The sequence below is a fragment of the Electrona antarctica genome (genome assembly GCF_951216825.1).
Source record: "Electrona antarctica genome assembly, chromosome: 4".
In the NCBI taxonomy this organism is placed as follows: domain Eukaryota; kingdom Metazoa; phylum Chordata; class Actinopteri; order Myctophiformes; family Myctophidae; genus Electrona; species Electrona antarctica.
The window spans coordinates 47,376,065-47,447,157 of record NC_136809.1 but is presented as its reverse complement, the minus strand read 5'-3'; the positions used below and the strand labels follow the sequence as shown (position 1 = coordinate 47,447,157).

The following is a 71,093-nucleotide window of genomic DNA, read 5'->3' as shown; positions in this document are numbered from 1 at the left end:
CTGCCGTCAGGGAAGACTATTGCATCACACAAAGACAGAAAGCAGCTTGTGCCCGGTTCGGAATTCCCACTTCATCAAGAGAATTCCAACATGTGCAAAAAGGTTTTTGACTCTGACTGGTAGGTAGAGGACATGAGATGAAGATGGAGTCGTGGTTGTTATTGGAGGACTCTTGAATCTAGCCGGTGCTCTCGCTCAAAGAATATTTACTGCATTGAGTTTCACGTTCCACTTCAGACACAAGCCAAGTGAGAGCATAAATCCCAATTTATGCTTTGTCGTACGAAGGTGTAGCGCGCCGGAAATAGCCGATGTACAAGCTCACAATGTGTTGCAGCCGTGTGTGACTAGCCTGGCTAATAAGCCAGACCGGATCAGCCATTGGCAAAAAAAAATTGCCTGCCGGCAGATTACGGTCTGGAGAGGCTCAATTGTACGCCCATTTCCTACACCAGAGAACTGGTGTGGCCAATTGGGACACGGTATGCAATATGGGCGGGCTTTGGTACAGTGACGTTCAATGCTTGAGACCTTTGACTGACAGTAGCTCTGACCAATTGCGTCAAAGAGAAAATGTTTGAACCCGCCCCCCGGGAAACAAGATCCATACACAGCATCTCCAGACTCAAATACCACACGACAGTGTGATTTGAGTCTGGCTTATTAGCCAGGCTAGTGTGTGACGCATTGTGATCTTGACTGTACTGATCTGCTATTTTCTGCGTGCAACATCGTTGTGCAACGTAGCATCAATTGGGCTTAACAAGGGAAAGCATGCAATGTTTACATTCCTCCGAGTATTTAAGTTAATTTGTTTTGTTTGAAATCAGGAGTTTTGTATTTTTATTATGTTTAATATCTATATTTATAAGGGATGCATTTGTATCATTTGTATGGTAAATGATACTCAGTATGAATAGTACCAAAGCTATTTTCCCTTAAACAGAAACTATGTAAATATCACACTCAAGACATTAGAAAGGATTAGCTTTTCCCATTTTAATAAATTCTCCTATACTTTGACCTTGCATTGTTTTTCTGGCTAAGGTAGAGCAATTCGGTATTAGTAACTGACACTGTAGTACTATTATTACATAACCACTATTGTGACATAACCACAATGGTTCCCTTTTTCATAATTATATCAATCCTGGATATTTAATTAGGACAATTTAGCTAATGCACACTACAGTTTATTCTTTGTGCTTATGTGAGGTGAAATTATTTGCAAACGGCAGACCATAACGTATATTATGTTTTTGTATGGGGCCTTAATTGGTCCGTGTTTTCAAAAGCATTTGGATAGTGGTGGTGGAATACGCACGCACGCACACACACACACACACAGTAAACATATGTATGATACGTGTGTGTGCTATTCCACCAATAAATGTACACTGGAACCCCTGACATGTGACCCCATTGACTTACATGTGGTTTAAAAAACATACAATATATTAAATACAACATTATAAGATACAGTATCACACACGCACGCGCGCACACACACACACACACACACAGTATGATGTCTTATATTTTGTATGTTTTGGTACTGTAAACATTAAACATGGAATGTCCGAACTTGAGAAACGTTTTGACCTGACTGAAACACACACTTGTTGACCCAGGTGAGACGATAAATCTGGAGCTTTTCTGTGTCACAGTTGTGACATCAGAGCCCCTGCTGGCATGCAAGCACAACAACTGGGCCTTAATGTAGATTCTTTAGAAACCACGAGAGCAGCTGGGGGCAAACCAGTGTCTGCCAGTCTTGACGCGTCCATGGCAACGGAATCAACACACCGCCAAACTGTCAGGTTAAACTTAAGCCTCGGCCGGGTGGAGTTTCAGTGCCACCAGAAAGCTAACTTTGCACACTGGCAGACGCCAAAGCTTTAGTACGTGTCCATTGACATAAATTTGATTTACTTCCTTCGAGGCATGTCATCTGTTTTTCATCTTTCCAGCAAATCGAATTCGATCAGGCTTCCTTCATATGCAAAAGACAGTCATGATACTCAGGGAAATGAAAGGAATGATGTTATCAATGTACTCACTATCCAATCATTTTAGTTGTGCAGGCCTTCCATTACTGTAAAACAAAAAGCCTGCGGTCTCCCAGGCTAGTGCTACTGTAGCATGACTTGGAAGGAATTGTTTGGGGAAACCTTACTGCTACTTCAGTTCACTGACGGTTGGTTGGAAAAGTTCTATGAGCCTTTGCAGATTAATAATGCAGCAGAGGAGATTAAAGACTTATCTAGCAGTTGTTTGCTGTTTACGACAGTTATTACCGTACTTGATTAGGGATTCATTTCAGGATTGCCTTTATTAATATGGGCTTCACCACTCATGTGTTTAAGCACACATTACCTTTTATTGTAAATTAGGATTGACAGACATTATCCAATAAGATGAATCTTCCTTATTGTTGGTGGAGGCGCGGGTCACATAGTGGAGCTAGGCTATGGCTGGCACGTCATAATTTCCATCAGACATTTGTATTTTACCAACAGACTCACGCCATATTCAGTTTGCTTGCATTTTGATTTTTATTCCAGACATTCATAGACTTGTCTACAGTGCAATCATCTCTCGCTGGTCATATTTCATCACCTTCAAGCATGCATGTGCAAACACTGCACTGCTTCTCCTTCAACATATCCCTCACTGTCATCCTGACCTCTCGCTCTTTATGAGGCAGTCAACGCAATCCATCGTTGTGTATAATGTATACACCATGCCCCCTAAATGACTGCCTTGCATACTTCACATCCAACGTGTTGTACCATTCAAAGTGGCGACTTGCCATTAGGCATTCACCAACACACTTTTTAAAAACCATCCTCACTTTCAATTGACCATCTAATTTCAAAAGCAAGCTTTGACAGAGTCAATTTCTTTCAAAGGGCTCGGTAGCCGACATGAAGTCAGAAAATCAATGGACATTTTAAAGAATGTTGTCAAAAACATGTTAATCTCCATATGTTACAGTGCATTCAACTGGGCTAAACTTAACAGAATGACAACTTTACTTTACATTTTTTAAGTCCACTTAGTGCTACATACAGTATACTGTATTATCACAAATACTTTCAGACTGTCACCTTTGGTGACAAAATAGGTGTAATTCAAGTGCAATTTTAAGAAAGAACATATTGGTAGTATTCACAAAATGTCAGAAAATGGATATTTTGGGCATAATTTTACTTGATATGTATTGTGAGCGCATAAACATTAATAATAATAAAAAAGTATGTGACAGGATGAACGCTTTGCATGTCATCTACACACTCCTCCTAAAAGAACGTGATTGCCCTGAAATGTTCTAATTGAAATAACTTGGTACTCATATTTGTGCAAATTGTATCATTTTCAATGAAAATCTTTGCTTTACTTGCACTGCTCTTAAAGTGCTGGCTGGCAACCCTGAATGTTGTGTGTAAATGAAAAGTGAAATTAATTGGACAGTTTTTAATTACGATCGTTAAATACTGATATGAATAATTGTAAAATAAAGAGCAATCCATGTAGAATGAGAATCTACAACCAATTTTGCAAATCACTGCATGAAGCCATACATCTGTAATGAAATCAACTTATAAGGCAATTCATACGGTTCTTTTGTCATATACGCAAAATAATATGTATTCTACAGAGTTAAGGTACATAGACTGGCCAGCAGCTCCAAATACCTTTTAATGTATTGTTCAGTTTTGAAATATGCTAAATCCACAACCTACAGAACAATGAATCTCACTTTAAGTGAATGAAGCACATTTACATAGTGTGAGGAACCCTGTTGCTGCACTGCAAAAAGTATTCAAAAGGAAACGAGCACTGACAACAAAACAAAATAACACCATATCTTCACTGCACAGAAGTAATATAATATTCAGTCAAATCTGGAGTTTTACCTAAACTCCAAGAACTGGGGAACGGACACGGATTGTGTAATCGTGTGGATATGAATAGTTTTAGTGCACAAGCCTGATGGCAGATGACAGGCCAACATATATACGTATATATATATATTTATACAGTGTACAAAAAAAGTACATTTTGAACAAGACTACAAGACAAAGTTATAGGCGAGACCATTAGCTTTAAAGTCACACCCCATGAATGTGTATCAGTCAAATACAGAGGTTCTCAACCTTTTCTGGATCGGGGCCAAAAATCTCTAGAGCATTATTATTTTCATGATCAGTCAATCGATTGTGAAAATCGTATTGTTTTTCCATATTATTAGGGGGCCCACAATATCCTCACACGGCCCACTAGTAGGCCCCGGACCACAGGTTGAGTACCACTGTTCTAATACTGTATGGCCCTCTCTACAGTGAAGTAACTTGACTCCTTGTTGTATGCCCACAGAGTGCTGAAATACCATGCATAGCTTCTCACCCCAGACACTGACACGTTCAGACAGACAAGCACCATGTCCTTTCTCCTTACACAAAAGTGTAAAATAAACCACAACCAATAGAGGAGGTTATCCTCTAAAAGTCTTGACTGTAGCTGGCTCTGTTTATCCCAGCACTACTTAGGAAACATTTCGTCCATAAGTACAGTTGCTGAACAAGATTTACCAGCTCCAGTTATTCTGAGTAACACACTTTAGTGTTTTACTCTATATCCTACTTGAAAGTGTAGTGTGTGCTTTGAACATAAAATACAAATGTACATCACAATATACTGTACAGCACAGATATTAGCAGCACTGTGTGACATAATTCAAAAAGGGTTCACAAACTGTATTTCAAGTAGTAGCCTATTATAGCCACACATTCTAAAAACAAATGGAAATGCCTTGGTGAACAATGAAAATGTTCTTTGAAAATTAATGGTCCTGCCGTACAGTATCTTAGTCAATTACCATTGGAAGAATAGGCTAACTGACAAAAAAAGAAAAAGAAAAAAAAAACAGACATATTTTAGCAGGACAGCCTGAAAATATTGTTTTGAAATCTCAAATTCAATTCCTTCAATTCCTCTTAATATGAACATTATGGGCACTGGAATAATATTCTGTTTAACAAACATCAGTGCTGACAAGTGGTCCCTATCCCATGTGTAAAGAAGATGGTTTCTTTGCTCATTCCTCCTGTATTTTTGAAGCATTGTGACAATGCTACACTAACCTTTTGTGCTATAGCTAAAATGATAGCCAAATAGATAATCAGTGTTATGGAAATCCTTTTGAATCAACATTTTGCAGTGTCCAAACTGAACAGAGATCAGTTTCATAGACGGCAATTGATTAGAAATGACAAAGCAGCATCAAGTCAGAGCCTAGCAGAGCAATGGCCAGAGGACATACTGTACTAGCTTATGCTTATTCTGCAACGTGCTACAATGCATACAGTGAGTAGCCTATGCTGCACGGCAATCTACAAAAGTAGAGCTCCGCTGGGAGTTGAAATGGTGGTGGGAGTTATGGGATATTGATCTTCACGTGATGAAGTAGGGCTTGTAGTGGCCAAGTGGGCTGGCGATGAAAGGTTCTTTTAAAAGGGTAGATTCCCCTCTGGACACCTCTAAAACAACAACCACAAAAAGAGAACATTTACATTAAACTGGGATTAATGCAATATAGTATACTGTACAAAACACACTTGTTTGCAGTATTACCTACCAACAGTAGGTATTCCTGTTTGAAATAAAGAAATTCATTCAATTCTGGCATTCCTATCCCTTACATTTTCATTTTGATCTTTTACATATTTTCACACATTAGCAAAAGAAGCAATTCTACAAATTCACAATGTGTCCCATCACGACTGCGTTCTGCCATTTTTGTTATTTTTCATTTGTCAAAGTATTGTAGGACTTTATATATTTTAAGTGGTTAAATATTAGAAATACAATCAATGCCAGAATGGGTAATGGCTCTGAGCTTTCAGTAACAGACACTGACTCCAAATCAGCTGACCCCGTTCAGCCAAAACTACTGCCGGGGCATGTGGCACGATTTGTTTGCATAGTGCTGAAGGTGAGCGGTGCTCTCTGCCGCCGCCGCCGCCGCCTCCTCCTCCCCGGTTAGGAAAAAGTGGAGGGGGAGGGGGCTATAAAAAGTTGACCCTATCACAGCCTTGCAGACTCGCTTCCAAGCCGGAGCAGCAGTGGCAGCTGTCCTCCCCCTGCATCAGCACAACAAATACTTTACATTGCCTGACCTTTTCCTCCAGCATCACTATCCCAGCCATGCCCCCCTGTCCCTCTGCCACACACACACACACACACACGCATGTGCACACACACACACACACACACACACACACACACACACACACACACACACACACACACACACGCACGCACGCACGCGCACACACTTGTTGTACTCCCCTTCACACCACTGGTCAACCCTGAGCTAGGCCCCCTGCCTGCCACCAGTTGACATGGATCCTTCATGATCATGCAGTTGTATTCAGTACTCTGACACATTAGCTGAGAATGTCTTGAGAGTAGTTGTAAGTGAGTGTATGAGAGACAGAGAGGAAATCTAGTCTTGAGGAAGGGTGTCACTTCTGTATTTAACAAATTAGTAAACTGGTGTGGCATTGCTAAAGAGTATATCATTATATTGGAGTAAATCAACTTCTTTCTGTCTTTCATTAACATAAACTAAGCAAAGAAGAACTGTAACTATAAAAGCAGCTTTGTTGGCCTGGGCCATGGCTCAGTGGTCCAGGCACCTTGGCTGGTAATCCAGTCTGGCAGTGTGCCGCGGGTTCGACTCCCGATCCCGACGGCCTTTGCTGCATGTCTTCCCCCCCATCTCTCTCCCCATTTCCTGCCAGCCTACTGCCTGTCCCTCCATAAAAAATATAAAATGAAGGCAAAAAGCCACAAAAAAAACCCTTTTAAAAGCAGCTTTGTTTTTGTTTTGTATCACCGGTAGGCCTAAAGCCGGACAGCTGAAATTTGGAGATAATGTTTTAGCCCTGCGACTGTCTGTCTGTCCATCCGTCTGGCCATCCATCTATCTATCCGTCCATCTGTTTGTCTATGAGAAGCTAATCTCCGGCACCACTGGACCGATCAGTATGAGACTTTACAGGCACACTCCTAGTAGGCCAAGGAAGAAACTGCTCACATCGCCTCATTTTTGCAGATAACAGACTGATTTGTGTTTTCGGTCAAAAGCATTTTTCCCTGGATTCCTTTGGCTCATGATACAAGATTTATCGCCTTTTTACTTTTTATTTGTGAAAAACACACCTTTTGCTACCAGCTGTCAGATTTTGTCCAAATACTTACGCACTTCAGTGCACAATACTTCAGTAGTTATGTGATCAAGACGCATGTGTCAGGTTTGTAAGATTCCACTTTGATTGGCTATGATAAGCAAAGTTTGCGGGAGTGACCCGTTTTGCACAAAATGCCACAAATCATGAACACACCGTCCGATTGTTAGGTTTAGGAAACTTAATAGAATTAATTTTCCGCTTTGGTTATTTGTTTGAATACAACTGTACCACTACCAGCTTTCTTGAGATGGCAACATTTGACTGAAATGGCACCTACATAGAACAAACACATTCATTACTTAAAGGTTATCTCAGTCTAATGAAGGGTTTCACGACACATTATGAATAACTCAATGTTAAGTGTCACAGACTGGAATAGTTCCGTGTGACACTCTCCAACCCTGAGAATAAACCATGTAAACAAACTCGTCTCACACTATCAAAATAGCCCGACAGTGTGTAATGCAGAGAAAAGGGAACTGAACAGTCTAGCTCGAGATCCATCACCCCAGTTGAAAATCCTATCTCCTAACAAGCCGAGCCAGAGTTCATCAGTGTCAAGTTACCTGTCGTGAAACTATTGCATGTCTATTAACGCTGACATCCCACCCCCAGTAGTCACTCTAGGCTGCTTTGCATTATCACTAATGCATTTACAACTGTGCATCGCAAACATGGCATTGGACACGAAATTGTAAAATCAGATCCCTGCACAAAATTCAGATGCCCGTGTGAAAGCTGGGCTGAGGTTGTTCTGTTCAAATATAAACTACCTCAAACTATCAGATCACATCAAACTAAAAAGGGAACTCTATGAACTCTCAGTGGCTTCCATACCGATATTTAAGAGCACCTTTAAGCTAAGCTTCTACTTGTTTTTTTTTTTTTTTTTTTTTTTTAATTACACATTTACAATTACACAAACTCTCACATAGAACTAGGCAAGAAACCAAAAAAAGAAAGAAAGAGAGAAAGAAAGAAAGAAAGAAAGAAAGAAAGAGAGAGAAAGAAAGAGAGAGAGAGAGAGAGAGAGAGAGAGAGAGAAAGAAAGAAAGAGTATAGTAGTACATTTTAATAGTATATGTGAGTGTGTCCATGTGCTCAGGGTGACTTACTCTTGGTTATCGATGTTCCACTACAAAGCTCATGGTTGTGCCGTCGAAGGAGGGTGGAGCGATGATTCTCGGACCTTGTTGTGATGTGATGCTAATAACTGGCTTGATTTCTGAACTGGCTGCCCTTCCCCTGGTGTTGACATGTGCCATAGTCACAGGTAGCCGTGGTGGCACTTTCGGGGCCCCTCCTGTAGCGCTGTAATATGGGCTCTCTGTAACTGTTGTGCACTGGGCTTGCCTGCTTTGTTTCTCCCGTGCATCCTCGGCCGCAGGAAGATAGACTTTCTTCGACGGCTGTGGCTGGGTACAGTGTGCAGGCAGAGTTGGTGAAGGGATCAATCCCGGGTAAATCATGTATGTGGGGGCATAGGTTCCAGGGTTTAGTGCCAGGGGTGACACGGACAGGGGTACAGGGGTGACAGGGGCCACAGGTGAATGAGGCATGGGCACGTCCACATACTGACCTGTCTCGGGGTCAAACAGGCGTTTGGTTGTGGCCTGTAATGGTGTCTCTACCAGGTAGTAGTGTCCCGTTGTGGGATCCAAAAGCACCTTGCGTTGGGTTTGTGGGATGGCCTCTACACTTGCAGGGGTAGGTGACGTGGTAGGGACAGAGGGAGAGAAGCAGAACACCTGCGGTTGTGGCACTTGCAAAGCAACTGGCACAGGCTGGTGGTAAATGGTTGCAGATGGCTCCTCAGCTGAATGGCTCTCCGTGACAAAAGGTGACCTTTGCAAGGAGTGATCAGAACACCCAGGTCTCTTGGCATCACCTACGCTGGCCTGACCGTTGGCCTGACTAACATTAGAACTGCCTTCTTTGGAAATGAAGTTGGGCTGCAGCTCTTCTTGATTCAGCACTTCGATTTCACTTGTCTCTCCTCCCCCTGGTATGGTTAGATAGTTCTCAGAGTCGGAGCTGGACAGTGTAATATTGGCATTGGTGACATTGCATTTGACCTTTCCCTGATGCCCCTGCCCACGTTTTGAAGGTGCTATTTTCACTGACAGTGGCGCCATAGGGGTTTTAGAGCCAACACTTTTCATAGTAGATAATGTTTGTATGCTGCTTTGTAGAATGTCATTCCCCAGAGAGCTAACGCTGACAGGTGCCTTACCGCTACTCCCAAAATGGAGCACACTTTTGTTACTAAATGTTTTACTGTGTTGCGATTGAGTTTTGAAGGCATCCTCGTTATATGGAACATGTATGATTTTAAGAGCGCCTTTATTTTCTGGACACTTGACTCTGGAGACCTTGTCAGTGCTCGTTTCAGCTTCTGTCAGTCTATTGCTCCCTGCTGCTGTCATCACGTCCTCTGCACCTTGCTCTTCACTGGCAATAAGTGAAAGGACATGGCTGCCAGTGACAGGTTGTGGAGCCTGGGATTTACGCTTCCATTCATTTCTGTCAAAAACATAAAGCTGTTCCATCGTTTTGACAGCTGCCTTTAGTTTCTCTAGTGCAGCCTGTTTGGGTATTTTAGACTCACTTCTCCTGTCGCCTGTATCACCCATCGCCCTTTCCTGCCTCTGCCTTGACATCTTGCTTTCAATGTTAGTCTGGAGTTCTGATTGGTCAGGATGGATGTGTTTGGCTAGGACAGGTGCCACTCTGCTCGTTGTACACTGTGCTGATGCAGATTCACATTTGGAGGTTTCGGGTATGATTTTGGGAGACGATCTGCCGACCTCCATTTGTTTCTGTGAAAATGCATCAGTTGCAGCCATAGGTTGTTTGATGTTACAGTTAGTTTTTACCGAGTGGCACTTAATGACAATAGGAGACGGCAATAGATGCTTGATAGTCTCTTTCTTAGTCCTGTCCTCATGTGTGTCAGCTGCAGCAGAGGTGGAACATTTACTTTCACTATTATCCATAGACACAAAGCGATATGAACTTTTCACTAACTTGCGAACATCTCTGACATGATAGATGGGTGTTTGAAACTTGCACTTGTTGTCTCTTATGTCTCTAACTGTGAAGTGTGGAATCTTATCTGACGCAGCCAGAACATGGCACTTGGGCTCACCAACTGTCCTCACTGTATTTACAGTATTGTAACTTATTTTAGGGGTTAAGAGGCTGGCGATATTGAGTGTATACCCTTTATTCTCTTTTACACTTCTCAGTCGAATCTTTATCTCAGGTGGCTTTGTCTCCTCCTCTTTCTGTGCGGCTTTTACATTGTGTCCCATGTTCGAATCATTTTCACTGTCCGGCGCTCGAGCAGTTGTGTGTGCGACAGGCATGTTGCTTAGCAAGTCATCCACTCCATCCTTCTCTTTTGAGAGGAGATGGGAGCTTGGAACATAAAGCTTAGACAATTTAGTTAATGATCTGCTGGCATCCATTTCTTCCTTTGCTGTGGCTCCACTTGTCGCATCTGTGGGGATTTCAGACTCTGGGTTGCCTTCCTTTAGTGACTGAAATGCACTATTTAAACTGGGGTTAAGTTGCCCTTTTGGAGGCTCACTTGCATAATTCTTGTCGGGTCCTTTCTCTGACAGAGGTAAGCTATCATCTGCTGTCTGCTCCTCTGTGGGCTCACAAGAATTAGCCCGACTGGACACAGTGCCTTGTTCATCAAGAGAACTAAATCCTGAACCTGTTTCTGAGGTTTGCCTGTGAAAGCCTTTTCCCAGATACCTTTCTTTCATGGCTTCATGCTCATTACATTGACAGCATGGAGAGTGTGATTGATGTTTGTCACGAATTTCCCCCCTTTCCATTTTGCGCTCTTGTTCAAATTGCATCTTTTTGGAAATCACATTTTTCAAAAGACTTGATGCAAAAACGGCCTTATTGTGTGTACCTCCCACAATATCCCCGTCATCATGGCGTTGATATTGCACTTCACACCCCAGCTTGGTTGACACGTTGCCGCTAATCTCGTGCTTGGAACGTGACCCGTGCACCTTTTTGGAACATTTTGGGCGCTTTGCACCTTCGGGTATCTCAGCTTGGACGTTGCAATGAAAATTCACTGTTTCTGTCAAAGTGATAACATCACCCTGCTTTGGCTGAAATTGGCTTTTGAGTTCTATCTTCTTGGTAGAAGAGGATGCTTGTTGAGAACTCTCCGTTTTCTTGTTCAGTTCATACAATTTGGTTTGGGTATTGCTAATTGACTTGCCATGTATATTTGTCCTGTCTGTGGTCTGACTCATCTCGAATGAACTCTCTTGGGAAATGGTATTCTGATCTATTCCCTGGGACATATTGCCATATTTTAAGTCAACATAAGCTGACCACTTGTTTAATCCAATGCCGTACTCTGACACTGAAGACTCACTAGAAGCACTAAGATTTATGGCATCAAAGTAAGGGCATGCCAAGCTGCGGAAAGACTTGGCGGTTAAATTACGCACCTCCTTATCGGCGTCGTCCAGCTCGCTGATCGAACTGGACGCACCGCTGGAATAGTCATTAATATCTTTACCTCTTAATTTAGTTGCCAGGTGCTGACGACCAGGCGCCGGGATGAAATACTGGGGCCTGGCGTTGGAACTGGCGCTGGAACTCGTGAAAAAGAAGTGCCCCCTGTCTCCCACGTGTTTAAACGTGCTGTTGTCATTCCCCAGAATATTGTTGTTAGGCTCGTTGACAGCCCGGGAAGAAGTTTGGATCGACAAGTGAATTTTCCCCGCGGGATTCACCGTTTGGTTTTTGCACATCATGGACCTGCTTTCATCCGAGCTGGCGCACTTGTCCGAGGCCCACAGATCACTCTCCTGTTCGGCTCTGACAACCGCTCCAGCAGCGCGCTGATGCGCAACGTTCGACTGCGCTTTGTTGCTTGTTTTCGCCTTCTTTTGACTCCTGCCATCCAGAATTAACGTTCCATCCTGACTCTCGTCACTTTCAAAAGAGGCATAATCCACAAAGGAATAAACCAGATTCTCGTCTTCAAAATCCCAGCAACCTCCTCTTCCCACCTCGTAATCTACATCGTGGTCCAGTTCTGTCAGCTGGATCTCATGAGTTGTAATGTAGTGCGATTCGTCTTCAATTGGATCACATTCACAGTGCTCTGACAGCACCACACTCTCGCCGTCGTCAGACTCAGATTTACTGTTCATTTCCGTGTATTGTAACTCGTCACTTTCACTGCAGACGTTTTCATTGCGATCACTTGCTGGGTCAAACTCGTTTTGGAATTGGTTCTCATTTTCGACTTCCACATTCGGAACTCTAGTCAATAATAAAGTATCCAAGGAGGGATGTTCACCTGAAACAGGTCTGTCGGTCCACTTTTCCTTTGAATGTTCCCCCTGGAAGTCATCAGAAATAATTTTGTCCTCACCCCCAAAGTCCTTGAGACCATTGGGGCTCCTCTCTTTCAATGTGTCATTGTCGCATTTGATAACAGCAATCTCGTCGCCCGCGCCCGTAAAAGTCACTTTCACAGTTTTTGTTCCTTCTGATTTCATATCAAGCAAGTTATCCAAATCAACATAATTGGATTCGTCTCGGCGTGTCACGGCGTGGCATTTGGCCTTGTCCTTGTCTGGGAGCAGCTTTCTATAAAGTCCAGTGTCATCTTGGTAAGTGAGAGTTTTCTCGACTGCTTCCATTTGTCGTTTCTTACCGTCAGGTGGTCTTGTTAAAGATGTTAACCTGACACAGGACGGAAAACTCTGCATGCGTGTGAGAGGGTGAGAGGAAGGAGAGATAGTTGGGAGGGGGAGGAGAGGGGCGTTAAGAGAGAGGGGGAGGAGGGGGGGGGGGGGAGAGAGAGAGAGTGACAAAGAGAGAGGGGGGAGAGAAAAGGAGTGTGACAAAGAGAAAGCGAGGGCGGCGAGAGGGAGAGAGGGAGGGTGAGAGAGAGTGTCAGAGAGTGTCAGAGAGAGAGAGAGAGAGAGAGAGAGAGAGAGAGAGAGAGAGAGAGAGAGAGAGAGCAGGGGGAGTCCCAAGGAATCCCCCCATGATATATCTTTGACGTGTGGCAGTGGAGCTGTTGCCTTAATTTAGCAGTGTATCAAATACAGATAATTAGCCTACCTTGTTAACTGTAAATGCAGTAGCCTATATAGCTATGCCACTGAGACTGAATTTCGTGGTTTCAGCACTTTTTTTAAGGGAACAGCTCCTGTTCCTATATAGATATTTGACCAGTTATCCTGTTTTTGTGATGGCAGCTATTCACAGTTCAGGATTATGATCAAATCTTTTTTTCATTGGCCTTATTAGCCTTATTTGGGCTTAGGCTATCAGTTATTTGATTATTTTTAAGTTTTCATTTAATTTAGCCATAATGAGTTTAGGAAGCTCTGCATCAGCATCATGGCATGTTGACCATGTTTCCCAAACAGTGGCATCGCAGACCCAATTTGATGTAAATATCAGTTTTTATTAACTATTTTTGTTTTTATTTGTTCAAAAAATCACACTTTTTCATATATAAACATTCTAAAAAAAATCTAAATAATTTCAGCTCACATTGCGCTGCGTGCTGATAATGATGATGATGTCATAATTTCAAATACACTGTGGAGTGTGCATTCATGTTATTTGATGACTGAACTAAAACTTAGAAATGCCTTAAAGTTGTAACACTTTTTGACACAATAATGTTATCAAGATCCCCTTGTGGTTGAAGCAGGTAACATATAGCTACTGCCAGATGCTACAAGTTGGTTCAGATCATTTACAATTAGATTTATTAAGTTTTGGATGTGGGATTTGTTTCAGTCATCATTTCGCTTGTTTAAAATAATCGTGCAAATGGGAACTGTTTGGTTGTTAAATAATTGACTTTAAATTCACATGGTATTGATGAATTAGCCTATTTTATGTTATAACAAACCAGTTATTTAATATCTCCCCGTGTAAAAGAGACAAGTGTTGTTTCTGGACAGGGCCCCAAATTCATGGGATATGTGGGGGAGGGGTCATACAAGCAGTTGCTCTCAGGCAGAGGACATATTGAAGTCACATTGATATCAGATTAGGAAATAAACAACCAGTAGGCTGTGGTGTTAATTCTCTTTAAACAAAGATTCATGTCATTATCTATTATATGTTATTATATACATTATATTATATATATTATATATATGCCACTTAAAACAATAATAAATAAAAGTTTTTATCTGACAGAGTTTTGTTGAAACCTTGTGAAAGCGTAGTACTATCTATCATGAATGGAAAGCTGAACTGTGTCACCTGTATCCAAATATAGATCATGTCAAAACAGACACTATAAGCACTGTTTAAATACAATACTTGTAAACCTATGTAATTGTATACCTACACTGGATATTGTTACAAACTATTGGGGAAATTTCACAACAGACAACTGAATCTTTCATGTGGATGAGAACAGAGGTGCTCAAGCTATAATCATGTACCTTCTCTATCCTCATAGTTTGTGTTAACATTCACATAAGTCTAAATTTTGGTCTATCTTTCTGTGCCCAGTGTGCCGAAATGTGGACACATACAGGTTTAAACGACCTCCACAAATTTAGGTACTGTGGCTATTTAAAAAGGGACACCGCTCACGCAAGCATGTTGAGATCAGTTACTTACAGTGGCTGCATTAAAACAGCAGGTGTTCAATCATGAGCACCATTAATCAAAGGCTGAACAGTCCATGGTAAGTCCTTTTAAACTATCTGTCTCTCTCATGCAAATGTCAATACGAAGCAGAGTGGCCTGCTATAGCAACTGTGATTAATATTGTGGAAAAATGGGAATTTGCACATTGCACATGCGACCATTGATCATTTTTGCAATGTATCAGTTGTGCTGCAAGCATACTAGGTTTATGTTTCTTGAGAGATCATTCAAGCCTGAGGAATTATGGTTCCCAAACTTTTTTTTGCCCGTGACCCAAAAGAGAAATTTGATGTTTGCCCCCAAGACCCAATCTAGTGAAAACAGCAGATCTTGTATATCTGCTATTTTCACTACATCTTAAACATTTGTTTTCTAAATTATGGAATTTATTTGATTTTTATTTGTATTTCTCCATGAAATGACTGAAAAAAAATATTGAATTTATTTTTACTTCATGGAAAAGTTTGCTTTTTTTTAATGCTTTTTGAAAATGTTTTGAAATAATAATAATGGAAACCAAAATGTAGGAAACAAAAACTTGAGGGACCCATAAAAATGTGTCCGCGACCCACATATGGGTCCCGACCCACTGTTTGGGAACCAGTGAATTATGTTACTGACTACAGTGCGCTGTGTAACCCTCGGCTGGGAACTGGAGAGGTTTGAGAGTTTGAACACCTGCTGTGAAGCATTTACCAATAGCCAAAGGTTGTACTTCACCAGGTTATTGCCAACAGACACGATTTCCATGATTAAAAATGGAAGAGGACCAGGTCATATTTGGATTTACAAGTGTCATATCATGTGAGCTAGTTTTGTGGATGGATGTAGGTGATATAAGAGAGTCAGTCTAAAACCACTGGTGTAACCAGCTGTAGTTTTCCAATACTGATAGTTTTCCAAATCTATCCCCCAGAGTGAGAGAGAGAGAGAGAGAGAGATTTATGTACATCTCTTTGGCCTCTATCTCTGCCTCTCAAACTGGATCAAACAGGTTATGGTATAAGGAAGTCCTATTCTTCACTTCATTAAGGCCATCATCTTCAAATAAAGTTGCAAAGGTTGTAATCCAAGCTGCCATGATGAGGGGAAACATATATAAATAAATAATAAATATCCACCTCTGATTGTATGACATTTTTAGCCCCACAATTTACATTGCTTCACTTACTATACTGCAGCAGATCAATAATGGAGCTATTTAGTTTGATCGTTTGACCTGTGTGTGTACAAGATTCTAATTGAGAAGACTGTTCTCTAGTCATTTTATAATTAGGGGAACGATAATATAATACTATTTTTAAATTAATTATTACCATTCGTGTATAGTTATATTTGTGTACATTATATATCAGGGTATAGCCTAGTGCATTGTGTTAAAGGATGGTAATCAGTAGTTCTTATTATTTTAGTCTCTTGAAATATACAGCCATCACATCACATTTGCAAGATGACAGGTCAATGCATGATTTGGAAAAAGGCCTGTACTTGTCTGGATTGTTTGCATCTTGCCTTGCAATACATTTATCAGACGTGTACTGTAAAAAGGTTGGATTTTCATATTTATTTTGAACCTTTAGTCCATGCAACGTCCTGATCACATACTGAAAATGTAAAAATGATATATACTGGCATCATTTGGTTTCAGTTTGCATGTGTCATGAGTGATTCAGGGATACATACTCTGGACTAAAAACAGTAATGCAAGATGGGGAGTTGTCATGAATTATGCCAGCAATGGTAGATATGTATGGCTCCCTTTTGGCAACGGGTATTTAGTTTCACTCATGTTCATAGACTACTTGTTCGAAGACAAGGGTCAGCACCTTGTTAGGACTTACTAGAACAACCAACAACCCCATTGTCTATGCAATAGAAGAGGTAGGCATACAACCTTACTAATCATGCTGAGTTGAGTTGAATTGGGCAATGGTAAGTATAATAAAAATCACACCCGTGTGAACTGAGTGGTGTAAGGTTTTATATAGCATGATCAGCTGTGGTCTGACGTAATGTCTGACGTAATGAAATCACACAAAATATGTTAAGTAAAAAAAGCTATCATTTTTGATAAATGTATGTATCACACCTGGATGTGATTTCACAACTGGCTGTTTTTGCGCAGAGAAAATGACCACGGTTGCTACGGTCATCCAGTTCACCCGGGTGTGATTTAATTACGTCAGAAATTATTTTGAACATAGCAACCATGGTCATTTTTTTATGCACACAAAAGCCAGTTGTAGGAGTGGTTTACACCACTCAAAAAATGCGCTGAGTGTTATCATTGTCTTATAAAATCCGTATTAATATGATATAATGACTTTGACTGTGCTATTATTAAAGTAGCTACATCTATAATCAAACATCCCTTCACTAAACTGACACACACACACACACACACACACACACACACACACACACACACACACACACACACACACACACACACACACACACACACACACACACACACACACACACAGAGAGAGAGAGAGTCACATAGGCTATATGCACTGAGAGAACAAAAAGGAATGTATCTGATATTTATTGTGAATTGACCATTTTAATTAAAGTTACAGAGGCAAATGAAGATACAACTAATACTACACACTAGACTTATTTGTGTTTGTGTGCAACAAGATGTTTTCATCTGACCCCCCCTAGTGGTCCATGTTGCCCATAGCACCCTGCCTGGACTTTTTCTTTGGGTGTGTGTACTGTCACTACTGTGTAGCTCTGGTCCATAGCTCTACTGTCTTCATTAGAGCTACGTAGCTGTCCATAGCCTTCTACTGAAGGCTATGGACCAGAGCTAAGAGCTACGCTACTCTCGTCTTGAAATGCAGACCAGCCTCTCGACTGTAGCGAAAATAAAAAATAACGTTTTCATTACTCACCATTACAAAGGCGGCTTTGTGTTATTAGAAAACCTACTTTCCACGGTGGATGCACTCTGAGCCCACCACACGTATAAAATGCACTTTTTGGCCAGAAAGGGATTTTCTTTCACCGGAAGGAAAAATCTTGTCTATGGGGTTTTCTCTTGGCAATATCGGTATAAGAGGGTGCAGTGGAGTAACTAAAAGTATTTTTCTTCTGGTGAAAAAAGAAACCCCCATTCCCACAAGGCCGCAACAGTGGTGGGACTCATTGCAGGAGGGGACGAGACTGTTTATAGGGAAGAGGTGCAAGCACTGTCAGACTGGTGTGAGATGAACAACCTCATTCTCAACACCTCCAAGACCAAGGAGCTGATTGTTGACTTCAGGAGGACGAATATTGAGCCTATTCTGCCTATCTACATCAAGGGAGAGGAGGTGGAAAGGGTCACAGACGTCAGGTTCCTGGGCATGAACATCTCGGACAACATTACCTGGCTGGAAAACAAACAGAAAAAAGACTGTATTTTCTGAGAGTGCTGAGGAAAATAGACCTGGCAGAGAATCTGCTACTGTCCTATACCGTTGTTCCATTGAGTCAGTGTTGACCTAAGAGGCATCTCTCTGTGGTTTTCCAGCTGCACAGTGGCAGAAAGAAAGTCACTTCAGGGTGTCATAAACACAGCCCAGAGTATCATGGCATGTCCTCTTCCATAGGTCTCTGGAGGATCTCTACAAGAGACATTGCAGCAGAAGAGCCAACATAGCATCCTCAGGGACTGATCCCTGCACCCAGGTCATCACCTGCTTGAACTTCTGCCCTCAGGGAGGCGCTATAAGGTCATAAAAGCAGGAACATACTCTAAATATAGAGTATGTATATATTTTAATGCACTGAGCTGGATTGCCAATCAATTGCGTTGTCTTGTACAACGAATCTCTGATATTCAGAGATTCTGATAACTTGATGATGATGATGATGATGAAAAGTGAAGACGCAATTGTGATTGGCAGGAATGACATTTGTGATGACTTGATTGGTTAATGGTTGAGCACGGAATTTGATGATGTATGATACATGATGATAAGAGCGCCCCTCACTAAACACGGATGTGATCTTTTAGAATAAGGTTATTCAATAACACTTCTTGCTCATGAGATTGGTCACGCTAATAAAGCAAAGGATTATGGGAAGTATGAGGGCATGCTCTGGAAGTCTGCAATGTGCCCAGGATAGCCTATGACTAATGCACTTGGTTGTAGTATTTCATCATATTTTACAACTCGCAGTTCATTTTTTATAAACAATACAATGTAGTTAGCATTTTTTAATTGCACGTGTCGTATACCACTCTAATGGCAAAAATGTTTGAACAACCAATGCATTTGGAGAGATGCACAACTATAAGGCCTATTAACCAAAGTTCATCCGATGTAGGCTATTCATATGCATAACATAACATGGATGGCATGTTGAACACACTAGCCTATATAGCCTACTTGAAGAACGATGCCCATTCTGAAATCAATGTATCGCTGTCCATGGTTCTGAAATTCTATTTTCAAGCTTGCTGAGACACTTTTCGTCTTTCCGCTTCGACATCGATAAATAGCAGACCTATTGAGTCTCAGACTGAATTAAATTCTGTGGCACGCATTGTGTAGCGAGGCTCAATGAGGATACTTTGCATCGATATTGCCACGCTGAGTGACTTTCATGGAAGATGATGTAGCGGTAGCCCTATTTCCTCCGGAACGCAACTGCAGCACTAACTGCTTGTGTCAGGGATTCCACTGCTGCATTTCATGTAGCCTATGGGGAGGGAGACAGCTCTTATTGACTTCGCTCTCACTTATTAAGCTATTATTATTCATGTTCAATAATCAACATGCCATCTACTAAGCATTGGCTATTAAACGGGTTTGCTGTTCTACTGTGCGTTTGTGTAGCAGTTCATGAATCTAAAAGGATTTTCAAATGTCCTTCAGGATGTTCCTGCTCCAAGGAGACGATTATCTGCGTCGGCACCTCGCAAATTCCACGGACCATACCGAATGATATCAATTCATTGTAAGTTGCTAATTACGTTTCTTCAGCAATGGGCTTAAATGCAGGCTAAAATACAACTGATATCGCATTCAAGGTGACAAGCCATTATTTCCATGCTGTTCCTTGTATACGTCACTTCATATTTGGGTGGTATTGTAGGCTGTTTGATTTAGATTTGTACAGTAGGCTATACTTTATGATAATAAATGAATATTGTTGTTCCTATTCCAACAGGAGTATAGTAAATGGATCAATTACTGAAATCACAGAGGGAATGTTTTCACTTATGCCATCTCTGCAGTTGCTGTAAGTTGAACTAAGACTTGAATGTTAAATATTTAATTTGACATATGGAATTAATAATCAACAAATCCTCTTATGTATGTTTCTCTTCCTCTCACACATACTTACATACTGTACATGCCTACACAAAGTGGATGAATTGTGTGAAAGTATAATAATTTGTCTTTGCTGTGATGCAATTGTGATGCAATGTCATATAGATTTGCTTGTGTGCTTTTCACAGGCTTCTAAATTCAAACTCTTTGACAACAATCCAAGATGATGCATTCTCTGGCCTCCCTCATCTTGAATATTTGTGAGTATTGTTGAAGATTGTATAATCTTTATTTTCTTTTCTTAAATAATTGTTTGTCAATAAAAGCATTTTTCATCATACTTATGTACTGCCTTTCAAAATTAAGAATGTTATATATTATATTCCTTTAAAAGATTCATTGAGGGGAACCAGATTGAGGCTGTCACCAAAAATGTATTCCGAGGTCTACGCGATTTGACTCATCTGTAAGTCTTTCTTGTTGTATTTTGTATAAGTCCAAAATAGTGAGAAATGACAAGTAACAAAATGGTATCACTGCATTGTTCTTGTTCTTGCCTATATGTTTCCGTTTTAGGTCTCTTGCCAATAACAAGATGAAGGTTCTGCCAAGGAACCTCTTCTTCGACTTGGATTCCTTGCTAGAACTGTGAGTAAGCAATTGTAATAAAAGCTGTTGGGAGGAGTTTTCCACACCTCAAGCTGACTCAGGTTGTGCTTGTTTGAAACCTTGTATTATTCAGATCATCCAGATTCACCCATTTATTCCTGTTATGGACTTGTATACCGGTAGTTTGACTGCGACACTGTAAAAATTGGACCCATCAATGTTTATCCCCATTAGGGCGTGGCTCCATGGCAATGTCCGCCAGTACGTCCGTCCATCATTTTGTCCCCACACAAGTTATCTCTAAAAGTAGCCTACTGGCTGGATTGCATGGCATGGGATTCACTGTGCACCTTCATGTTCCCCAGAAGATATACTGTAGCACCCACCCACAAAATGTTCTCTTGCACACCAACAAAGAAATACAAATAAAATGAATGGAAAGATTGCAATGAAAATGCATCCATGCTTCCTAGCTGGAGGATGACCCCTATACCTATATTAGTGAGGACATGGACACTCTAGTGCCTCCCAAAGGCCTAAATGTTCACTCGCACACACACATATCTATAACACCAATGTTTTATTTATTTATTGCTGTGATATATTTGCTATGATATTAGCCTTTTTCTTTTGTATTTTTCTTTGTATGAGGCTATGCAATTGTGCAAATCAGCATTGCACAAATGAAAATCCCTAGTAGTTCTTATAACTTATGCAGGCATAGTAGGTGGGAGTTATATTGTCATTTTTGTTCTGCATTCTCTGTACGAGATGTGATTAATGATTTGCTTTCTCGCAATCAGTACATTTTCAGTGTGTATAAATCATGACCTCTCCTGTCAAATGTGTCATAGGGATCTGCGAGGCAATGTTTTTCAGTGCAACTGTGAGAACAGGTGGCTGATGATGTGGTTGAAGAACACAAACGCCACTGTATCAGATGTCTACTGCACCGGGCCTAGCGAGATGAAGGGCAAGCGGCTCAATGACCTTCCCATTGCTCCGGGCGAGTGTATGTCCACAGGTAAAATGGCCATGTGCTACAGGAAGCTTTTTAGTCGTAGGGACATATATATACTATAAATCTAAATACGCCACACAACACGATGGGAAAAAAGAATGATCCACTACCCAGCACACAATAATAATATTCTCAGTGTTATTTGAGCTACGAGAGTGCATAAATGGCACCAACCTACTCGTGAATGATTGGAAATGCATGGCACACCCGTTCCTTTTCTGGCCATACAATATATGGAGTTCTGTGATGACATGAGTATATGCCAGGGGTCGGCAACTTTTCTGACATGAAGTGGCAATTAAGGGCGAGGTTGCGCATCATTGTGATGTCAGAACATCATTGTGATGTCAGAACATCATTGTGAACAGGCCAGCTCCATATATGGAAATCTAGGGGTGATCAGGTGTTGTTAAAACACTGGGCACTGCACTACCTGTGGTGGTGTGGAACGTGTAAGGATGGTCATAAAATTGACATATCCCCAGTGTTATGATGTCACAAAAAAATTGTATTTTCGATTGGGCAATGGGCCTTTTGACTCAAAGGTTTTCAGCTTTCAGGAAGAAACCAAAAATACAGAGGGAAGACATATTTGAATATTCTATATTCTATAATATTCTAACCACACCTGGAGGTCTATTAGAGTAATGTTAGATAGACACATGCAAAACATTAAAGGTACAAAACTCACGGCACTCCATCTTTAATATCAGTGGTAAAACATTCACAGCATGACACATACGTTCATTTGATGAGAAAACAATTGACATCTTAACAATATTTTGCTTGTCTTACTAACCTTTCTGCATTTGCCTGTCTCACAGATTTTGTCCGTCGTCAGTCAATTCCTGTCCAGTCGATGTCAGCAGACATCTTCTCCCATAAAGAAGACATCTATGTAGCAATGGCTGCCCCCAGTACCAACAGCTGTGTGGTCATGGAATGGGATCACGTTGAACTGAATTTCAGGCCTTTACAGAACATTACAGGTATAACAAACCCCATATTATAATGTTAGTTTAAGGTTCATATTGTCATTATTGTTAATGTTGTTTTGGCCCTAGTTTGTTCATCATTTTAATTCTAAAATCATTTTAAATAATGAATTTAATTCATCCATATTCTGGCAGACATTTACATTCGGTGGTAAAAGAAGATCTACAAGCTCATAATATGTTGCAAGGTGACGTGTTGTGTGAGCTTGTAGATTTGAACGAAAACAGGACGGGCCGGGTATAGACCCTGGGGGACTCTGGTCAACAACGTATGTAGGGTTTAAGTGGTTAAGACTTGTTTCATGGATTTTAGCATTACGACTTACTGTAACCGACAATCATTTTGCTACAGGGAAGTCTGTTGTTGGATGCAAGTCCGTCCTGATTGAAGACCATGTCTTGATAATCGTCACTCAGCTCTTCGGTGGCTCACATATCTACAAGTTTGATGACCAACAGAACAAATTCTCCAAATTTCAAACCATTGAGGTCTTCAACATCTCCAAGCCGAATGACATTGAGGTTTTCCAAATGGATGGTGACTGGTACTTTGTGATAGTAGACAGCTCTAAGGCAGGCATTTCTACATTGTACAAATGGATGGACCAACCAGACCGGAACGAAACTGGTTTCTACTCTTACCAGTACCTCCACGAGTGGTTCCGGGATACAGATGCTGAGTACATTGAAATGGATGGTAAGTCCCACCTCATCATAGCCAGTCGCTCCCAGGCACCTGTTATCTACCTGTGGAACAAAAGCACCCTTAAGTTCATGTTTCACAGTGAAATCCCAAATGTTGAGGACGTAGTGGCAGTCAAAGCTTTTCAGATCGAAGGTGAACTGTATCTGACCATGACCTGCTACATCGGTGACTCCAAAGTTCTCAAGTGGACCAGCAAGCAGTTTTCTGAGGTCCAAGCCCTGCCATCTCGTGGAGCAATGGTCCTCCAACCATTCACTTTCACGGGCACTAGGCACTACCTAGCTCTGGGCAGTGATTATTCTTTCACACAAATCTATCTCTGGGACTCTGACACCAAAACCTTTGGCAAGTTTAAGGACATTTATGTGCAGTCACCACGGTCATTTACTGTGGTGAACACTGACCGAAGGAATTTCATCTTCTCCTCCAGCTTCAAGGGCAAATCAATGGTTTTTGAACATATCATTGTAGACCTAAGCTTATAATACCCAGCAACATAATGTAAGACCTCTCTCTACTCTTGGTAACTGTAACTGTTCAGCAACTGATAGGTGTATGAGAAAGACATCACGACTACTGTATATCATACTTAAATGCCATAAAATGTAGCTTACTTAATCTAAGACACATATCTTAGCAATGCCTATGCATCTCCCATGATTATGATGGTATAGTTTATAATCATGGTGGTAATTAAGTGCAACGATAAGCCAAGAGTAGGCATCATATTTTTTCGCTAGTTTGAAACCAAAGGACAATGCAATAGAAATCAAAGGCAATATTTGCAATGTAACCTGCATGCTAATTATTTTGTGACACAATTGAGATTAACTGAAAAGTAGCCAACAACAATTATGACATCTAACAAATATGAAATCACACTAGAAAGTTCTGTTCTTAACCCATTTTGGCCTGAGGCCAATTCTAAAAACGTCTTCTAAATCCTAATTTTTGAATACTGTACATACTGTACAAAACCCCAAAATGGGTTCCCGGGCCTGAAGGGGTAAAACACCAAAAGGGGTTCCCGCCCAGAATGGGTTGGGGCAAGAACACTTTGGTAGAGGTTTCTTTCCCAAAAATATGCTCCCCATTTACCGTACTTACATTGTATGGCAAAACTGCTCTGGACGCTTTCTTGTTTGCGTTCATTTGTGGCATGAAAGAGAGCCTTTAGAGCAGTTAATGTACTAACCACAAATACAATTGAATGAAAATCAACATTAATTACTGACAATGAACAGCAAGAAATGTATCTTAAGCTTTCTTACTGTATAGACCGAGTGCCTGATTAAGTGCAAGACAGAATGTCATATATTATTATTTACGTACTCTGGATTCCTATGCAAAATGTGTGCTCTGAATTGTTTTGTATGCTGTTATACCATCTGAAATGCCTTGTAGCACTAGCACCACAGCTGTGTTGTCTTAAGTTAAAAGAACACATTTAGCTTTATTTGTAAATGTCTTTTTCATTTTTTCATTTGTGTACAACCAATGGAGTTTAATTTGACCGGTAATAGTCCCATCAATATTAGTTTTCATATCTCTGCTCTTAAAAGCAATGGTTGGTTCTTCATAATGGATGTATCTTTCCTTTACTGCTGCGTTGTGTGCTATTCATGACTAATAATATAAAATATATATATATATACGTTTGACCTATTGTACTTTGATTTCTGTGATGCAATTTAGACACATTTTAGACATAACGTATTTTAGTTTCGTCAGAAATCTTATTTGCCCTTGAGCAGTATAAGACTGATTGTACTCATCATCTCCCAGGTTTTAAGGTTCATTTTATGTGTCATTTACATATTGCACATGAAACAAAAATCATACTCAGGACCAGCAGTGTACAATAAAATAACTATAATTAAAAAATAAACTAGAAAAAGTGCCCTTCTGGGCACAGGTCTCCACCAGGAGGATAGGAGTGTGTGTGATGTTTGGCAAAATGTTTAGGAGTAATATAAACATGTTTTTTTGTTTGTTAGTTTTTTGCAACAATTTTCTTCATTTTGTTGAGGAATGCAGAGTGCCTGGTGGCACTATAATAGGCCAATGTGAAAAGGGTGCCATTTCTTCATACGCCTTTGATGGCAATTGGATGATTTGAGGCATTTTGTTCCAAAAATGTGTTTTGCAAGAATCAACCTGTTGGTGGCGCTATAACAGGCCAATGTGAAAAGGGTGGGATATATTCCTCAGCCTAGTAAGAAAATGTGTGAAAGATTTCACATAAATTGCATGCTGCGTTCATGATTTGAGGCTTTTGTTCAAAACGGGGCAATCTTGCAAACTGTGAAAGCCAATTATAGCCAATTAGGATGGAATATGGTTGGACAGATTTTTGGACAGAATCTGGAGGAGTAATATCAAAAAATGTGTTTTACAAAAGTCGGCCTCCTGGTGGCGCTATAAAAGGCAGATGCGGAAAATGCAGGTCAAAGGTTTGTCCTTGGCCTCTAAGGAGTGCATGCAACGTTTCACGCAGATCGGTGCAGTTTTAGGTAAAAAATTTGAAAAGCTGCCTCATGGTTGCGCCATAACAGGCCGCTCTGGAAAATGTGGGGCAGAGGTTCATCGTTGGCATCCAGGGAGTGTGTGTGCAAAGTTTGGCATCGACCGGGTTAACGGTGCCGGAGATTAGCTGGTAACGGACACACACGGACGGAGTGCAAAACATACTCTCTCCCCATGCCTTCGGCCTGGTGGAGACAAGGACGGAGTGCAAAACATACTCTCTCCCCATGCCTTCGGCCTGGTGGAGACGAGGACGGAGTGCAAAACATACTCTCTCCCCATGCCTTCGGCCTGGTGGAGACGAGGACGGAGTGCAAAACATACTCTCTCCCCATGCCTTCGGCTTGGTGGAGACAATAAGCACAAAATCCTAAAGTGTAGTGAAATTAAAACTGAGAAGCATATTGAAAACATTAGCATTCAGCTACATAAAAACGAGATAACATGGCAGTATGAAATACAGCACAGCAATGCAGAACAAGAACAGTGAAAGTACATTTATTGGGGCATAGAGTTCATCAGTCTAACAGCCACTGGGTAGCCTGGCTCCAGCCCTGAATCGCTAGCCGCGCACGCATTAAAAGAAAATATGTGAAACAAAATTCAGGCTGAGTGTCAGGCTAGCCCCCGGGTAGAAGAAGCTGCATTTAAGCCTTTCAGTTCTAGTTTTTGGGTCAAACTGTTTATGGGCCGGGTGAGTTTTGTCCTCCATAATGTGGGCCACACTAGTTGCACCCGCTGACGTAGATGTCCTCAATGATTGGAAGGAAAACTGTTGTGGGTGATCTTCTGCAGGGCGGTTTTCACCACCCTGTCTGCAGCGCCTTCTTGTCAGCAGCAGAGCAGTCCCCATATAACAGGTGGTGAGAGAGAGTACTCTACACCAGCTCAGTGGCCTTGTGGTTAAAGTGTCCGCCCTGGGACTGGGAGGTTGGGGTTTGATCCTTGGCCGGGTCATACGAAAGACTCTGAAAAATGAGACCCAATTCCTCCCTGCTTGGCACTCAGCATCAAGGGTGGGATTGGGGGTAAGTACCTGCGACACATAATAAATGTCCAGGGGGTGTACTTGTACATCAAGCTGCCTCATGCTACAGAAACAGGAGCCTATGGGCCTCATGGCTCGGCATGAGGCCCATTCTACACCTGTAGAAAGCAGTGGTGTGAAGTAACTATTACTGTACTTAAGTGCAATTCTGAGGTATTTGTACTTTACTTGAGTATTTCCAACTTCCAATACTCGGATCCAAATGAAAATAGCCGATCTACAAGCACACAATGCACACAAGCACACATTACGAAGCTATTTTCAAAAGACTGTTTTGATAACTTGAAACGGGACATTCTGCATAATGAGTACTTTCCTACTTTTGGTACTATAGTATATTTTGATACTTTTGTACTTTTACTCAAGTACATTTTGAATTCCAGACTTTTACTTGTAACAGAATATTTGCAGTATTGACACTTTTACTTAAGTGAAAATTGTGAGTACTTTTTAGACCACCAGCCTCCAGCAGCACTGAGGTAGTGAGGTCAGCCTACCTCCAGGCAAACATCCAGACAACCGACAACCACATTGTGAAATTGTTATACCATAACATAAAACATAATTGTTATACCATAACATAAACATAATATTATTATGTCTCCCATTTAGGCCTGCAGCCGATTCTAAAAACGCCTTCTTAAATCCTGACCTAAGTCTTCTGAAAAACTTCAAATATTTACCTGTATGTAGCAGCATCAATTTTTTATATATTTTTAAAATACTGTACATAATGTACAGAACCCAAAAATGGGTTCCCGGCCTGAAGGGGTAAAACACCAAAAGGGGTTCCCGCCCAGAATGGATGAGAATTTGAACACACACACACACACACACACACACACACACACACACACACACACACACACACACACACACACACACACACACACACACACACACACACACACACACACACACACACACACACACACTTAAACCAGTAAGGTGTCAGCCCAAACCTTATTTAAATAATGCACATTTAAACTTTCAATAATGATTTATTGACTGGTGTAGTAGGCCAGATTTTTACATACAAATATAAAGGTGTGACCTAGTGGCTCTGATTACTTACTCTTGATTATATTGAGTATTCTGACCTCTATATCATGCATAGCACCACACACCGTGAAACATGAGCGTGTCATAAAATGCTCCAGTGAGTTTCGAATTTATAGGCCTGTCAGCAACTCAGCACCTGGCTACTGAAACAGCATTTTATTTTACCTTACTTGAAAGTTGAACATAGGAGGTAATATGCCATAGATGCAGAAATGCTTGTAGTAATAGACAAATTAATCCTTCTTGGAAACAATTTAGCTTGTTCTTGTATTATTTATGTAGTTGGGAATTATCATCCAATGTGATGAATCTGTTCTCTGCTCTTTCAAACTGATCCTGCAATATTATATGCCATGCACCTACCTACCTACCTACCTACCTACCTACCTAGGCTACCTAACTCCAACTCAGCAGTCACGCCAGTCAGCACTGACCACAGGAAATCCAAGCTCCATCCACACCCTCTCTGTACACATCCTGGAGGGTGGTGCATTCTCTCTCTCCCTATCTCTCTCATAATATTACTTGCACAAGCAGAGCGCACAAGTACTGTAATCGGCTGTGTACGTCGGCGGCGAATCAGGGACCATTAGTGGCGTCGCTCCGCGCTCGGACAATCAGGGACCAAGAACAGCGATCGGCTGGGTATGTATGGCGGTACATCCCACCAGCCAATGAGAAACCGCACTGTTCTCGATGACTAAAGTACGTTTCAAAATTGGTATAAGGTCAATAGGGGGTATGTATCGGCCGGGTATGTGTGTATGTCGGTGTACTCCACCTGGCAATGAGGGACCACTGACCACTGTTGTATTTCAAACCTAGACAGCAGCAGAGAGCTTTAGGACTCAGAGCAGCAGTCGTACCAGCAGTGGTGAGCGCACCTCATGGCGCGCTCTGCTTGCGCACAAGTAGGCCATACATGGCCTACTTGTGCGATGGGCAATGGGCAAGTTGGCAGCTCGACAGAGTGCATTTCTAGTTTTCTTCTAGCATCACTGCTGACGTACACTGTCTGCGAGACAGCAGACAGTGAACACCTGACCCAAATAAATATTAATTAGTCTTCTGATTTGTGCAATCATGCCAGAATATTAATCTCCGTGCTGTACTAGACAGTAGGCCTGGCTATACCGGTATGGCATGGTGTCACCATGTCACCATGATGGTGATGGTAACACTTCTGGCAGCGGTGGCCGAACGGTTTGCGGAGCGGTCTTGATACCGGAAGGTCGCCAGTTCGAATCCCCGGACCGGCACGTTAAAATTACCACCGCTGAAGTGTCCTTGAGCAAGGCATTGAACCCCTACCATGAAATGTTCTATGAGCAGGGTGTGGCTGTAAACAAGCATCTCGAGCTTAGTCCACTTCCCTGGGTAAAGGGACTTTGCTTTGCTTTTCCACAAGTCTTCTAATTTACAAAGATCCCAAACGCATCTCCGAACGAAGGTCTTTGATCAGGTCTGCAGACTGCAGCCAGACACTATTGCTTTTTTTCCCTCCTCACTCACACACACGGGGTACGTAGTCTTTTATTGCTCGCATCAATATTCAAAGGAAAAGTGGGCGCTGTTTTTCCTTTATTTTTTGACGATGGGTTCTCAGATTGCCTCACGGGTGACGCGCCTGCCTGAGCGGAAGTGAGGTACTACTGACCAGCCTGTTCTCTGTCCCAGCCCAGCCAGCTGTACTGAAATGTTGTCCTCCTCCGTCCTCCAGCGGTTAACACTGACAGCATCAACTATGGGATACTGCTGCGCTTGCTTGCAGTGACTAGTGTCATTTATCATGCACTACTGACGCACGACGTAGCTTGGATCATAAAGAGAAAGATGAATCCGTCCAAAAGGAGCGAGAGTGACTGGCAGGGACTAGTCAATGAGGTGAGAACGAGCGACACGCATCATTTCAGCGAACGCGTCGCGGTAAAGAGGGGGGGTAGGGTCTTTCTATTTAAAATAGAACCATTATTATCATGTTATGAGTGTTGTTAATGGTAAATTCGTGTTATTTAAAACAATTTGCCGATCGTGTCGACCGCCGTCCCCTGCAGACATGCTGTGTGTATTCTGCAGGTTCAATCCAATGACCTTATCACTGTTGACACGATTAGGCAGGATTAAATGTTCCATTTGCAGCCTCACTTGTTTGTTTGGCTGCTCTATAATGGAGACTCCCCCACTCGAGTAGGCGGATAAGGAAGTAATTGTATTTTGTTTTTTACTACAGAGTCATGGTAGTCATGGTATCTATTTGTATGTACCACCATAGTAGGCAAGTGAAGTCCATAGCCCTAGAATGTCTCCTGTTACATACAGTTTGTACAGTATTCTGAGAGTACTGAGAGACAGGCATTCTAGGTCTAGCAAGGATTGTCTGGCAGAGAGAAGTGTATGCTATAGCGTCCAGGTTGTTTATCTAAAACAAATAAGTAATTATAATTTATATTAAAGGCAGACTCAGTATTTGCCAAACATTTTAATTACTGGGATAATATGAAATAATAATTCGGTAACATTTGATATTTGAATGATAAGTTAGAGAGGATCTGTCATATGGTGCTTATGTCCAAAACGTCTGTTTGCTTACAGTTCTTGGTTTGCAAGCGGAAGTTGGAAAGCAAGAAAGAGGCCCTTCTGATTCTATCCAAAGAGCTGGATGGCTGTCAGCAGGAGAGAGACCAGTACAAACTGATGGCCAACCAGCTTCGAGAGCGACACCAAGGTCTCAAGAAGAAGTACAGGGAGATCATTGTAAGATAACTATGCGCAGGTTTATATCGCACAATGAGGGAAAAGATAACTTCCCCCCACTGTTAGTATATTAACCCATCAATACGTTGTTACTTGTTATATATGCTACCTTTCAATCCAGGAACCCCTTTGTATAACATTAGCTGTTGCTACATTTCTAGGCTATTTCTTTATTTTTAATAAAATACGGAAAAGTTCCAGATTTTTTTAAATTCAGAAGGTGTTTTTAGAATCGGCCTCAGGTCTAAATGGATTAACGTATAGTCAGTGGTGGAAAAAGTACTCGCATGTTTTACCTAAGTAAAAGTATCAATAGGCCTACTGCAATATAGAAATACAAATATAAGTCCAGAATTCAAAATGTACTCATTGTGCAGAATGCCTCATTTCAAGTTTTCAAATGTATAAAAACCTTTTGAAAATGAGCCTGGGCAGCATTCCTTTTCGGGTTTATGATCCGGTCGAGAGCGGAGGATATCGTTATGTCATGTTGTAGTCATTGTTTTGTAGTCATCAGGCCGGAACCCTCTAAACCAGAACATCCTTTCCCTCAAACCAGAAGAATAATGTCTTATAGATGATCTACAAGCTCACAATGTGTCGCATCGCAAATGGCCAAAATGCTAAAGTGGTTAATGTATGTAAAACAAATCTAAAAAGTAACTAGTAACTATTAGTTTTCAATTAAATGTAGTGGAGTAAAAGTACAATATTTGGATCCGAGATGTAGTGCATGGAGTAAAAGTATTGGAAATTGGAATTACTCAAGTAAAGTACTTCAAAATTGTACTTAATAAGTACAGTACTTAAGTAAATGTTACCGCTGAGCGTTACCGCTGAGCCACAGCCCAGGCCAGCTAAAGGATAGTTACTGTAGGAAGTGGAACCAAATGGACCCTTATGGGTCTGTAACTCAGAGAGTGTACAAATAGAACCAAATCCATTTGGTTCCTTTTGTACACTCTCAGAGTTAAATTAACTTTGATTTTACAATATACATTGGGGTCCCAGATATAGAAATGCCATTAATTAGGGGACCGTAGCCTAATTCAGGTCAAACTGGGGGCCTTGAAATTAAATTGGTTGAAAATCACTGCTAGAGCCATAAGAATCTTCTCTTATGGGAGTCCTTGGCATATATTTTCAAATGGGGGGTCCACAGGCAAATGAGTATCATTTTGGGGGTCCTTGACATGAAAAAGTTTGAGAACCACAGGTCTAATTTCTGCTCCTTTTTCATCACTTACAGGACGGAGATCCCACTTTGCCTCCTGAGAAACGGAATCAAGTATGTTTCTGTGGCTCACATTCTTGCATCCATCCAAACACAAATGGCAAAATACGCGTTAAATATCCTGTTCCATTGAGATTGTAAAACTATGACACCACATTACACTATGCAACTGTGTTCTGCAGGTCAACTTAGCCCAGATGTTGAGAGACTCCAGAGAAAAAAGTAAGCAACTCTCTGAAGAGGTCAAGGAATTGAACCAAAGACTGGCAGAAGCCCAGGGAGATAACAAGGTACTATATCTGTATGCATTGCATTGTGTATAATCCAATGACCATTGACCTTATCACTGTTGACACGATTAGTCAGGACTCAGGAACAACCTGTTCACATCACTGCTCATCATATGCTTTTATTGTACCCATTTAGTGCAACCTTTATTGAGATGTTTTTATTTATTATATATTATATATTTATTATATATTATATATATTTTGATTGTCCATTTTCTTATTATTTAGGAAAAAGGAAAAAAAAAAAAAGGATGAATACAAAATGAAAATCAACATCTTAAAACCAAAATGTTGAATTGTGGGTTTGAGCTCACATGCCCTTTTGATGTAAATCAAAAGGGCATGTGGGGGGTAACTACTACCTGTCAGTGGGGAGTGTTGACTGGGAGGAGCAGTAGGACAAAGGCCCTATACGTCCTCTCTGGGGGGGGGGGTGTTGGCTGGGAGGAGGAGTAGGACTAACTGAAGAGGTGGGTTTTCAGACTACGGTGGAAGATTGGGAGTGAGGCTGCAGTTCTGACTGTGATGGGAAGTGCATTCCATAGTTTAGGAGCCAGAAGGGAGAAGAGTTTGGGACGTGTGGAGCGTTGTCCCGGCGTTTTTAGTGAAGGTACCTCCAGCTTCCCTGCGTTGGCTGATCTGAGTGCGCGGGAGGGTTTGTAGGGTACGATCATACTTGTGAGATATGGGGGGGCCATGCCTTTGGTTGCTTTGAATGCCAGCATCAGAGTTTTGTATTCTGTGCGGGCAGCGACCGGGAGCCAATGGAGGGAGCGGAGAAGGGGGGTGACGTGTGAGAATTTTGGCTGGTTGAAGACCAAGCGGGCTGTGGCATTTTGGATCAGTTGGAGGGGCTTACGTCCATATATATATCACTCGGGGTGTAATGATAACTCATCTATTCATCGAGTTTGAATGAATGTGCAGGATGTAATTTGCATACAGATGCATACAGACTTAATTTAACTGGTGCTTTTAATTTAATTTAATTTTAAAACAAAACACCTCTTTCACATGTATGCCAGTGATCACCCTCCCCTGTGCCAATGTTGGCACCCGTGCCTAAGGTTGCTTACCCCTGGTCTAGAAAATCAAATGGATTTATTCAATCACAAGGATGGTCATTTTTCTCTTGCATACTGCACCCTACTGGGGTGGTTTCCTCCACGTGTATGTGGCCAATTAAAAACGAAGTTGACTACTAATTGCTCTCTAGCTTCTCCGAATGACCATCACCAAACAGAGGTTAGGAGATGAGGAGGTTGGTGCTCGACATTTCCCTGCTCATGAGCGAGAGGACCTGGTCAAGCAGTTGGAAACCGCAAGAGAACAGGTGAGAGACCGTAAAAAGAGAACAGAATAGGCTCTTGCTATGTTAAGTTGCTGCCTGTATGTAGCACCTGTGCTAATAATTGAAACTATTTTGTATTCAACTATCCAGAACACATTCAGGCAATTAGAAAAAAGTAATTATGTACCTGTGACCAGTAATATCATATTTTAATTTTAACCCTCATGATCTGTTTCATACAAGATTCAACAATTGAAAAAATAATAATAATAATAAAAAAAAAAGACATCACAAATTCATGTATTTTCACTAAGGTCTTTTTTCAGAATGTAACCTTTTAGTGTGTTTTGCTCTTGTCATGCTCAAATAATTTATTAAAATTACAAAGAATTGTTTTCTTTGTAATTTAAATAAATTATTTGAGCATGACAGTGATTTAAAAGAGCTGTTGCTAAAATAGGAATTCTGCCTGGAGTACTAGAAAATAATGTTTGCCTGACGGGGATAAAAATGATGAAATACTGCAGCTGTAGCTAAGACTAAATCTAATCTGCATTGACTAATATAATACAAACTTTCTTTTCCCTTTTTTTTTGCCGTGGTCACAGAATGAGGTGCTGGAACACAGTGTGGAGTCACTAACCGATGAGCTTCAAGATGTAAGGGCGGAGCGCAATGTTTTCCAAGAGAAGGCACATCGTCTAAATTTGGAAATGAACCACCTGCTGGGGAATGATGAGATACAGATTTTGGACATAGATGCACTCTGCATGGAGAACAGGTTTGTGGCTTTATTTCATTTCTGATTAGTAGCACAGGCTAACTGTTTCCATATCAGATAATGTAATAGAAGAACAGTTTAATTTCATCCATGGTATCTTTTCTATTACAGGTCACTTAAAGGTACATTGCGAGAAAAAATAAAATAACATGGTTTATTTAACTTTTACCCCTTCCAGGTATTTACATGAGCGCTTCAAGCAACTTCAGGAGGAAGTGAACATGCTCAAATCAAACATTATGAAATACAAGGTAGGCCTACTACGTATTACTTGTTTTTTTAGTATTCTTAGTGTCGGGGTAAGACAATCACAACTAAAGCTAGTATTTAGACTAGAAGTAGTCACATCACGAGTCACAACCACGATAAATTGTGAAAAATATGCCAGTGAAAATGTATATAAAATAATAACATTAATTGAAAATGTTACACAGTATGAAAATGTTACAGTATCATTAGCATGGTGGTGTTTTCCTTTATTTGTCTTCCTTTCATTTACTAAGATATATTGAGAATACTGCATGTGAAAAGAACGATGAAATGATAAAATATCTAAATACAGAATCAAGCTTAAAAACTGTCTGGGGTGCTCACCAAAGCCCAAGTAGACATTAAAGTGCCCCCAAACATGTTTGAAAGTGAAATATCCCTTAATAGTGGTTATTTATTTATTTTACTTATTTTAGAGTGCCCTGGAAAGCAGGAAAAACTCCAAAATATGTGGGAAACCCAACAGCAGTGCTCTCACAGGAGTACTCTCTGCCAAGCAAGGTTAGAAGGACTTACTCTTCACAATCTTCACACTACATTGTCCATTAAAATTCATCATTAAATTATGTTTGAACTTTTGTATGGACAGAAACAGAAGATTGTAAAATATTATTTTTGCATTATGCAGTGCAAGAATTGTTACTCTCCGAAGAAAATGGTTGCAGTCTACCCGTCACTCCTCAGTCCATCTCAGACCTCAAGTCCCTCGCCACCGCTCTTCTGGAAACCATTCATGAGAAGAACATGGTCATTCAGCACCAACGCCAAACCAACAAGTACAGCAATTCAAATTCACTCTTTTTGGGATGGGATGGGACGATAATTGTTATTGTTGATCGTGATTAAAACGCTCACCATAATCATATTGCTGAGATTTTAATTTATCGTGATCTGTCCTGTCATGCACTGGATGTGAGCTGGCTCTGTACTTGGTACAGAAATAGCAAAGCTACAAGCTCACAACGGGTCCCAATGCAACAACCCTGTCATTTGTCGCTAGAATTCTAGGAAATCGAGTGGCAGAGCTGGAGAAGAAACTAAAGACCCTGGAAGTGGCTGGATTATGGAGCCTGCCAGGTACACACAAGCCTCAACTGTAATTGGCCTAATGTTCTGGCTCTTCGTACTGTAACTAGTGTTGTGATAAGGGATGTTTAAAAAGTAAAACATGCCATTCACAATAATTTAACTTCCCTCTTCTCTTTTACTCTTTTTCTTTCTTGCTTCCTGAAGGCCTCACTTACAATGTATCTCTGGGATTTCATGGAAGTATGTCTCAAAGTTCTGCCAATAACGTACCTACTTGTAATAACAGCTGACTTACGTTTTATTTTCACTGCTTTTCCTTCTCTCACACCTACTAAAACTACAATTGCATGCATATGGATACATTCATGCCAGCGGTTTTATGTCATTTGATTATTATTTTGTGTTACTAAGTTGAACTGTCCTCTATTTGAAGCTTTCTGTTATTAACATATTTCTCCAACAGGAAAGCGAGATGTCATCACCCTAAATGATGACCATTTGTTGCCAAATCTTCAAAACCAGGAAGGTGAATAAGTGATTCATGCATTTTTACAATATTCTTCATTCACTACTTGACATTTCTCATACATCTCATGTAGTGTCGCTTTCTAGCAGAAACCTTGTATTTCTAGATTTGTTTTTAATTACTTATTTCATACTTCATACTGTCATATGACACTTAGACCTGTCACGATTACAAATTTAAGTTAAGACGATTAATTGTCACACAAATAATTGCGATTAAAAATGTAATTGTTTTTTTGCATTGAACGTTGCGGTTTATATTTCTGTTTGGCTTTTAGGCTTCGGAAACACAAATTGCACAGGGCAGATATGACAAATGACTTACAAATAAATCACTGACACATTTAATATTTATATAGTGGAAAGTATGGACATCTTTCAACATGGAAACGATTGACGATTATGCAAAGATAACTATGTAATTATGTAATAGTAGTGACAGACCTAATGACAGTGACATTTGTGAAAGATTTTTTTTAAAATCACACCCGTGTGAAGTGAGTGGTGCAACTCCGTGTGGGGGTGGGGGCGGAATTCCAGACCCACAGGAACGCACCCAGGGTGTCGGCCCGATTCCGGCGAGCCACCCCGTGTCCGAAACGGTTGAGAAATGACAGAGTTACCGTGTGGGGGTCCCTCTACTGTACCCTCTACTGTACTGTACTGTACTGTACTGGTACACCCGAAATCACCATATATACAGTTAATATGTGGGTGTGTGTTAGGTTGCGCACAGGTGGTGAAAAACAACCATGCTGTTTTCGTGCTCAGACGCACCCACCCAGCCAGCCAGCCAGCCACACACATAGCTCCGTAAGGGAGTGGTTGCACCACTCAAAAAAATATATATATAATGAAATTCCCAAAATAGGAATGCCAGGTAGAAAGTGGTTAAGTCTGTGTGTGGGTTTTCTAAATATTTAACCTATGAAAATAATTTCTTTGGATTACAGGTACTTGTTATACTTTCTGAAAGGTTTCTGGCTGCGATGATGCAATACCCATACATTTTAACTGGTATTTGTTTAAACACTGAAGTCTTCTATTCTCGTATAGGGGAGGCCGGTTCATCAGATGTATCAGTCTGTCAGCAGAGATCACCGGCCGAGACACCAGACGACCAAACGGGGGAAATGACACCAACATCAGGTGAAGCTGAAGAACTTCACAACAAGCCGTCATCCCCGCCATTCTGTGCCGAGACGACGGTTCAGCAAACTATCTCATGCCAGTCTTCTGAGGGAGCGTCCGTCAGCAGTCGACCGGACACGCCAGACAACGTGTGTGTGAGCGGCAACCAACCACACATCAGCACGGAGTTCACAGGTTCACCACGCCACCACCAGTCACAAAGCAACAGATGTTTAACAGCATCTCCCACTGCAAGCTCAGAAGAAGGGGAAGCACACCGTCTCTTAGACCCCTGCCATCTCCAGAGAACTTCAGATCATTCCAACCCTAGAGAAGGGGAGGATAACATCGATGAATGCGTTCAGATTCAGAATGATGGGACTTTTGGGAATGATTGCACCTCCATGGGGGAAATAATAGATATTTCATCTTCCGCCCCTGGCCCTGCTGCTGTAATAAGGTCTGATAAAAGACAGACATCACATCTTCACCACAACGCAGAAGATTCGGATGTGGCAGCCATACAACTCAGTCAGGAGGTCTGAAGATCTCTAGTAGCCACATAATTTTAATTCTGTTAAACAAACATTCCATTGGATAATGAAAAAAGATTTGTCCCAATCTCGCTCTGTTTTTCTGTCCCTCATCCTCAATGTCTGCATTTCAATGAAGTCTACTGATTACTGGCAAATGATTTACAAAAGATCTGCTTTTCATGCCATTGGTAGTTAATAAGTCATGTATCATGTCAACAAAGGAATCGAGCCATTTCTCTCTCACCTAAATGCAAGTTTTTATCATCATTGGTTGTTGTTGCTCTTACCTGTAGCTTATAGAACTTGTAATTTGAAAGGGTTAAGCTCAGCCTACATTAACATTAGCAATGCATTATTACTTACAATTAGGAGGCTATCCCAAAAGACAAGCCTTGGTTTGGGTCATGATTGAAGAGAGTATTTGTATCCTGAAGCCACAGAAGAGTGACATGGTGCATGACAATGTAGTGTTCAGTGAATATGTAAGAATATTTATATGCAATAAATGTAAAACAAATATATACAGTATATAACCATACTTATTTTTTACTGTATGCCATCACTGTAAGTTTAAAAGTTCTCCGACCCATAACATGTTTTACTGTAAAAGGGTCTGACATTGAACTCACATTGACATATTTTGCGTGGAGAATGTACTGAGTGTGAAATATGTTGTTAGTATTATAATGCCACTTCAACTCAAACACAGTTGTCTTGATCCCACTTGTCATCAGAATGTATAACTCACTAGATAGAAGTTACATTTAGCATTACCTATCCTGTGTGTTGAATGTGCACAAAATATATTTTTCTGCTAAATAAATTTAAAGAAAAACTGTTTTGTTTGTGCCACCCTCCCTGATGTGCATTACTGTAAAACCAAGATAAAGACAAGGTTGCTATATATGCATTGTGCAGCCATGGACTTGTATAGTTTTTAATTAACATTTGCATTTATAACTCTTGGCCCTAAAAAATATATTTTTTGTTGTGTATATTTGTGTTAATACAATATGTGTTATGTATCAGGAGGACTATTTGTACCAAACCGACCCCACACTATACTGCAGACTTGATGTGAGACTCGTATTCAAGCTGTGTAGTGCTTTTGATAAAATAATTTTCACGGAGAAGTTGCCAACTAAAATCTTTAATTTGCTTTGTTTTACATGAATCGTGCCTTGGTCATGTGACAATATTGCTTCCTCTGTAAGGGAATTATCGAACTACCTTATCTTTTGTAAGATTTTTACATTTTCAGGGCATTTCAGAAATAATCATCAACAGAATTATCAGATTAAAAAATATACCACAAACAAAACAGTGACTGATGAAAGAGAAAGAAAAAAAAAGGACAAACCCAGAGACTTACAATGAGACAAAAAAAAACATAACATTAAATGACAAAACATATGGCTGATGACTGACTATACCACACTCCGAGCGACACAAGCAACATCACAATCAATCGTAACAAACATTCTTGATGTGAAAAAATAAATGACAGTAGGGGGGGCAGCATAACATTGAATTCACTCATTTCAGTCCATCAAATTATTGTCAATAATGGGTGACCAGATGTTCTGAAATGGGGGTTCCCTTTTTGACAAGGTGAATTTAATTCTTTCTAGATGCAACACTCCTCCCAACTCCTTTAGCCACATATCAACTGTCTGAGGTCTTTCCGATTTCCAGGCCTGAATAATTAACTTCCGTAGCCAGCAATGTAGAGAGCGAAATGGCCTGGACTTCATACTTTCAAACAACCTTATCAAAATCACTTTTGAAGACTTGTATTATGTCTCCACTTCAATCAGCTCAGAGAACTGATTCCAGAGGGTGGGTGTAGCGATGCCAATGACACAACAGGCAAGTCTCCGTCCAGCATTCCCATGGAGTAGACTGCTAAGATCACCACCACGTCCTAAATCGTCCACCCTGTCATGGAGAACCACTGCTCTTCCTAATGCTGACAGTTCCCCAAAGAGTGTTGCCGCAGAGTCGATCACTTGATGGATTCCTCCCTGAAGGGTGACAAAATTGCCAAAGTCTCCCGGATGACTAGGGTGAGACACCTTGTGTGGATTGTAGTGGCCACCAGTAGAGTCACATCCCCTGCTTAGGTCTCCATACTGGTGAATGTGTATAGCTCTTGCACTCCCACTATTGGGAAAGCCATTGAGATAGAAGAGGACTTTGAGCGTTCCTCGTGGATACTGCTGCCGAAAGAGCACATGTCCGGTCACCTCCGGTAGGTTCTGTGGCAGCATTGAGTTGGGTTTCATTTTGCAGGCCGCGTACAGGGTACCATTCAAATCTGCAGCCTCTGGTGGAGCACTTAACGTGGCAGTTTGAGTTGAGACGCATACATGAAATCCTACCATGATCATTAGCAGTGTTGGGTAGAAGAACAAAGCAATCCACAATATATGCATTGACCTGAAAGAAATTAAACATCATTCATTACCCAACTGTCATAAGAACGAGGTGACAGGTCAGCCATCACACCTCTTATTTACTCAGTAGATAATACAGTAGATTCTACTGTATATGCTATACATTTAATCCATAAATTATCTACCTACAGTATGTGTGTGTCTGTGTGTGTGTTACACGCTGTACAGTATAAGTAACTAAGTACACATATCTAGCCTTGACAAACATACTGTAGAGAAACATGAACAGTCTAATTATGATTATACAGTGTTACTGGTATCATCCTTACATTTGTAAAACAGTAAACTCATTTCTAAAAACAATTCATATACACATGGCATGCCCAGATTAGGGAAGCAAGGTGACAACTTCCCCTTCATTGGTGGAAGTCAAGATTCACCTGAGCAATCATGATTATTCATTTATAAAAGACAACTTTTAATAGAAATGTATAGAAAATATGCTTTACAGATTAAGGCAACTCTATTTTTCATGTAATGATGACTTACAAATGCAATTAAAGTTAGCCTATATATATATATTGTTTGGTCAAAACTAAACATATTTTTGTTTTGTTATAACCGTTAAAGCTCTATATTCTGAAAGTAATCATTGCTATAGAGGTTTTGTTCAGTAACAGCTAGGGGTCTCTCTGTTTCTCCAGTTCCATACATTTTTTTTAGATGGGTCACCAATTTCATCCAATCAGGAGAGAAAGAAGAATCCATTATCATTTTCAATTTTTGTGTTCCAGTTCCAATTGTGTCTGCTGCCAATATCACTCATTGTTTATTTGGTCATTTTGAAATCATCTCTTCTCCTGATTGGAATCGTATACACACCTGAAAATGTATTTTGTGTTTACTACAGAGCTGGATATGAATGAACAAACAATCTACAGCAATGACTATCAGAACATATTGAGCTATATTTAACACCACCCTGAATGGCCTATTCTTTTGGGGAACAAGACGGAACCAGCCAAAAACATTACAGGGAAAAAGCAGACAATGTTTACCTAATTGCCAAAAATAGGCTATAATTTCAATCTATTCAAAAGAATGACACATTTTATTTTATGACGCGCACATCTTATGGCTAGCTTATTGGTGGTGTGAAGGATGTTGTTGGAGGTTCAAGTTCAACAACAGCCTATTAGTTCTCTGATGTTTGAGAAATACAGTAGGCTATAACAGCGATTGGCATTGCATATAGAACTTATTCGCCAAACTATAATCAAGGAGTACTATGGTCCATTGTTTCCCGTTGAATCTATAAATCCTTGTAACGCACTGTAACGCAACACTTTTAACCTACAAAACTATAGTATGACTGCTTCATTATACGCATAAGGTGTATTAAGTTGACGGATCCACTCACCTGGATGACAGCATTGTCAGAATGTAGGATGGTTCACCGGAGGGCAGACTGGTATTTTTTCTTTTTTTAATTTTCAAAGTATGAAGTTTATAAGGCAGGCTGGTGATTCTATTCTGTTATGTAAGAAAGGAGGCGTAACAGAGGGGGTGGAGCTGAATTCTTCACCAGATCTAGACAGTGTCCTATGACTGACCTGCAGTTAACTGCAACAATTGTTGCGAGGCACATGATGGATTTGACGAAGAGACTCGTTCTTCCAGTAAAGCCGTTATGCTGCGTTATTGCTACATTCTGTCGTTGGCGTACGGCCTTACTATTGTTTCATATTAAGTAGTTCATTCCATCTCACTGGAGAGACCTTCAAATAGACTAACTGCAGAATTAGGAAACGGGATTTTTCACTTCAGTTCCAGGCATTTTTCTGGGGACCCCAGCAAATTAATGCAGCATTGACTGATTGATTGATTGAAAAATGTATTAACAGTTTGCAGAATTACAGTACATTTCAAGCACAAACTCAATACAAAGGCTGTTAACTGTGAGTGGACGACCCAATTAAGCATTACACTTGTTTCCAATAGGGTCCACCATGTTCACCATGTCCAGCATTAAAATCAGTTCTTTAACACTATGTCATCATTGATTGATTGAAGTATTTATTAACAGTTTGCAGAATTACAGTACATTTCAAGTACAACTCTCAATACAAAAACTGTCAACTGTGAGTGGACGACCTGAATAAAGCATTACACTTGTTTACAAGAGGGTCGGTCCACCTTGTTCAAGTTCGGCAATTTGAAAATAGACAATCAAATCTCGTATGGCGGTCCTTATATTGGCACAAAATCATTCAAAACTTGTTTGAGAACCCTGGACCCAGCAACGGTCCCAACCACAAGAGAAAGCAGCAGAGAAGCGTCCGAATAAAATTCAACCAGTAGATGGCGTTGTTCTGCACATTCCCTATATTTGTAGGAAGTAGTTGATATTAGGAAGTTCCTGCTGTTGTGTTGTGGCGGCTGGCCCAAAGGTTAACAGCTATTTATCCCAGACAGTGGCTGAATGCAGCCAGTCAACAATTATATTATTTGATTGTGTAAAGGTCTGCCGTGCCGTCTTGCCCCCAGACAGACATGTCTAAACGACACCGTCTAGATTTGGGTGACGATTACTCCTCCACCAAGAAGAGATCTGATGGGTACGTCTGTTACTTGGATGTGCCAGTTAGCTGCATTGCTAGCCAATGCTAGGCTAACTGGACAAAACGCCAACAACACGCCGACATTATCTTTTATTTCTGGATGTAATTAAGATATCTGAACATCGCCTAACATGTGTACTTATCCATGGATACGTACCCAGTGTAACTGGCTTTTGTTAACGTTGATAACGCTTTTCCAGGTTTGTTATTAGCTAGCTAGACGTTAGCCATCTATGCTAGTGTCCCAATGGAGCTAACGGAGTATCAACAGCTCAGTTTCCTCCGAGGTGGAAAGCCTGGTTACTGTACCGCTATTTAACACGTGTGGTGTGAGTTAGCTATAAATGCTAATAGCTGGTGCCTGATGGTGACCGAAGAAGAAGTGTATATTTGTACATCTTTAAATGTTCTGATGAATTGAAAATGGAGGACCCTGATGTAAACAAGTGTTATTCGTGCCGTTTCTGGTTTTTATCGTCGTAGCAGATTTTGTAATTTACCACATACTTTGGTGGAACGGTACCCATTCTACAAACTGAATACACATTTCAACCAATCAAACGGGCTCACACGCTCGACTGGTTGGTTTATAGAACTCTTGGATATATTTTAGTTGATTACAAACAAGAACATAACAATAGCTTAGACTTAGCTTAGACTTAGATATGTGCCAGTTCGTTCATGTTAGCTAACAAGTGCTGTGCTGACCTAAACTGATTGGACGGTGCTGCATTGGACATGATGATGTAATTGCACTTTTGAAATGCATAACAGCACTTTGCTGGTAACGTTTTTTTCTTTGTTTTTTAGGATTGCACCGTATGACACTTTATATTATGTGCTGTGTTGGAGTTTTGGTCTTTATGTTTATTATAGGGCGGCTTGATGTTTTTTTTATGTTGCATTGCAAGTGACTGAGGGGAAACGCTATTTCATATTCTTTAATCTTTATGTATGCAAGTACATGGGGAAAGTGACAAATAAATGTGATTCTTAAGTTTAGCGGAAGAGTCTATGAGCTGCAGAATATTCTTGTATACTGTAGCTTAGTCATGGTTATTCAGTTATAATCTCTCTCTCTCTCACAAGGCAACATTCATTAAATGGATCATGGCTATAGTATATTGTTGATGTTTATTGATCACCAGACTCTCTGGTCCACCTTGACTTTTGACAGGAGAGAAAGAGACCGCGACAGAGACCGCGAGGATCGCTCCAGGGATAAAGACCGGGACCGAGACAGAGACCGGGACATAAAGCCCACCAGTGTTTCATCAGCTAACAGTGTGCCAGTGGGGCTGGTCATGGCACCCAGTCTCAAACAGATGGCAGTGAACCAGCAGATCAACCCATTCACCAACCTGCCACACACCCCGCGCTTCTATGAAATCCTGAAGAAAAGGCTACAGCTGCCTGTGTGGGAGTACAGGGAAAGTTTCAATGACATCATCACACGTCAACAGAGTTTTGTGCTGGTTGGAGAGACAGGCTCTGGAAAAACGACACAGGTATGAGCACAATATAAATAAACATGTACAGCTTTAATGCAAGGCTACCACTGTGACATACATTGATGAGCCTGAAGCGCTTCCATCCAAAATGAGTCCCACGTAACCAGTGGTGACAAAAGTAATCACACTTTTACTTAAGTAAAAGTATCAATGTAGAAATACTCTTTTACGAATTCAAAATGTACTCTAGTAAAAATATATTTACGTAGTGGAGTAGAAGTAAAAAGTACAGAAAACTGGAAATACTCCAGTAAAGTAAAAAATACCTCAAAATTGTACTCAAGTACAGTGCTTGATTAAATGTACTTCCACCACTGCACATATCCACCTCCTATGCTCTATTCAGATTCCCCAGTGGTGTGTGGACTTGTTGAAAGGGTTACCCGGTCCTAAGCGAGTTGTAGCCTGCACGCAGCCCAGAAGAGTGGCCGCCATGAGCGTGGCTCAGAGGGTGGCAGATGAGATGGACGTAATGCTTGGACAAGAAGTTGGCTACTCGATTCGATTTGAGGACTGTAGCTCGGCCAAGACTATATTGAAGTAAGTGATGTTTGCTTTCAGTTGTGTGTCAAACGTTTTCCTAACCCATTAAGACCTGAGACCATGTCTTCCAAATCGTGACATTTTTCTGAAATTTTTCTGAAAGATGTCAGTGGTTCTCAAACTTTTTCATGTCAAGGACGATTGTATTTGGCCACAGACCCCTATCTCAAAATATGTTGTTCCAAGCACCCCCGAAGCAAATATTTGAGTTTTTGAGTTAAACGTTTGCTGTGAAGGACCCACAAAATGATTGTATTTGGCCGCAGACCCCTATCTCAAAATATGTTTTTCCAAGCACCCCCAGAAGCAAATATTTGAGTTTGCGTTAAAACGTTTGCTGTGAAAGAGTATGTTAAATTATTTGCACACATTTTCACGTTTTCAGCAGCTAAAGTTTAAAATGATGGTCATTTTGGCCATGGACGTGTATACATGTATTTTATATCAAAACCATGGGGTGCCTTGGACGTGTATAGGCTTTTTTATTGATATCAAATAAAAAAAAAAATATTTTTTTGTTGGCCTCTCCTTCTGCAATGTACTCCTTGTTGATCTTTTCCTCTTGCAGGTACATGACGGATGGTATGTTGCTGAGGGAGGCCATGAATGACCCGTTGCTGGAGAGATATGGTGTGATCATTCTGGACGAGGCTCACGAGCGAACTCTTGCCACAGACATCCTGATGGGAGTCTTAAAGGAGGTGGTCCGACAGAGAAAAGATCTGAAGGTGTTTATCGCTCCTTTTCAAAAGAAATCTCAGACATATTCACCAATAGTTAGTTACACACCTTTTTGTAGCTTGCATTTATTTATTATCGGGGCTGCAGAATATAAACAACTTGATTATCTCTGCCAGGCCGAGTCGGGCCGAGTCGGAGATTATGTTATTGACCGCTAAAAAAAATTGAACATACACCATATGTAAGTGAACTTGAAATTTCTGCACACTGGGTTAAAGCTCCCAAACAAATGTATTTAAAGTGCAACGTCATTGACTGACATGGTTGAAATGTTAATTTGTTAATAAAATGTTAATATGTTAATACATTTGTTTGGGAGCTTTAACCCAGTTTTCAGATATTTTAAATTCTTTGATTCATGCCTTGTTATCCAGCACCTGGCCTACAGGTGGAAGATCTGCACACAATTTCCCCATTGAGCTATGCAGTATGTAGATTGTAGACACTGGTAAAAATTAGGCAAACATTTGGTTTTTATCACATCTGCAAGTTCACAACTTGTCACAAGATTGTAGCTATTTTTGCTATTTGACATACAACGAAGTATATAAAGTAGGGTTTCGGTAGAGAAGAGAAGGAAAATCAAATGATGTATATATGTTTTTTTATGTTTTAGGTAATAGTCATGAGTGCCACACTAGATGCTGGCAAATTCCAGGTGTACTTTGACAACTGTCCCCTGCTGACAATCCCTGGGCGTACACACCCTGTAGAGATTTTCTACACCCCTGAGCCAGAACGTGATTACCTTGAAGCAGCTATTCGCACTGTCATTCAGATCCACATGTGTGAGGAAGAGGAAGGTGACTGTCTTCTGTTCCTCACTGGTCAAGAGGTAATGCTGGCTTTATACTTGTCCATCTATCGATAGCCAATCTAGCAATTTGTGACAATTGCGTTTCAAAATATTATTTTAAAAATAGCTAATTTACAAGGTCACAACATATTGTTGGTGCACAAAATCACACACATTTAAGATTCGGAAGTCCTTCATCAAATGACTGTCGCTTGCAGAAGATTTTCCTAAGCAACATCGCTGTATGACGCAGTATAAATTAGACTACATGGTGTATGCTTGTGTAGTCCAGAGACATTCCTCAACAGCTGAACTGTCTGAAACCCAACTTTTGTTGTTTAAGGAAATTGATGAGGCATGCAAACGGATCAAGCGTGAGGTTGATGACCTTGGACCTGAAGTGGGAGACATCAAAATAATTCCACTGTACTCCACACTGCCACCACAGCAGCAACAAAGGATCTTTGAGGCGCCTCCTCCCAGAAAACCTAGCGGTGCAATAGGAAGAAAGGTAAATGAACTTCACTGGGTCTGGTCACAAACTATCGCGGGGCCTATTGCGTGTGAAGGGGAAGGTGACAAACTGACGATTGACACAGACACATGACAAACAACTACTGTGGCCAGATGTAATTTCCTGCGGTCCAGTAGGACTATAGTAAATAACGATAAAATAATCGCCGTAAGTTTTTGCAAAAAAATACATATTTCGAAATTTCCTCACCCCCTGTAGCTAAAAATGCTAAAATGAAAGAAAGCAGCAAATGAAAAAAGAACACATCCTTTCCTTTTTCTAATAACCTAAAACATGAACCTTGGCTGAAAAAAACCCCCAAAGTTGTCCTTTAACCGCTTGAACCCTACCATCCATATTCTTCATTAGCCAATAATAGCCGATCTACAAGCTCACGTTGTTACGCATTGTGCGCTTGTACATTGGCAAAGAGATGTAGTGTAGACTGAAAATAGCAGTCCAAGTACAGTCTGTACAGAGTCAACCTGGGTCTAGTTAACAAAGCCTAAATGGTTTTTAAGTGATTCATGTACCTATATGGTTTGTCTAACCCTAAACCTTTTGAAATCTAGTTGAGTTAATGGCTAACAACAACCCATTACCTCTTCTCAAGGTTGTGGTGTCAACAAACATAGCTGAGACTTCCCTGACAATTGATGGAGTCGTGTTTGTCATTGATCCTGGATTTGCAAAGCAAAAGGTAGGCAGGATCGCTTTTGTGTCTCCGTTTCACACCCTCTTACCTATTGCCCCCATTTTCCTGTATAGTTCTGTGAAACAGAGTTTTATTCAGATATGGTTTTGTGAGATAAATTTGAAGTGGCCAGTGGTGCTTCTTGATACTGCTGTTGATGTATTTTTTTATAGGACATCTTAAATCAGCAAGTCTTACCTAGACATCCTATTCCATTTTACTACATAGTCTCAGCTACAAATTTTTATTTTAGTTTCCCCCAGCCTTTGGTAAAAGCGCTATATAAATGCGAGATTATCATTATTATTTTGTGTTCAGGTGTACAATCCTCGCATTAGAGTGGAGTCATTGCTTGTCACAGCCATCAGTAAAGCCTCTGCCCAGCAGAGGGCAGGGCGAGCAGGCAGAACGCGTCCAGGAAAGACTTTCCGCCTCTACACAGAAAAGGCCTATAAAACAGAGATGCAGGTAAGTTACCAGAGTGTGAAATACATTAACTTTTCACCGTGTAAAGTTTAGACTTGGTCAAATAAAAAATAGAAAGGTGTATTTTGATTGATTCGTTCTTGGAATGAATATTATAATTTGGTTCCATTTTCAGACATTTTGGGATACATTTGACAAACTGTGCCTCTTATCCTCCACAGGATAACACCTATCCTGAGATTCTACGGTCGAACTTGGGATCCGTGGTGTTGCAGCTGAAGAAGCTAGGTATTGATGACCTTGTGCACTTTGACTTCATGGACCCACCAGGTGAGGAATGATGTTCCATTATGATTTAAAAAGGCTGCATTGGCTATAATCCCAGACTCCTAGCTGGGCATGTTCCTTTCAACAATCTCCTTCTCTCCTAGCTCCTGAGACACTGATGCGGGCCCTTGAGTTGCTGAATTACCTGGCTGCCCTCAACGATGACGGTGACCTAACAGAGCTGGGCTCCATGATGGCAGAGTTTCCCTTAGACCCCCAGTTGGCAAAGATGGTCATTGCCAGCTGCGAGTTTAACTGCTCAAATGAGATCCTTTCCATTACTGCCATGCTGTCAGGTAATGCCCAGGATTGGGCTGACTTCCACCTTGCCTGCTCTAGGCCAGGTTTCTAATAAACTAATGTATTAGTCTTTTGAAACGAAGACATTGAAATCTTGAAAAGAGTTGAGGATTGGCAGTTTTGCATGATCTGGTGGACTCACAATATTGCCAACTGCATTGTTGAGACATGCAGTTGAAAGTATTACAACTTCAGATTAGTATTTGGGATCTGGACAGTTCCTCAGTTGAACTGAATGGAATGAACTGCATCTGGTGTTTTCTTTTATCTATGAAAACATTGCCTATGGTTTATGCAAAGTGCTTATTCAACTGAATGTTTTCCCTTGAGTCTTTCGATCTTCTCCCAAAAATGGGTAGGGCAGGCACCACTTTACTTTATCCACGATTATTATTTTTTTCCTGATTGATTGGGTGTTATAGAAATACTTTGGGCCTAATCTACTATACTAGTTTATACCAGCTATCTTTGAGTTAAGAATCAGTTATTATAAAATGTCTTGTATCTACCTGTCATGTGTTGCTGGGGTGGGCATGTTTTCGAACGATTGAGTGTCTGGCCAACAGAGTCACACCATTTGTGTTGTGACCGAACAAAGCAGGGCATACATTTGTGTTTAAGGCTTGTTCAGTCCCTATTTTAGTCGAAATATCGTTAAAAAACTAATAACCTAGGCTTGTCTTAAACACATGTTTTGGTCAATTTAGCATGGCTGATGTGGGCTCTGAAGCAACTTGCACTGCATTAGGTGATGCCTCGCACAAGACTGAGACTGTCGTTAACTTGCTTGTCAGAGATGTCAACACTGGACTTTTTGAGGCATGAAGTGGGGGTGGATGGATGTAGGGGCAGGCAGAGCCATCTAATAGTAGAGTTGCGATATTGAGGGGGTAGAAAACAGCCTGGTCACGTAGTTATGTACTCGCGCGAGCCCATAGACTCCCAATGCATTCTGTAAACTTGCGGTTGTCCCCATTCAATACTTCCGGTTGTCCCCATTCAATAGAAGTCTATGTAGGAGAGCTGCCATTGGACTGGCCCCATGAAGTGAACAGAGTTTGCGTAACTCTGTCTTACTCTATGGCTCTGGGGGCAGGGTATAAATGTTCTCATCGATGGATATCAGCCACCTTTTTCTTGATAAGAGAAATGTGGAAACTGCTTTTGGAAACCATGAAAATGACGTCTCTTGGACTAGTTATATTTATTCTATTGCACTTTGGGGGAGTGATCCACAGAGGGTAGCTTATAATTATGTTTGTTGCTTACTGTATTTTTTTGTGTTCATTTTATATGCAGGTCTATCAAAAATAAATTTGAGTATTGTGGAAAAGTTAATTTTCTTTAATATAATTTGAAAAGTGGAACTATATTCTTAACATTCATTGCGCAAGTGAAATATAGTCTAGTAACTGGTGTACTGACCAACATGGTATTACTTTGCTTGACTGACCAGCAAACTGGCCTGACCTGAACCCCTTTAGAGAATCCTTGTTGTATTGTGAAGAGAATCGGGGACACCAGACCCAACAATACAGATGAGCTTGAGGCTGCTATCAAAGCTAACCTGGGCTTCCATAACGCCTCAGCAGTGCACAAGCTGATCACCTCCATGCCACGTCCCATTGATTAAGTTATTGTGCAAAAGTAGCCCAGGCCAGGAATTGCATCCATGAATCCAAAAATTAAGATAGTTTTTGTATGATTAATCCTCTTTTAAATGGTTTTATGTAATATTCTTATATGGATTTTAGATTTTCATGAGCCGAATGCTATAATAGAGATTAAAACAAAAAAGGTTTTAACTTATAATCTAGGTTATACTATGCAAACTTCACTTTTCAAATTATATTGGAAACTAAAAGGATTTTTTCCACAATACTCTCTCTTTTTTTTTAGATGGATCTTAAAAAAATAAAAAAAATAAACGCAAGTTATTGATGTTGTTGTCCCTAACTACTTCTAGTTGTGTGAAAACTTTTTGTTTTGCAGATGTGGTTAATTGAAACACGCTTCTCCGAGCTAATAGGCAAATACTACACTGTTGGGAATGACCTTGAAAGACTCCAGACCCCCCCACACCCCCTTTGATAGACCTTGTGGGCCTGCCCTGTCCCAACGATCTGTCGCGTGCCCTAGCATCATAGGCTTTACTTCACTGTTCATGAATGCTTGACTCATCCCTATGGGCGGCTTTGTTGGGGCCCATACCAACCTTGTTTAGTCCCACAGTGTTTTGTCCGGCCAACGGAGGCTAAGAAGGCAGCTGACGAGTCCAAGATGAGGTTTGCCCATATCGATGGGGATCACCTGACGCTGCTCAACGTCTACCACGCCTTCAAACAAAGTAAGCACCCAATACACCGCAGAAGGTTGAAATCAGCCCTCAACGGCTTCTGTCAGAAATATCCCTACCCCTCCCCTAGTTGGTTGTTGTCATATTCTACTAGAGCCTGGTAACCCAATCTGGCAGCCAGCTCGTAGCCCTAGATAGCCCTAATAGACCTTCAATCCATACCTCCTGGGTTTGAATCCTGCTTACGCCACTATTTTTGTGCCAACCCCAAACAATTGTTTCCGATAAAATAAAGTTTTAGACCGTGGCAGGTTTCAGACTGAGGTGACGGAGTCCGCCTGCACTTTAATAGTTATGTGCAGTTGTGCACTTTTGTACTTTGGTATCTGCTATGTGAACTGTTTGTTTATTGTCTCCACCAGGCCGAAGGCATGGGGAGAGAGTATGTTTTGCACTCCGTCCGTCCGTCCGTGTGTGTGTGTGTCCGTCCGTCCGTCCGTGTGTCCGTCCGTGTGTCCGTCCTTGTGTCCGTCTGTGAACAGCTAATCTCCGGCATCGTTAACCCAGTCGATGCCAAATTTCGCACACACACTCCCTGGATGCCAACGATGAACCTCTGCCCCAAATTTTCCAGAACGGCCTGTTATAGCGCCACCAGGAGGCCGCTTTGTGCAAAACAAGTTTTTGGACAGTACACCTACAGATTTTCTCTAAACATCACGCAAATTGGTACACAGTCTCTCTAGAGCCATTCAACGAAACGGGTATTTCAGATTTCTCAGACTCCATCCTGATTGGCTAAGATTGGCTTCCAAAGAGTGCTCAGTTTCAAACAAAATGCTGCAAATCATGAACACATCGTGTGATTTCCGTGAAATTGCGCACGCACATTCCCACTAGGCCGAGGAAGAAATGCCATGTGAACATTTTCAACTCAGCCTCATGGTGGCGCTATAACTAGCCGAAAAGTGTTTTTACCTCCAACTGCACGGATTTGTGGATAACTTTGTATGCCAACTCCCTAGAGGCCAAGGAAAAACCTTTGCCTGGAATTTTTCACATCTGCTCTTTATAGCGCCACCAGGAGGCCGACATATGTAAAACACATTTTCTAATATTACTCCTTCAGATGTTATCCAAATTTCACACAAATCGGTACACATGCTCTCCATAGTCATGTGATCAAGACGGGTTTGTTTGATTTCTCATAATCCACCTTCATTGCCTACGATTGGCTTCTAAACTTTTCAGGAGTAGCCCGCTTTGTACCCGTTTTGTACAAATTGCCACAACTACTCAACGCAGCGTCCGATTGCGGTGAAACTGCATGCATATTCCCACTAGGCTGAGGAATAAATGCCAGTTTTCAAATCAGCCTCATGGTGGCGCTACAACAGGCCAAGCCGTGTCTCACACACACACACACACACACACACAGACACAGACACACACACACACACACACACACACACACACACACACTCACTCACACTCCTGGTGGAGACCTGTGCCCAGAAGGGCACTTTTTCTAGTTTGTACTGTTTCATTGTTTAATGTACCGTCTATGCTGCAACCCAATTTGCCCTTCGGGGACACTAAATAAACTTGAACCTTGACTCCAACATACATGGCCGGTTAAGACTGAGGTTAGGGTTAGGGTTTGGGGTAGGTAATGTCTGACAAAGTACATATGTTCACCCGTGGCTTTGTGCGGTGCCGCTCAAAGTGACTATTGGGTTAGGCTACTGGATGCAAGTAGCCTGGTTAATAAACCAGACCGACATCAGCCGTTGGCAAAAAAAAATTGCCTACCAGCGGATTACGGTCTGGCGAGGCTCAGTAGCACGCCTCTTTCCTACAACCGAGAACAGGTCGGACCAATCGGGACACGGTATGCAATATGGGCGGGCTTTGGTACAGTGACGTTCAATGCTTGAGACTTTTGACTGACAGTAGCTCTGACCAATTGCGTCAAAGAGAAAATGTTTGAACCCGCCCCCCGGGAAATGAAATCCAAGTGGAGCCAGCCCAGACTAATATACCGCGACAGTGTTGTGTGATATTAGTCTGGCTTATTAGCCAGGCTAGGATGCAAGGGCCAACCCCTACTATGTATGTCAGAAGCCGTTGAGTGCTGATTTCACCCCCATGCTAATACACCTGCATGTAACTTTGGAACGTCTGTTCACGACCACAGAAATGCAAGATAAGATGGGGCAAAACGTTATAAAACATTTACAAAAATAGATTGGCTATTTTTGAATGAAAAATGATCATTATCGCTTCCAAATTGGGATAATATTGAACTTCTTTTTAAGTGTGCCCAAATATTGATGTTGCCTTGTATATTACTAGAATTTCGCGGGCCTTCGGCCCGCTCATCCCAGAGTTGCGTTGCCCCGCGTTGCGATACAGAAGTCCACAGATACAGAAGTCCACAGTGACACGCGTTGTATGTAGCTATTTTGTGCTGCAGCGCGTGCGCGCGCGCGCTTGCGTGTAGTGTTGTTGTTCTTATCCATATATGCGCCTCGGTTCGTCCTGATTGTACGACGCCAGGTGTCGACGCGGTCGTGTTTGCATTATTGTAACTGTGTATGTAATCGCGGTGCTCTCCGTCCAAGTTAGAATCAGTGTAGAACCTGTGTTGTTGTTCTTCTTCTTCTACGTTTGGTTTCCGGCAGGCTGTACACTGTGTGTGTGTGCACGCGTGTGTGTGTGTGTGTGTGTGTGTGTGTGTACTGTGTAAGTTCCGGTAGTGTTTCCGGAAGTGTGAAAGGTATCACGGCTGGTGACTTTTGTCCTAGAGAGGGCGCTATAAAAATATCAAGAAAACATGCACTATAGGTATCATCACATTCAATGGAAGGCTTTTAAAAAGACAAAATGAACATGGCGTTGCCAAACATGGCTAATGTCACTGCATTTTCCATGTAGATTGAGGCTACAGTGTTTTTTTTGTCATTGTCTTGTTGTTCCATTATGAAAATGAATTATTATCTTTACCTGGCTCCATGTGGCTCATCATTCATGTATTTCTAGCGTCTGTGTTGACTGTGTGTTAAACTATATGTCAAACTGTGTTGTGATGTTTATGCTGCCCCCAAGTGGTTTGTGGTGTGAATAACATTGATCGCACACATTTTGCGACCCAGTGGCTTCCTATCGTTTGTATTGAAGACATGTGGACCGCAATGCATTACTCTTCAGTGCTGAGAGTCAAGGGCTACATGAACGCGCAGCAACATGTGACACTCAGTAACCAATCAGAAACGTCACACAACGTAAACAACATGTGACATTTCATGGCAGCATAATACAACGTGGCAGCATAATACAACTTTTAATCACTGCCTTTGGTTAGTGGTTCCTTATATTATATAATATTTACGTTTCTGGATTGCTAATTGTAAATAAATTACAGGCTGCAGATGTCGTTTCTCCGTCATTCTTATTCATGTTTTATTCAGGGGTTGTGCATGGTGGTGCGGCGCACCAGCGCCCCCTATGGACCGGCCGCCACTGGGTCACGTGGTGGGGTTGTGAGCCATTGGGAAGGGGTGATGTAGTGTTGCCAGGTCCACGTATTGTAAGCGAGTGGTAGTGTGTGTAAGTATAGGCTGTAGGCTGTAGGAAATCAGGGTTTGCGGTCTTGTTTACATAGACGTGGCAACAATGTTGGCGGTGCAGCCAATGAAAAGAGGGGAATGACGGGATGCAGTGTTGCCAGGTCCGCGAATTGTAAGCGAGTTGTAAGTAGCGTGTTGAATGGCATTTTTTCTGGGCTTGTTTTCATAGACCTGGCAACATGTGAGTTACATAGACGTGGCAACAATGTTGGCGGTGCAGCCAATGAAAAGAGGGGAATCACGGGATGCAGTGTTGCCAGGTCCGCGAATTGTAAGCGAGTTGTAAGTAGCGTGTTGAATGGCATTTTTTCTGGGCTTGTTTTCATAGACCTGGCAACATGTGAGTGTGTGCGTGCGGGGGTGTGGGTGCTTGGGGAGATATTGTTTGTTGTGAAGAGATACAATGCCGGCGTGGGTGTGGAAGGGAGGCAACGTTGGTGTCAGTGCAATGAGTGATGTTCCGCGGTTGGTGTTGAGGGTCGGCGTTCGGCGCGATATGAGGAGATAGCGGCCGAGCGACGCGGAGGGTAAGTGTGTGACGTGACTGCCGTGTGAGTGTAGTGTGTTGCAGTGTGTCAGTGACGTGTCAGTGATGTATGCAGTGTGTGACTTTGGGTCACTTTTCCTGGGTTGGGTACAACTTCTCACTTGTATATATAGATTGTATGTCTTTCTATTTCTCGAATTTATTACACAAGAGCACACACAAGCCCCTGCCTAGGGCTTTTTGTGTTATTTTTATCTAATTGTACGACTATATAAAGTATTCAATCCATCAATGCATTCATTTGAATCCTATTTTTTTTTCCCCCCAGACCATGAGGCCAACCAGTGGTGCTATGACAATTTTGTCAACTACCGTTCGTTGATGTCTGCTGATAATGTGCGGCAGCAGCTGTCCAGGATCATGGACCGTTTCAACCTGCCCCGTCGAAGCACAGAGTTTACCAGCAGAGATTACTACACCAACATCCGTCGGGCGCTTTGCACTGGCTTCTTCATGCAGGTAAATGGTGTCTTCAAATGCATCAGATTAGAGTTCACAATACTCCGACTCTACTTTGCATTGGGTGTGTAAATATGATTTATACCAGAAATGCTTGCATTCTCCATATCACACAGTGAATTGCAAACGTGACACATTGAGCTTGTAGATTTTGCCTAAATGTTCACCCCAGAATCGGGATGTTTGGGTTCAAGAGGTTAATGGTAAACTGTACCAATGGTTTACTGTACCAGTAAAATGTCTGTTTTGCATCCATTCAGGACTAACCTTTGTTTGAGAAATGGAATGCTAAACTAAAACGGCAAAACCTGGTCTTTAAGAGCAGCTCTCATTTGCAAACTGTTCAGTCCCCTGGCCTTTGGCTAAACGATGATTAGTTGTGCACCGTGACTCACCAAAACTAGCTGACCTACATGTGAGTTTGTAGATGTTTAATTTCAGCAGCTACGTTGACATTTTAGAGCAGCCCCAGCATAAAAAGTATAATTAAGGACATACAGAGATCAACATATATATGGGCATATCAGTCCAATCTGCGGAGCAGCTCTAGTATACAAAAGTTGCTGAAATCATAGATAATTGTTCTTTGAGAACATCTGGATGTTGCTATAGCTGCCATTCCCAACGACCTTTGGGTCCCAGCGGTTAATCGTAAGTCTGTCTGTAAATTGAGTTTAATTACAAATGTAATTTATATTTATTTTCATTTTTGCAGGTGGCTCATTTGGAGCGCACTGGTCATTACCTCACAGTCAAAGACAACCAAGTTGTCCAACTACATCCATCTACAGTGCTGGACCATAAGCCTGAGTGGGTGCTCTACAACGAGTTTGTCCTCACTACAAAGAATTACATTCGCACTTGCACAGATATCAAACCAGAATGGTATGCAACATTTATTTCATTCTTTGTATTACCCATTATGCTGGCACATGACTCCAATACAGTTTTAATATAAATTGTCGGAAATAAAAAGTGGTATTATTTTAATTTTATATTCGTTTTCGTTACAGGCTTGTGAAGATTGCCCCACAGTACTATGAAATGGGCAACTTTCCGCAGTGTGAGGCTAAGAGACAACTGGAGCGAATTGTTGCCAAACTAGAGACCAAGGAGTATTCCCAATACTGAATGACCGGAGGAGAGAAGAGTCACGAAAAATAATTGCATATTATAGTTTTAGAATTTTATGTCTGTTGTTTCTCAATGTTTCCAATTTCAAGGTTTGATTTTTTTATATGAATATTTTGTTTGGCATTGAAAAATTTCCCCTCTTCATTCTTGTTAAATGTATGGCTAGATTAAATATCAGTGGAAAATATTAGGCTTCTTTGAAAAGGCTTTTCAAAAGAAATAATGTGAAGGTGTCTCCTAAACGTGGTTGACTTTCCTGTAGGAAATTGGTAAAATATGAAAGATTATGTACTTGCCTTGTTTCTTTAATAAAGAAGCTTTGACTGAAGTTGTGCTCAATCAGTCTACACATATCAGGATGGAATATGAAAAATTCAGACGGATCCGTATTGATCACATGACTATAGAGATAATGTGTACAGTTTGGACAAGATCGAGTTCTATAAATGATTTGGCCTCCAGGCAGTGTGCAGAGTTCACGTTGATCGGGCCAACGGTGCCGTGATTAACCGTTGACAGATGGACATTTATAACAGGTCACTGACTGAAGAGTGAACTTTTCTTTCTCACATCCTGGTGCAAGCTTATCCTGTGTTGATTACATTCTGATTAAAATGTGTTGGTGTTTCATCGACCCATGATGGACTTCTACTCTCAGGTCTCAGAAGGATGGTATAACACTTTGGGGCAAACGATGTCGCCACGAGGCCAAAACTAGATGTTAAAATAGACAATACCTCCACTGCATCAGTGCATGGGGAAGAAGAAGCCTGTGGATCTAATGGTCACAAGTTCCATTCCCGACCCAGAACATCTCTCAAACCCAAAGTCTTACCAAGTGTTACGAATCTTTCAAATATCATTTAATTAGTGACACAAATAGGTCAGTGTCTTATTGAGAAAGGCATACAGCCAATTATATGCTAGTAATATTTCGTTTTGTTAAATACTTTATCTGTAGTGATATCTTTACTGTATGATGAACAAAGCTGAATTAGTATGGACTGATCTATATGTGTGTGATAGATTATACAGTGTGTGCAATCTTTCTTTTCTGTATTTGCACTTCTCCTAGCTGTCCAGCAGATGGTGGTGTTTGTCTCATCGGTCTAGCCCCCATCTTGATTTTTTTTATTGAAATATTTATTAACAGTTTGCAGAATTACAGTACATTTCAAGCACAAACTCAATACAAAGACTGTTAACTGAGTGGACGACCCAATTAAGCATTACACTTGTTTACAAGAGGGTCCACCTAGTTCAATTCATCAAACGTTTAGAGTAGGACATTTTTGTATCAATTCAATTCAAAGGAGCTTTATTGGCATAAGAAAACATACGTTTACAATGCCAAAGCAAGTGTCACTATCACTGACTCATTGATTGATTGATTGAAATTTGTATTAACAAATACCAGGATGGTACAGGACTACAGGGGGGGTTCTTTTTTCTTTCTTTTTTTACAGGAGCCAGTTTCTAATTGCTTCATACAACCGTTCTGCATAGCCTACCTACTTAGGCCTACTCATTGACCAGATAATGACCAATGCATACATGCATGTCTTTAAATGAAAATGTAATTTAATTCGATATACATTTATAATGGCAGCTATATTTGACTGAGTTTGACCAGATGAAGAGCCTTGGCTCGAAACGTCGTCAATAAACTTATCCTTCGGAGCATATGAGTGTGCGGCTTCCTCTCTTTTCCAGCTATATTTGACTGACATACATAAAATGCTGTTGCAACGTTATTTCCTTTACCTGTTAATAAAAATGAAATGTACCCTGGGCCCTGGCCTCCAGCTAGCGTGCCCAATAGTCTAGTCACTGGAAGGGGGTATCATGCACCCCCCGGAATTATACTTCTAATCAGTGTTTTCTTATTGGAAAAAATGTGCTGAAAATGATGAGTTATGATAAAAAGTTGTCAAAATGTCCCACCTACCTCAAAACCCCCTTTTAGGTATATGGCTCTGGTGAAATTGTGTAAAGGCAAATATTAATTCACTAAAATTACATAAATAGACATGGTGGTCTGAAATTGGTCATGGAGTATCTTGACACATAGGGGTAAGTAGCAGAACAGGATTTGGTTGGTTGCTACCATTATATTCTTAAATATGACCCACATCATCCTCAGAAACACACAAAAATATGGCGTCCGCTTGACTAATAACAACAAAGATGGTTATTTTCCAACACATTATGGTGAGTATCACTGCCTCACTTGTATATAGAAAACTTCCCATATCCCTAAGCTTCAATTTGAGCCCAAGATAACCTTTCTATCTTGTAAATTACTCTTTCTGTCGCCAAAATTCTGAACTATACCTCAAATCGGTGAAAATTGTATATTCAGTCAGTTTCAGCTATACATTTGGAATGAATGATTGAATAACTGAGTTTGAACTGACTCCACATTATGGAATATTTCTTGAATAAGCCATGTTAAAAAGTTGGCAAAGTGTCCAATCTACCATTGTTATGCAAATGAGTTATGAAACAATCGATTTTCACTATATCTCAGCCAATATTGCACTTAAATGAACAAATAAGGTGTCTAGACCTATGTTTTGAGGGTCAACCGGTCAAGGATCTCAGTGAAACTATTCTTAAAGTGACCACATGTGCCCGTGGCATGCTGGTGTACAAATCAGTGCTGCCATTACAATAAAGTCACATTTATACCAAGTAAGAGATACCAATATTGCATATAACTTTTACAAATAAGGTATCTAGACAGGTGCTGTGCATTTAAGCAAGCTTTATAATTTAGAATATACTGTAGCATAACATCACAAACTAAAAACATTCTTAGTATGAACAATAGTATACGGCAGTATACACGCTATAGAATGGCCTGCAATATGCAGTACAAAATTCAAACAGTCACACAATCCTGTAACAGTATTCCATCCTATTCCTATACACACTCAAAGGCAAAAATGTAAACAGTGTACAAACAGTGACCACCCTAGCCTGCACCATAAAGAACAAAATGCACAAACGTCACATTAATCAGTCATCGTGTTCATAGAACTCATCAGTCTTCTTTGTCTTCTTGTCCATGGTCTCCAATGACAAGGATTTTCAACCATCTCTGCCCTTTATATGGTTTTGTTTTTACCACAATAGCTTCATCAGCTCGCTTGTATAAGGCGATGGTTCTCTTCAGAGCAGAGTAGCATGGAGGAAGACGAGCCAGGTCAACTTTAGATTTAAGAAGTGAGTTTGTCATTTGCCCCCACCATTGTCCGCAGCAACTTGGCACGGGTGACGTCCACTGGGGCGGCGGTGGCTCAGGGGTAGAGTGGCTGGATGGTAACCGCAAGGTTGCCAGTTCAAACCCGGGCTCCCCCAGAGTTAGTGTCGAAGTGTCCTTGAGCAAGACACTGAACCCCTAACAGCTCCCGATGCAGGTTGGTGCTTTGCATGGTTTCCGCTGCCATCAGTGTATGAATGTGTGTGTGAATGTGTGTGTCTATGTAAAGCGCCTTGGATACAGGTGCTTTATAAATGCACCATTTACCATACTGAAGACTCGCAACTCTGTCCATACAGCAGACAGATGAATTGCTCCAACTATACTAATTAAGGATCTGTTCCATATAGTGTAGCACAAGGCACATTTGAAGGACCCCCATAACCCTTACAGGTCCATTTGGTTCCATTTGTACATTCAGAGTTGCACACCCGTAAGGGGCCCTGCATATCAACAGCTCAGTGGCCTTGTGGTCAGAGCGTTTGCCTTGAGACTGGGAGGTCGGGGTTCGATCCCCGGCCGGGTCATACCAAAGACTCCGAAAAATGGAACCCAGTACATCCCTGCTTGTCCCTGCTTGGCACTCAGCATCAAGGGTTGGATTGGGGTAAGTCCCTGATACATACTAGCGTCATGTCCAGGGGGTGTACTTGTACATCAAGCTGCCTCCTACTACAGAAACAGGAGATAGGCTCCTGCCCTATGGGCCTCATGGCTCTGCAAGGCTTACAGGTCCATTTGGTTCCATTCTGTACACACTGTAAAGTTACACACCCGTAAGAGGCCCTGGATATCATCAACAGCTCAGTGGCCTTGTAGTTAGAGCGTCCGCCCTGAGACTGGATGGTCAGGGGTTCGATCCCCAGCTGGGTAATACCAAAGGGTTGGATTGGGGTAAGTCCCTGCGACATACTAGTCATGCCAGGGAGTGTACTTGTTAGGCTCCTGCCCTATGGGCCACATGGCTTGGCTTGAGCTATAGAGCTATTTGAATTGTGAGTCTTCAGTGAAACAGTGGTGGGAGCAGATGACAAACTAATTTCTAAATCTAAAGTTGACCTGGCTCGTCTTCCTCCATGCTACTCTGCTCTGAAGAGAACCATCGTGTCTTATACAAGCGAGCTGATGAAGCTTTTTTGGAAAAAACAAAACCCTATGATGAAGGGCAGGGGGGGTTGAAACTAAAGAGTTTTTTAATCCAGTGTGTCCTGCGGTGCAGTCCTACCAACCTCACTGGTTGATCTCCTTGACACTGTCTGGAGAGCATGGACAAGAAGCCGACGAGATAGAGGAATTGATTTAATCGGCACTGATTTGTACACCAGCATGCCACGGGCACATGTGGTCACTTTAGGAATAGTTTCACTGAGATCCTCGACCCTCAAAACATAGGTCTAGACACCTTATTTGTTCATTTAAGTGCAATATTGGCTGAGATATAGTGAAAATCGATTAATTTGATAATGGAGGCACTCATTTGCATAAAAATGGTAGATGGGACACTTTGCAAACTTTTTAACATAGCTTATTCAAGTAAGAAATATTCCATGATGTGGAGTGAGTTAAAACTCAGTCATTCATTCATTTATTCCAAATGTATAGCTGATACTGACTGAATATACAATTTTCACCGATTTGAGGTATAGTTCATAATTTTGGCAACAGAAAGAGTAATTTACAAGATAGAAAGGTTATCTTGGGCTCAAATTGAAGCTTGGGGATATGAGAAGTTTTCTATATACAAGTGAGGCAACACCATAATGTGTTGGAAAATAACCATCTTTGTTGTTATTAGTCAAGCGGACACCATATTTTTTGGTGTTTCTGAGGATGATGTGGGTCATATTTAAGAATATAATGGTAGCAACCAACCAAATCCTGTTCTGCTACTTACCCCTATGTGTCAAGATACTCAATGACCAATTTCAGACCACCATGTCTATTTATGTAATTTTAGTGAATTAATATTTGCCTTTACACAATTTCGCCAGAGCCATATACCAAAAAGGGGGTTTTGAGGTAGGTGGGACATTTTGACAACTTTTTATCATAGCTCATCATTTTCAGCACATTTTTTCCAATAAGAAAACACTGATTAGAAGTATAATTCCGGGGGGTGCATGATACCCCCTTCCAGTGACTGTACTACAACACCCACACCAGCAGTGCCGGACTAATTAATTAGTTGGTAACACGTGTGAAGGAAGTGTAGCTGCTTGAAAAAGCAGAGCTCGACAGTGCACTCACTTTACACACACTTCTCTTGTTGGGCACATCCAGATCCATACCTGATAGCCTCTTTTCAGCGTGGCAGGAGATTGTGCTGTGTGTTAAGTTTTCAAGATGAAGGTAATTTAAGTTTTTGTCCTATCTTTTCACAGTTTATAAAATTATCTCGAATCATTCGAGCTCTTCATTAACATGTGTAGCCTGTCGTGTGAAATAGGCCTGTAAGACCGAGCTCTGAAAAGTGCACCAGCAGTAAAGCTTCATAACTTTTACCTATATGTATTTTCTATGGTAGATAATGATTTATAATTTTATATCCAAACTAGGTGCGGAGTCATACTCTAAGTATGGACCCCTGATTGTCTATAGATTAGAATAAAGCTTTAATTCAATAGTTTACAGTTGCTGGCTAGTTTGACTTTAGCCCTGGTCCAGTTAGTGCTAGTTTGACTTACTTAACGTTATGGAAGTTATTACGGTACCTTGTGTCCTCAAATACAAGCAAACATTATCCCCCAGACCCCCACCATGAGTCTAGGGGAAATTTAGCCTGGGTAAACCGCTCCCTCGCCAGATTTGCATTGGGAAACTGAAGTTTGTTTGACAATTTGCTGTAAATTAATGCTGACTTTGTGCCACTTGTCAAGTCGAGGAAGATCTAATTAACAAGGCACAGGGGAATAACACATCTTGTTAATACAAAAATTGAGGGGCGCCCACTAGGGCTGCCACATGACGTCACTGCTAGGTTATTAATATTGGTGTGTGTTTGTCTTTCAGCTGAACATTTCTTTCCCGGCTACTGGCTGTCAAAAGCTAATTGAAGTGGATGATGAAAGAAAACTTAGAATCTTTTACGAGAAGCGCATGGCTACTGAGGTGCCTGCTGACCCTCTTGGAGATGAGTGGAAGGTAAGAAATATTATAATATAACCACATGATTATAGATTTAGTATTTATGACACAATGTACGGTAATATTGTAAACCAGAAGCCCCTTGGACTTCCCTGTAGTAAAGGGGGGAATACTCTGTCTGTTGCCATAAACTGTGGAGCTGCTCTACCTGGGTAACATAGTTGATGGTAGTTTATGCATGCATGCATTGCATAACTCCAAGACCTGCAATATCAGAAACAATAAATTATATGTTCTAAATTTAGGTAGACTGTACTACTCCAAATGTCAACATGTTCATGTCATCTGCTCATGCAGGGCTATGTGGTGCGCATCAGTGGAGGCAACGACAAACAGGGCTTCCCAATGAAGCAGGGGGTATTGACCCAGGGCCGTGTGCAACTTCTGCTCTTCAAGGGCCACTCCTGCTACCGCCCCCGCAGGACTGGCGAGCGCAAGCGCAAGTCCGTGCGTGGTTGTATTGTCGACGCCCACCTCAGCGTTCTCAACTTGGTCATCGTCAAAAAAGGTAATGCACTTATATAGTTTATTTTTTGCAACGGATATGATTTGGACCTTGTCTGACATGAGAAATGAACATTGTCATGTCAACTTTTAGGCTTTATGCGGGTTGCTACTAATGGTTCCCGATTGCTTGGTGCAAGTAAAGGTGTCTGCAATCGCCTCCAAATTACTAAAATGGCGAGCTATGCTAGTTTACGAGGGAGTTCTTACTGTTTATATGCAATTTTAGAATGTGAAATCTGAGCTTTTATCTTTGTAGATAATCAATACCTGAACCTTTTTTTTTACTTTTCTGACTTTCATGTCCTGTACTAACTTGTGTGCTCTCACTCAGGTGAGAGAGAAATTCCAGGACTGACTGATGGCACTGTACCACGTCGCCTGGGTCCCAAGAGGGCCAGCAAGATCCGCAAGCTCTTCAACCTGTCTAAAGAGGATGATGTGAGGCAGTACGTGATCAGGAGACCTGTGAAGAAAGAAGGTGAGATTTGGTACCGTGTTCTGTCCAGCATACTGGGTACAAATTGTATGCCTGTGTTGCTCAATCACCTATGTTTAGTGTGTCTGTATAAATGCAAGCATGGCTATGGCCTCCTAAAACATTCTTTAAGCCTCTACTTGGTTACTGGAGTCACCAGGGGTCTATAATTCCATCAGTGGCACATGGTAACAGCGGGTCCTGATGCAGGCTACTTTACTCTCAATCAGGCAAGAAGCCCAGAACCAAGGCACCCAAGATCCAGAGGCTGGTCACACCTCGTGTGCTGCAGCACAACAGGCGCCGCATTGCACTAAAGAAAAGGCGTGCCCTGAAAAACAAAGAGGAGGCCTCTGACTATGCCAAGATGCTGGCCAAGAGAATGAAGGTATGTGAAATAAATCGGCCAGTCAATGAGTTAAGAAGTTTGGTTGCTGTCCATTTGGTGCTTGCTGAAAATCCACAGCTTGATGCAGTAAAAAAAGTTTTAGTTTTTACAGCATTCCCATGCATCCTACAAAACTACTGCAGGGCTTCTGTCATATACTTGGTGCAAATCACAATTTGTAAAACTGTGATCATGAACTGTCCTGCAACTGCATTTGACCTACATGTTTTTGTTGTACAAACAGGAGGCCAAGGAGAAGCGGGCAGAACAAGTTGCCAGGAAGCGCCGCATTTCTTCTATGAAGGCAGTCGCCTCAAAAGCATCCACATCAAAAACTGAGTGAAGAAAATTACTGATGTGCACCACATAGCCCAGCAAGAAGTTTGTGCTGAAATTAATAAAACTCTGAAATAAACATGTCTGCTAAATTCTTTACCCACTTATTACATTTTAGTTGTGAGTTTGTGACTGTAATAATATTAGTACTTAGATGAGGTGCACAAACCAAGACATTGAAGGCTTATGGCTTGATTTATACTTTGTTGTGCATGGTTGCGCACTGAAATTGACTGAGCTACAAGCTTGCAACATGTCTGGAACTTGTAGGTTTTTTTTCTATTAGTATAAATCACATCTAGGATTTAAATGTGTATATGATGAGATGGATTCATAATCCAGTGTTGAGAGGGTAAATTTGAAACGTTTTGATGGTATACTCTTCTGCATTGGGTTCAAGGTCAGAGGGTCACTTTTGCTTCCTTGAGGTTTTGTATTCCCCCCCCCCCACCCCCCATAGGAAATGGGTTGTTTCAGAGAGTGTATATATCAAAACGAGGTGGTATTCTATCTTAGCCTGGTTGCAGGTTTCATTGCTTACAAAGTCAAACTGTATTTTTTTTTTTGTATCCAGTTCCACTACAAAACTCTTGCAAAATGTGGTTTTGGGTTTGTGAGCAGCAGCTACACATTTGTATTACACGTATCTTTACAGGTGGTTTCTTCATTTGACCCTAGATCATGTTTGTATTTACAAGTTCCCATATAGATTTCTGTCAATCTTCACCTCACTTAACTTCTGACATTCAATTAATTGCAGTTGGAGGCTGATTATGGGGCTATGATGTTGGTGTTCTGACCACCACAGGTTATTCTTTTTTTTTTTTTTTTAATGGTATACCATGCTATTTATCATTCTCTTCCTGGAATGTTAGCATTTTGGAACGCCATTGTTCTTGGAATTGCATCAATGAAAACAAGTTTGAAATTACCACCTGTCTACCTATGATAGGTAGGCAGGTTTCCAAAATGTCCATAGCCCTGCTCTGAAACAGCAAGTAAACCAAAATGGTACCCTCTTAATGTGCATTAATGAGGACCAAATATGAAGTTTAAGGTTAAGGGTTTGTTTCTTTTCACCTTTTGTACTGTCCCAATCCAAGAAGCCCCACAGGAGCTCATTTGAGGGTACATTGAAATACAGAGGATGTGCTGCACTATATATATAAGTATAACACGAATCCATTCACTACAGATTGGAATTACTCCCAAATAAATGTAACTCTTTGTTAAATTCTTTATTAGAATTTGATGCTTCTTGGGCACGGTGGCACAGTCGGTAGTGATGTCACCTCACAGCTAGAAGGTCCTGGGTTCGATTCCCACTGGGGGCGTGTTCCCTCCTTTGCGTCATCAGTGCCCATACCCGAGGCGGGGTTGGCAAAAGGGCCTTTCTGTGTGGAGTTTGCATGTTCTCCCCGTGTCCCCAAGGTATAGGCACCCTCACAAAAAACATGCAGTAATCCTGGTCTCTAAACTACCTCCCCCTGGCCAGCCGGGGCGCTTGATGGAGAGGAATGGAACTGGTCGGAATAACGTGCTCCTTCCACGCGCTACGTCCGGCTGGGGAAACTTTGATGCTTCAGTTTATACTGTACATTGAAGAAAGAGGCACATCCACTGCAGGTGCAGGACCAACCATAGATAAGGCAATAAAAAATACAAGTCCACACACTAACTTCGTGAAGCTCCCAGTTAAGGCTTTATTATAGATTAACGTTTCGACACATTCTGCATCAGACATTCTGATGAAGAGGTTGGCAGGTATTCTAGTAACTAGTGTAACATGACCAAAAACAAATTACTCAACTGTACAATGTGGGATGGATTTAACTTCAACACCATCCTTTTCATTCGTTTTTGGAGTGGTTTATGTAAATTCCTTTTCATTGGTTTGTGATCTGTAATGTGGAAAATGTTTATAATTTTTTCTGCATTCAGTAGAATAATGTTAAAATAAGCTGGTAAAATAAATCGGTTGAAATAATTTACAGTGCTGTAAGATTTCGTAAAATAAACTTTTTTTTATTTTAACAAATAAAAACATACCGTGGCTGTTCAATATCCTCGATGAACTCTGGTAGACGTCTATTAAGTGTTTCAGGCAAGAGTGTAGCAACTATTCCAGATCCAACTGCCATCATGCAGTAAACCACAGCAGGCAGGGGCAGCCACACATCATCCAATAGGGAGATGAGCGGGGCAATGGACACACCAAGCCGTGCCACAAATGAAGTGTATCCTAGACCATTCTGCCTGAATAATCAAACATCCCACATTATTTCACACTTGTGCAACGCAATATAACAGCACAGGTGGTAATTATTACACTGTGCTCAAGCTTGCTTTCATGGCTTTATTGCTGACTAACCGGACTACTGTAGGGTAGAGTTCAGTTGTGTACAAAAACATGATAGTAAAGGATGCTTCTGATAGGCCTTTACCAAGGACAGCCACAATGGTGCGAATTACGCCCATATCTGAAGGAAGACATGCAAGTGTATAATTAATTTGACAGTGCATACTTGCGTCGTAGATTCATCAATAGTTTTATTTTTATTCAGAATCAGACCACACTAGCCCAAGATTTAGACTCTCGTAGAGGTTTTTTTCGATTCTGACGAATCTCTCTCAGAATCGAAAAAAACCTCTACGAGAGTCTAAATCTTGGGCTAAGACCACACCATTGTGCAAACATTACAGTACAAGGGACATTATGAAATCTCTGAATATTTGATCAAATCATTATTGTATATTGGTAGAAATCAAAAATTACCTTTTGGAACAAACAGGTTAATGAAAAGACAAGCTCCAGTTAGTAGCAATGCCCCAGCCTCACCAGGTTTCCTGCCAAACTTGTTCAGGAAGTAATAGACACAAACCTTTCCTGGAATTTCGATCGTGGCAAATACAATATGGGTAAGGTATGGGTTTAACCCAAACCCAGTTACATTCAGACTTATCCCATAATATGTACATGCAACTCCATACCTGAAGAGTGGAGAAGACAGTTTCTGTGCATTAAAACTAGCACCTGTGAATATTCAACCAATATTGGCCAATGGCAAATGCATATCAATAAAGTCTTCATAAATAGCCACATGATTCTGACTCTTTCATCAAGGGTAATCCCGTTATATGGCATTGTTACTTACCATACTATCCCTGAACATATCGCAAGTTTTCTCATATTTGGAGTTCTCACAAGATCCAGAAATGTGTACTTTTTATCACCTCTTGCAACACTCTCGGTATCTAAAAGGGCCTGTGAATAAACAGAACAAAAATAAATTGTTAATACTATATCTGGGATTGGTTTAAGTTGCTGTGCTCCTTCTCACTCCCAGGTGTTATGCATGATCATTAATCAATGATTTTTGTATATATTTGTTCTGCTTTCTGTATTATTTTGCATGATGACGACGTAACGGTCGAAACGTCCCAAAAAAATAAAGTGTGCACATGTTCTTTCTCCCTAATAATAATAATAATAACAATACAATTTATATAGCACTTTTCTGAGTACTCAAAGTCTCAACACTTCACACGCAACACTTCTTGTCTGTATTTACCCTTGGTGTGATGGTATCCATACATTTGGATTTGTTGTTCATTTTGGCACATTTCATGAGGTAAACATGAGCAGGTTCGACCTTGCCGTTAGCAAGGAGCCACCTTGCAGACTCTGGAAGCCACCTGAAATGTCAGCAACTTATTAACCCTTTGTAATGGGCTATAGCATGTATACTGTATATAAAATGTCATATACAGTATGATATAAAATATCCTACCACCAAGCAACAATGGACACTATCAAGGGTGAACTTGCTGCCAGGATAAGCATCCTCCATTCATTTACAAAGTAGGCAAACCCAGCAAGAATCCAGTTGCCAAGTGTCCAGTCTAGACTTACAATGATCCCAGCAAAGGTTCTGTGTTCAATGCCAAACCATTCAACAGCTGCAGAAACAAAAAAGCAGAAAAAAATCTCTGTCAAATCCTTAACTCATTAACTTTCCTGCTCCACAAAGTAACCCAGAGGCTGGGGTTTTCTGAGAATGAACCTAAAACAAAAGATATATTGTTTATTTCCTCATCAAACAAGTTCACTGAATACTCACATAGAACAATAGAGATAATGCTTATCCCTGCCAGTGCCATTCCGTTGAAAAATCTCATGATGACAAACATGATATATGATGTGGATAATGAACTAATAACTGCAAACACCAATGATGACACGTAAGATACCAATAGTGTCCTCCTTCGACCATATCTAGACAAAGAAATACATTTTACAAGGTCTATGTGGTTAACACTTAATTGTGGGTTGCTAATTGATTGCAAATTAATTGTTAACAAGTCGTTCATTATTCTGTGTAGTAAAATAATTGTGTTACAGTATAACTATCATACCTATCACTGAGAAATCCAAACATAGGAGCTCCACACATAACTCCAATGAAGAATATAGTGGCTGTTGCTCGGGTCATCCATTTACTGCTGCACACAAGGTCCCACTTAAAATTCATTGACAAAAATAAAACATTTGTGCACACATTGTTTTAATCTCTTATCTACTACACATCAAGACATTTAGTAGAGTGGTCTCTATCTCTATAAGAAGTACATTGCAGATTGCACTGTTGCATCATAGACTACAGTATACTCATAGAAACGCATAAAACAGAGGTGAAATTCACTGTCCAGTGTTGTTTTTTATCTCTTCTCTCTCTCGTACTAAATTTAGAGTCCACAGGGAAATGAGTCTTAACGTTTCATGCTCAATAGGATTTCAACATGTATTAAATCAAAGGGGAATGGAAGTTGTACGAAGTTAAGGAGACTACATTCATTTAAAATATTAGAACATTTGCAAACTTACAATACAATAATAGTGATGATAATAAATACACCTGAATCACCTTTATTGAAAAACACTTACCTCTGTAGCAATTGTAGATTTAAAGGTAGTGTTGTCATACACCCATCCAGTCTGACACAGAGTTTGTGTGACATTAGTATAGTTGGAGACGGACAGAAACTCATACTGAGGTTCTGTAAACATCTCACAGGAGCTTGGAATCCCATCCTGAACTGGAACCCCAACAGCAACCCTCTGTTCCTGGGTCAGATTCCTAAAGACACCTCCATCATCAAGATTGCTGAGATCACAGTGGTGAGAGGGAATGGCCGCTATGAAGTTATTCAACAAAAAGTGACATGGCAAAGTCATTCGAGAGAAGCTCTGAATCAAGATAATCATGATTTGGAATTTCCCAAATCCATTAATGTCTGAAAGTACATTGTCAAACTTCATCTTCCAAAACTTAGCTACAGTAACAGGGGAATTGTTCATCAACTTCTGAGTTGGCTGCCCTACTTTATGCTGATTGTGTGCGTTACAGATTGGCTGAGTAGGAGGTTCCTGCAGAGACAGAGACAATGTTTTATGCTGTAGTTTTTAACCTCAACTGAGAAACACAAAATCAGCCTAAGATTTCATGCCCATTAAATGTTGAATTTCAACAGTCACAGTAAGAAAAGTCATTAGAACAATATCAAGGATTAAAGGATTTACAGTTATGTCCAGCAGGATTTGGAAAAAATGTGTAAAAATGTATTTCTATCTTCACTTCAGTAGACTTGGCTGTTATCCCTAAAAATTGATCAGGCTGCAGTTGATTCAGATCTCTGCTGATCAGATCCTCATTAAGACAAGAAAGTGGATCACTCTAGTTCTTTGCATCTTTGCATTGGCTTTGTGTCTGTTAGGTCTGCTTTCTGTTCCCAAAGTCAAAACTAAACGTGGCAAAGGCAGTTATTATGCAAAACATAATATAGCCTATTCAAACATAGATTGTGCATTACATTCTCCCATTCATACAGTGGCATGCACAGATAGACACTAGGGGGTGCTAGAGCACCACCTTCCCTTGCCCTCTGGACAGCAATGTGCCCTTTTGAAAAAAGGGGGGGGGGGGGGGGGGGGGGGGGAGTACAGTGTACAGTATGTGGACCATAGTG

General features: G+C 41.0%; 8 protein-coding genes across 8 annotated transcripts in view; 5 read left to right on the top strand and 3 right to left on the bottom strand.

The window, feature by feature from the left end:
• mttp (microsomal triglyceride transfer protein) overlaps positions 1–1,023 on the top strand; it is a 17,598-nt gene extending 16,575 nt beyond the window's left edge. The window contains exon 18 of the mRNA XM_079499300.1: positions 1–1,023. This exon is cut by the window's left edge and continues 25 nt beyond it. Coding sequence (XP_079355426.1) covers positions 1–123 — 123 coding nt within the window. The 3' untranslated portion in view covers positions 124–1,023.
• A 2,943-nt stretch (positions 1,024–3,966) lies between these two features.
• LOC306922634 (uncharacterized protein C4orf54-like) lies at positions 3,967–13,001 on the bottom strand. Its single transcript, XM_079500371.1, has 2 exons — positions 8,375–13,001; positions 3,967–5,543 (listed from the first exon to the last, which is right to left on the bottom strand). The coding sequence occupies exon 1, from the start codon at positions 12,950–12,952 to the stop codon at positions 8,381–8,383; it is 4,572 nt and encodes a 1,523-aa protein (XP_079356497.1). The 5' UTR covers positions 12,953–13,001; the 3' UTR covers positions 3,967–5,543; positions 8,375–8,380.
• A 6,709-nt stretch (positions 13,002–19,710) lies between these two features.
• LOC306921347 (leucine-rich repeat LGI family member 2-like) lies at positions 19,711–24,387 on the top strand (the record flags this gene model as incomplete). The annotated part of the gene is made up of 8 exons (XM_079498458.1): positions 19,711–19,892; positions 20,106–20,177; positions 20,398–20,469; positions 20,604–20,675; positions 20,786–20,857; positions 21,673–21,842; positions 22,664–22,828; positions 23,187–24,387. 8 exons carry the CDS (start codon positions 19,711–19,713, stop codon positions 24,023–24,025), a joined length of 1,644 nt encoding a protein of 547 aa, XP_079354584.1. The 3' UTR covers positions 24,026–24,387.
• Positions 24,388–29,856: 5,469 nt separating this feature from the next.
• On the top strand, positions 29,857–38,974 carry LOC306921093 (coiled-coil domain-containing protein 149-like). The gene is made up of 12 exons (XM_079498206.1): positions 29,857–30,060; positions 30,769–30,930; positions 32,180–32,218; positions 32,347–32,454; positions 33,671–33,787; positions 34,354–34,526; positions 34,705–34,777; positions 35,213–35,297; positions 35,425–35,572; positions 35,797–35,873; positions 36,289–36,351; positions 37,407–38,974. Exons 1-12 carry the CDS (start codon positions 30,010–30,012, stop codon positions 38,024–38,026), a joined length of 1,716 nt encoding a protein of 571 aa, XP_079354332.1. The 5' UTR covers positions 29,857–30,009; the 3' UTR covers positions 38,027–38,974.
• Positions 38,975–39,148: 174 nt separating this feature from the next.
• Positions 39,149–42,007, bottom strand: LOC306922569 (extracellular superoxide dismutase [Cu-Zn]-like). Its single transcript, XM_079500258.1, has 2 exons — positions 41,834–42,007; positions 39,149–40,456 (listed from the first exon to the last, which is right to left on the bottom strand). The coding sequence occupies exons 1-2, from the start codon at positions 41,845–41,847 to the stop codon at positions 39,814–39,816; spliced, it is 657 nt and encodes a 218-aa protein (XP_079356384.1). The 5' UTR covers positions 41,848–42,007; the 3' UTR covers positions 39,149–39,813.
• A 785-nt stretch (positions 42,008–42,792) lies between these two features.
• On the top strand, positions 42,793–57,279 carry LOC306921066 (ATP-dependent RNA helicase DHX15). The gene is made up of 14 exons (XM_079498155.1): positions 42,793–43,031; positions 44,212–44,542; positions 44,892–45,085; positions 45,657–45,816; positions 46,446–46,664; positions 46,969–47,136; positions 47,753–47,839; positions 48,152–48,301; positions 48,481–48,589; positions 48,691–48,882; positions 51,111–51,233; positions 55,627–55,817; positions 56,533–56,702; positions 56,831–57,279. Exons 1-14 carry the CDS (start codon positions 42,967–42,969, stop codon positions 56,946–56,948), a joined length of 2,277 nt encoding a protein of 758 aa, XP_079354281.1. The 5' UTR covers positions 42,793–42,966; the 3' UTR covers positions 56,949–57,279.
• Positions 57,280–62,408: 5,129 nt separating this feature from the next.
• Positions 62,409–65,145, top strand: LOC306921970 (small ribosomal subunit protein eS6-like). The gene is made up of 6 exons (XM_079499316.1): positions 62,409–62,565; positions 63,226–63,357; positions 63,658–63,868; positions 64,199–64,345; positions 64,573–64,730; positions 64,975–65,145. Exons 1-6 carry the CDS (start codon positions 62,560–62,562, stop codon positions 65,071–65,073), a joined length of 753 nt encoding a protein of 250 aa, XP_079355442.1. The 5' UTR covers positions 62,409–62,559; the 3' UTR covers positions 65,074–65,145.
• A 1,626-nt stretch (positions 65,146–66,771) lies between these two features.
• Positions 66,772–70,386, bottom strand: LOC306921821 (solute carrier family 22 member 7-like; the record flags this gene model as incomplete). Its single annotated transcript, XM_079499123.1, has 10 exons — positions 66,772–66,967; positions 67,116–67,322; positions 67,438–67,546; positions 67,843–68,057; positions 68,222–68,331; positions 68,639–68,762; positions 68,858–69,026; positions 69,188–69,342; positions 69,483–69,586; positions 70,012–70,386. 10 exons carry the CDS (start codon positions 70,384–70,386, stop codon positions 66,937–66,939), a joined length of 1,599 nt encoding a protein of 532 aa, XP_079355249.1. The 3' UTR covers positions 66,772–66,936.
• Positions 70,387–71,093: the final 707 nt, after the last annotated feature.

Excerpts from the sequence above, each read along its gene's own strand:
- LOC306922634 (XM_079500371.1), bottom strand. The coding sequence starts at position 12,952 with ATGGAAGCAGTCGAGAAAACTCTCACTTACCAAGATGACACTGGACTT.
- LOC306921093 (XM_079498206.1), top strand. The coding sequence starts at position 30,010 with ATGAATCCGTCCAAAAGGAGCGAGAGTGACTGGCAGGGACTAGTCAAT. Across the intron at positions 30,931-32,179 it reads AGAAGTACAGGGAGATCATT|GACGGAGATCCCACTTTGCC; the intron begins GTAAGATAACTA and ends CATCACTTACAG. Across the intron at positions 33,788-34,353 it reads TGGAAACCGCAAGAGAACAG|AATGAGGTGCTGGAACACAG; the intron begins GTGAGAGACCGT and ends CCGTGGTCACAG.
- LOC306921066 (XM_079498155.1), top strand. The coding sequence starts at position 42,967 with ATGTCTAAACGACACCGTCTAGATTTGGGTGACGATTACTCCTCCACC. Across the intron at positions 45,086-45,656 it reads TCGGCCAAGACTATATTGAA|GTACATGACGGATGGTATGT; the intron begins GTAAGTGATGTT and ends TTCCTCTTGCAG. Across the intron at positions 47,840-48,151 it reads CTGGATTTGCAAAGCAAAAG|GTGTACAATCCTCGCATTAG; the intron begins GTAGGCAGGATC and ends TTTTGTGTTCAG.
- LOC306921970 (XM_079499316.1), top strand. Across the intron at positions 63,869-64,198 it reads CTTGGTCATCGTCAAAAAAG|GTGAGAGAGAAATTCCAGGA; the intron begins GTAATGCACTTA and ends GCTCTCACTCAG. Across the intron at positions 64,731-64,974 it reads TGCTGGCCAAGAGAATGAAG|GAGGCCAAGGAGAAGCGGGC; the intron begins GTATGTGAAATA and ends TTGTACAAACAG.